This window comes from Haliotis asinina, chromosome 8 (assembly GCF_037392515.1).
Source record: "Haliotis asinina isolate JCU_RB_2024 chromosome 8, JCU_Hal_asi_v2, whole genome shotgun sequence".
Taxonomy (NCBI): Eukaryota; Metazoa; Mollusca; class Gastropoda; order Lepetellida; family Haliotidae; genus Haliotis; species Haliotis asinina.
In genome coordinates this window covers 4,494,157-4,566,245 of record NC_090287.1, presented here as the reverse complement: position 1 = coordinate 4,566,245, position 72,089 = coordinate 4,494,157, and the positions used below count along the sequence as shown (strand labels likewise).

Here is a 72,089-nt window from a genome sequence, read left to right as displayed (position 1 = left end):
AAGTCTCTGTGTACCTCTCTCAGCCATCATATGGCCTTGTTAAAAAGTTCATTGAATGCATCTGTTTATGATATATCTGTGCTACCCAGGTGATCCTACCTGGTGTTTGTTTAACATCCACATGTCACGTAACAGTAATAGCAAACAGAATCCTTAAAAAATATGAACTTTTCATGGACATACCTTATCTTCGTGGACACATGCAGCAGCAAGTGAAGCCCAGATGTTGTGTCAGACAGTTGTACGCCACATTTCATGTGCTTCCATCTGTCATCAGTTTAATATGATCAATCCATGCAACAGTGCGGGCAACAGATGTTAGCCAAAGCTGTAAAATTAAACTGGAAGCTGTAAAATTAAACTGGCACACCCACACATACACGCACGCACGCACGCACGCACGCACGCACGCACACACATACAAAAGGTTTTGCACTTTCGTAAGAAATCACTGTCAAAAGCATATATCGTACAAGGCGTACACATGTGTCTGTATAATGAGTATGTGTTTATTTAATGCACCCTGAAGAGCCACCTCCTCGTGGTGGGTGCAGAGTAACGCTAAGCGTTCTTCTCCCGTGTGGACCCGGGACAGAATGTGTCCATAGCACTCCATTGCTTATCGTAAGAAGCGACCATTTTCCAGTTTCGTGACAAAAGTTCGTTTAGAGTGATGTCCCTTTGCAAAACCACGTGACCGCGGGCAAACGGTCAAAACAAACGGCTGTCAAATTTTGTAACGTGTTTGACGGTGCACCGACCACTATCTGACGTGTATACCGAGAGAAGTTGAAGATGCCTTTCCACCACTGTTGCTATGGCTTGTGCAAGTCTGATAACAGGTACAAGGATCGCCATGATATGGCACACGTATTTTTTATTCCTTTTCCGAAACCGAAGAGTCAACCGGAGAAATGTTTGAGGTGGACGAGGGCCTGTGGTCGAGAGGGATTTGATGTGAAAAGCATCACGAGGCACACCTACATTTGTTCCAAACACTTCGTAGGTGAGTTTTTTTTGTGAATATGCTACTCTGCTGTGTTTGTTTGCGTCAGGTGAAAGTGAAAATTGAGCATGTATCGTCAATGCAAATGATTAATTTCTCGAACAATGAAAAAAAAAAAACAACCTGATATATAACAACAGATATATAAGTGGTTACATGTTGTAAAATAATGGTAATGCACCTATGCAAATTTTTAAACTGTTGTTTCAGTGCTTGTGTTAACTACAACTGGTTTATAAATATTCTGTCAGGTGGCCGTGGACCAACTGTGGATTTCCCCGACCCAGTCCCTGTAACCTCCACGCCCTCGAAGCCCAGACCATAGACAGGCTGATCCAGTGACTTTAGACACTCCATGCAAAAAGAGAAGTGTAGAGGATGATGTCTTACCTACCAAAGGTATGCATGTTTAAAAACATTCACTTTAGCATGTTGCTTTACAATTAATGCATTGTCTTGTTTTGGATTGAATCCTTTTTATGTGATAATTGTACATACTTGTATATGCTCTATGTTAATATTCTTTCGGTCTAATTATGTTCAATTATTTAACAGATGAAATTCAAGAGGGCATGGACATTGTTGGTCCAATGACAGCTCTTGGTGATCATGCCTACTGCACTGTCACATCTACTGCTCATGCCTCTACACAAACAAACCTGTGTTTTGATGACATCAGCACATACACAGATGATATGCTGCAGAACCCCAAGATGTTGACAAAAAAATTAACAATGGATAACATCACTAAAAACAACAAAAGCAGCAAGTTTTACACTGGTAAATATATTACACGTTGTTGTGTATCAACATAAATACATACAAAATACCTGCATATATACATGAAATAACTTAATTATTACACTGATAAATCCTTTGGGGTTTTGCATTGTAAGCAAAATATAACATTCATGTTTAATTCATTATTCAACTTCACATAGTCAGTGAAGATAAATGATCAGTTTTACACATTTACAACAGGGCTCAGTACTGCCATGCTCATGTTGGTGTTCAACTGGCTGAAAGACAAGGCTGCCAGGATGACCTACTGGAGAGGACAAGTGAGACAAAGCAGGATGGGGTGTGTTTGTCATTAGTGGTCATGTAAGAACATATCAAAGGATCTTACATACTATATACACCATTCCATACTGGTTATTCAGTTTATTATGTATGGTCAGAACATAAAGACATATTATTGATAATAAAGAAGATTCTTAATTAATACATCTCTGAATTTTAGCTGGCAACCAGTGCATTATTTCCAAAATAGTTTCTGACAACATCAGTTCACAATGTAAATGGTACAGCAGAGTAAATGTTAACAATTTCCTACTTTGTATTGCAGCACAAATCCAGCAGAGGCCCCTCAAGACTGCTCTCTCTGTATGAGGAATTCATCATCACCCTACGGCGAGCTAATGACAAAACAAACGGAACGTCAACCTGACAGCTGTTGTTTACGTGTCGTCATGCCCGCGGTCACGTGTCACGGAGGGCAGATAACTCTAAACGGCAAAACTGGAAAATGGCTCATTGGGCAACCCGTTTGCCGTGGGTTGCGCCCCTGTGTCGGTGAACCAATGGTTCAGTTACCCAACACTCCACTTTGGCCCTTACTGCACCTAGGCGGGTGGTAGAATTGGCCCAATTCTATCAATCGGCTGGTCATGCCATGCCCTGTGTATGGACAGCATGTAGTTCACAGCTTTTGTTCATAGTAGGTCTATCACAGTGTTTACCAATGACCTTTGGCCTTGTTAAATTGCCTAGAGTCCAATGCCAGAAGACGGTGGCTCACGGGCCATTCTGGATATACGAACCTCTGAATTCTGTATTTCTTGGGAACGATGTCATGGGCCGAACCAGCCTGGCATTTATTCCTTTAGTCATTACAGCTTTACACGTTTTTACATCTGGAGTACCCCTAATGTTGCAGATTGGTTTCCGCTGCAACAATGTCCTTGTTGACACTCCATGGTGGGTAGGGAACAGGGGTGTCGAATCACATTACTACAGCCGTGGCTGAAAATAGTTTTCCTGGTTCATTAAAGCTCAAGCGCCGCCATGTTGATGGGTCATCATCTGACGAAGAAATTCTTCAAATCGTTACAGATTCTTGCCCGAGATTTCTCATCATTGCATTTGAAGATGGTACTCCGTTAAAACTTAATCCATTTCTCATTGCTAAAGGCATTAAAGGTGTCTGTGGCGATGTCAAGAATGTTTCACGTCTCCGGGGTGGTTCTATCCTAGTGGAATGTGCAAGGAGATAACAATCAGTTAATCTGCTGTCCTTAAAACAGTTTGTTAACATTAAAGTTGTTGTCTCGGAGCATAAGACACTTAACTGATGTCGAGGGATAACCAGGGACGGACCTCGTTGTCTGTCAGACATGAGCGAGGAAGAAATTGCAGTTGAACTAAAGAATCAAAGAGTTGCGACTGTTAAACGCTTTACTAAAAACAAAATGATGATGTTGTGAAAACAAACACTTATCTCTTTACCTGTGGTCTTGAAGAGTTTCCAAAATCGATCAAAGTTGGTTATTTCAATATCGGTGTGGAAGTTATGTTCCAAATCCCCTCCGATGCTACACATGCCAGCAATTTGTACATGAACAAAAACTTGTTTTCGTTGCAGTGGTAACCATGAAAGCACTGGGTGCACAAATGCTATCAAGTGCGCTAACTGCAATGGAGAACATTTGGTCTCATCAAAGACCTGTCTCTTTTTCCAAAGAGAATCCGAAATTCTTAAAATCAAATATACCCAAAATATTTCTTTTCTTGAAGCAAACAAATCTTTCTGAAACTCCTACCATTAAATATTCATTTCTTCACAAGGTCCAGTCCTTAAAGTTGCCACCACCTCCGTCATGTGTCAGACATCAATTTCTTGGGTTGCAGATGCCAGTAGCCATAAACAAATATCAAAGAGTGAAAAGAAAAATATAAAGGGAAACACCAGGATTCTCCAACACGTCGATGTGCCTTCTGGGCCATCTGGGACTAACGAATAATCTTAATGATCTTGATGATGATGTGAAACCGTCAGCATTTTGCCTTTATTAAACATATTTTAAAGAAAACGATCAATTTGATGTACGACTGCATAATTCATATAAGCAATTATTATTAACCTCCAGGGCCAAAAGCCACTGGAGGGTCTTCGATATTAGTGAGACAAGACATAATACATAGTCCTGTTCCTCTGAATACTGCACTTCAAGCTGTTGCGGTTCGTGTGACCATGCCTATTGTTTTTACTTTGTGCTCACTCTATGTGTCCCCTTCTTCTTCTCTCCTGCATGCTGATCTTCAAGAACTCCACGACCAACTTCCCAAGCCATGTATCATCATGGGTGACTTGAATGGTCACAATCCCTTATGGGGAAGTGCACATACCAGCTGTAAAGGGAAAGAACTAGATTCTATTTCTAACAACAATCTCTGTCTCTTTAATGATATCTCTAACACATATTTACATCCTGGAACGGGTACATATTCGTCTCTTGATTTATCCATAACAGACTCTGATCTCCTGAATCAGTTTGATTGGTCTTTCCATGATGCCGTGTGTGGAAGTGACCATTTTCCAACTATTCTAAAAGCTGTAACTTCGTCTGATGTTCCTCCGTGTTCCAGATGGAATTTCGCAAAGGCTGACTGGCCTTTGGTTGAAATAATGTCATCAAACAAATTAAAACTGAACTCTTCAGAGATGTTTCCGAACCTGTACGATTGTTATCGGGTGAACTCAAAACAATTGTTGATGAATGTATTCCAAAGTCCTCTACAAATCCTCACATACGTAAACCGTGCTTTAACAATGGCTGTACGCAAGCTAGGAAGGCACGGATGTTCTGGCATGAAGCATTCGCTCAAGGTAGTCACATCCTCGTCGCCCCATCTCACTCTTGTCACTCCAGAATTACCTCTATACAATTGCTTGCCCTGAGTATCTGATAACGGTGGATTAGAATCCAGTGTTGCTCTCGTTTCTCGGGGGGTATTAAAACTGACTCAGAGCGTAACTTTCAAACCGTTCAATATTTTTCGCCAAACCTGGCACATAGAAACATCTGGTTGTCTACTGGTACTTTTGGTAGTTTTGGATTTCTTAATCAAATATTTTGTGCTTTTCCATGGCAACAAGTTTGACTTAGACTGAAATTGGTGGTAGTACTCTTTTTCGGAGCCAAACTCTAAAACCGTTCAACGTTTCTTCGCCAAACTGGGTACATAGATAGATCTGGTGGTGAACTGGTGCCTTTCGGTAGCTCTGGATTCCTGAATAAAGTGTTTTTGGCTTTTCCATGGCAACAATTAGGATAGAATAAAATTGATTTTAGTGCTTTTTTCCGGAGCAGAACTGTTCACTATTCCATCACCAAATTCCATACATAGGTAGGCCCAGTGGTGAACTTGTGCCTTTTGGTAGTTTCGGATTTCTGAAAACAGTTTTTCGTGTGTTTCCATCGCAACAATTTTGGCTTCGTCTGAATTTGGTGGTAGTGCTCCTTTTTATAGCAGAACCTGTCAGTACTCTCCCTCCACTTAACATTTGACATAGTTGTAACTCATAGACATATTCATGAAGAATATTTGTCCTTGCGGGTGGTATTGATTACTTTGTCTTCTTGAGGCTATTGGTTTGCTGTACCATGCTAGCAATGATAATTTGCACCTATGTCTACCACCTGTAGTAGCTCGAGTTATGCACACTCACTGACCTACTCAGCCTCTTGTACACTCCACTACTACTCTATCTTGAGTTTTACAAATATTTAATACCGAACGTTGATTTCATTAAAATTTATGTGTGAATGTCTCCTTCTAGCTGTTAGTCTAGTCTCCTTCCTGATGTCCAAGTTTCGAAGGCATTTCGATGTTTTAGTTCTTTTTGGACATAGCGTGTAACATTTCTATCAGCATATGCCTGTTAGTGACTGAGATGCTGACATCACGGTTTTGATTGACTGATCACGGCAGAAATAGAAATCCGATTATGAAGTACAATATCGACCACTTTCAATAACTATCCTTTTATGAGTACGTCAAATACTGAAACTGCAGGTCACTACAAATGTTGGCATTGGAAACTGTCGGTGCGTTGTATATGGTTATAAACTACCATAGCGACCAATTTCAGTATCTATTCTTTTCGGAACACATCAAATACACAACCAAAAGTTATGGCTATACAGATGTAAGCCCTGGCATGGCACCGTATGTGTTAATCAAATGACTGAGACATCCTCAATATCCTGTCGGCAGAAGTTGTCATAATTACAGTTGTACAAACTAGCTGTGAGAAGCCCAGATATGACAATACCACAATGTTGACATTGTCCGCTTGGAACAGACGTTTGTCAGTCTTTCACCTTGGTCACATTAGAGGCCGCCGACTGCTCGACATCGGTACAGGACCCACAATCCATTCTGTGATCAGCGCCTCCAGCTGTTGCGACACCGTAAATCTGTCCGACTTCACTCCCCAGAACAGGGAAATCCTGACAAAATGGCTGGATGGGAGTCTGGAGCACAGCTTCAAGAATTTCTTCCAGTTTGTGGTGGACAAGGAAGATAGGGGGTAATTACTCCACTTTGACTAACAGGTTCCAGTATATGGTGAACAGGGAAGGGAAAGGAAAAACATCACTCCTTGATTGGCAGGCCCCAATGTCTGTTCGACAGGGAATGGAAAGGGTAACTGTCACTCCTTGACTGGCAGGATGCAATATGTGGTGGACTGGGAAGGGTAACTATCGCTTTTTGAGTGAGTGAGTGAGTGAGTGAGTTAATATTTAACGTCACATTGGCAATGTTTCAGCCATATCGTGACGAGAACATTTTACACTGAATAGAAATATATGCCTACTATAAAAACCTGTCGATAAAGGACAGTAAAAGAACTAGAATATCACAGTTATCATTAAAACTAGCGTGGAAAGTTAAATTAATATCACTATCTGGACAAAACAATATAAAAACAGGCTATAGATTGCTAACAACTAAAGGTAGATCTCCATACTAGGGACCATGAGGACTTACTGTACTTTCGTTACCTGCATGGACCCTAGCTGGATTTACATCATCCCCTCAGCCGTCAACAATTTGTGAAATCTAGCCATACAATAAAAGACACTTATTACGATTACAAACCAGGAAATTCAGAATTTACATTGAATGTTTGTGGACTTACGTACCCTCTCAGGAGGACAATAATTTTACGGTACTTCAACCCCCTTCGAAGATACAGCCACTAACAAGCACAGTTACGAATTTAAACTTCCAATAATAAAATATTTATCTATTTACAATTTAGTTAATAAATCTTATTCTTTTTTAAAATGCAATGATTAAATGAGAACTAATGAGAAATTAAAATACTGATCCCTTGTGATGGAATACTCAACACAATCAAGCAGGTGATTCTTTCATCACAGGGGATACAAAACGGAGGATCCCCACCTTTAAGCAAATATTTATGTGTATATCTTGTGTGGCCAATACGACATCGCCGCATGACTACCTCTTCAGATCTGGACTGACAACCCAAGAAGGTATAACCAACGTAAGGTTTTATTTCGTGTAATTTATTTATGCCTACTTGGGTGTCCCACTTCTTCTGCATCAGATCACGGATATCAGATCTAATGATGGCTTTATAATCACTGTAAGGAATATGAAGTGGTGTCACAGATTTGTTGAGTGCTGCTTTAGCAGCAAGGTCAGCCAATGTGTTACCAGATATTCCTACATGGCTGGGTAACCAACAGAAGACGATGTCGTATTGGCCAGTAGGAAGATCATTATACAATTCCATAATTTCTATTAAAAGTGGATGTTTGCAAGAAATGTTTTTAATAGCCTGAAGGAAAGAAAGAGTGTCAGTAAAGATTATATACTGCTTATATTCAAAAACACCCTCAGCATATTTGAGAGCCGTTAATATGGCATTTGCTTCTGCAGTAAAAATAGAGCAGTTATCTGGAATTCTAAAAGATATTGTTCTGGATCCAATGACCGTGACACAAGGTACTGGGCCACCATCTGTTAATAAGGATTTACAATTGCTATGTTTATGTTTCAATTGATGATATTCTTGCTTATACTGTAATTCATTCGTTTCTGATTTTTAAATGTCGTTAATGTTAGGTCAACTTGTGGCCTAACCAACTGCCAAGGAGGAGAAGAAAGAAGACGGGAGGGAGCTATGTTTTCCAGCTCAATGCCGGCAGAAGAAAGAAAGGGTTTAATTCCGTGCCCTAGAGGCGGAACAAGAGAACACTTCTTGTCGTACAAATCCTCATAAAGTGGATTGAACACACAGTTATATGCAGGGTTAGATTCATTAGAGTAGAATTTAGTAATGTATTGTAAGGATAATTTTATACAACGTTGTGTAAGAGATGGTTCATCGGCCTCAGTGTAAAGACTGTCAATAGGTGAAGTTCTGAAAGACCAAAAACAGTGTTAAGCCCTGATGGTGGACAGAATCAGGAAGTTTCAGGTTGCTTTTGCAGGCTGCACCATATACAGTGGAGCCATACTCGAGTTTTGAACGTACGAGTGATCGATATAGATGTAAGAGAGTAGTTTGGTCCCCTCCCCAATTTGAGTTGGAAGCAAATTTCAACAGATCTAGTGCCTTCAGGCATTTTGCTTTAAGGTATTTAATGTGCGGTAAGAAGGTTAAATGAGAATCGAAAACTAAACCCAAGAACTTGGCCTCCTTTACAACTTTGATGGGAGTGTCATTTATAGATAGTTCAGGGTCCTTATGCGGCTTATATTTTCTACAAAAGTGTATGCAATTAGTGTTGGACAGTGACAGACAAAATACTGCCTTGAGGGACACCCTGGTCCTGATTGTAATGATCAGACAGCGTTGAACCCACTCGGACTTGAAATTGCTTGTCTTTTAAAACCTCTGATATAAAAAGATGCAAACGACCTCTCAACACAAACTCATGTAAATCCTTCAAAATGCCATGCTTCCAGGTAGTATCATAAGCTTTCTCGAGATCAAAGAAAGTCGATACAGCATGATGTTTATTTACTATAGCATTTTTAACGAAGGATTCTAAACGTACCAAATGATCAATGGTACTACGATTTTTCCTGAAACCACACTGAATATTTGTGATCAGGTTAATCTGTTGTTCACCATACGTTCAATAGTTTTATAGACACAACTAGTGAGAGATATCGGCCTGTAATTCGATGGATCCGTATGATCCCTGCCAGGTTTTGGTATTGTGACTACAATGGCATTACGTCAAGAAGGAGGAAATTCCCCAGACGTCCATATTTGATAAAATATATCTAAAAGTGCCATAAGACATGGATCAGGCAAGTGTTTAAATAACTGATAATGTATGTTGTCATCACCCGCTGCAGTGTCATTAGCTTACTCAAGAGCTGTATATAGCTCTTGTAATGAAAACAATTCATTATAATCTTCAACGTTAATGGAATCAAAATTAAGTTTTGCTTTTTCCTGCTGTTTCTGATACCTCTAAAACTCAGGAATATAATTTGCTGATGATGCCTTTTTGGCAAGAGTTTCGCCAATTGTATTTGCAATTTTAGATGTGTCACTTATTAAATTATCACCGTCTTTAAGATGGTGAACGGCCAATCTTGAACCTTTGCCTTTTATTCTCTGAACCATGTTCCACACCTTAGACATAGGCGTGCGTAAATTTATTTAGGAAATATAGTTTCTCCAAGATTGACGTTTGTTTTGTATGAAGGTACGACGTGCCTTCGCATTTAATATTTTAAATTTATTTAAATTGTGGACAGTTGGGTGATGACGGAAATATTTCTCTGCCTTTTTCCTCGCTTTTCTAGCATTTTTGCAGTCTGCATTAAACCATGGCTTCCGTACATGTGGAGCTGTAGAGGACCTTGGTGTGCACTCATCAGCAGTTTCGGTTAAAACGTGAATAGGATCAGCCATATCCAAAAAACATTCGGGTCGTAGTTTAGATGTGCCATAAAGTTTGAATTAAGGACCAATTGGAAAAATTCCATCTTGTGTAAAATGGCGAATCAGTTGGAAATATTTCTGATAGTATCGTTGGAAAGTGATCACTTCCACAGAGGTCATTGTGGACTGACCATTCAAACTCATTGAGTGCAGTTGAGTCTGCAAGAGATAAATCCAGAAAAGAGTAGGTACCGGTTGAGGATGCAGATAAGTGCTCGAACCATCATTGTATATACACAAATCATTATTGGAAATAAAATCTTCCAGTGTTTTACCCTTAGTGTTAGTATTTGTACCACCCCAGAGTGGATTATGGCCATTGAGATCACCCATTATAATGCAGGGTTTCGGAAGTTGATCATAGAGAGCTTGAAGACCAGACAGGTTAAGTGAGTGAGAAGGCGGAATATACAGCGAACATATTGTAAATGCAATATTAAGAGTGAGTCTCACTTCACCGGCTTGAAGATTAGTTTTAAGTGTTAGCCGGCTATGAATAACATTTTGCTTAACGGGGATTGAAGATCCGCCAGTGGCCCTGTCACCTGGAGGTGAGAAAGAGTGATATGCATCGAACTGACGGAGATTAAAACTATCTGTCTGTTTCAAAAAAGTATCCGGCAGACAAAATACTGATGGTGCCAAGTCTTGAACTAAAAGATGTAACTCATTAAAATTTGTCTTTAATGTTCTACAGTTCCACCGTACTATAGTTCTGGAGGACATTATCGTTTGGGTGGGTTGATTGGGGATCTACCCCGCGCTTTCTTTGAGGGCGACAAGCTATGTGCCATGGGATGGATGTGATCTGATACATCCATGTCCTCAAGTGATCGAAACTTGTTAAACGACTTGATTTTATTATCTGACCCCTTTGGTGCTCGATTTCATTTCGAAGTTTCTGGCCTTGTCTTGAATTTCGATTTTACAGTTTGTTTATCGTTTCTGTCAGACTGTGAAGGAGTTGTAGTCGAAGAACATACGATTTTTGCGTAGACTGAGCTGTATCTGTCTAAGTAGACTGTTCTTATATATACTGTGGAATATCTGAATTTACCCATGTCAGGTCAGTCTGACATGAGCTTGACGAAGTTAGTACTTGCGTAGTTGTTCCTTTTGATAAGGTTTCAGATGTTTTTGTGACAGAGGCGTACGTTTCAGTGTGCTCAGTAGATTGTACAATCTTTCTTGCTTCAGAAAAACTGACGTTCCTGGAAAATTTGATTTTGTTAATTTCCATTTGCATTTTCCAAATGGGACATTCTTTTGAAAACGATGAATGATTTCCCGAATAGTTTGCACATTTTTTGTGAATACTGTCACAATCTTCGGTTACATGTGTATTCTCAGCACAGTGAGCACATGTAACAGACAATGTGCAAGTATTAACACCATGTCCGTACTTTTGACACTTAAAGCAGCGCAGAGGATTTGGAATATATAGGTCAACATTCAGATTGCAGTAACCTGCTTTGATTGACTTTGGAGGAGTTGGAGCTGAAAATGAAAACAGATATGTGTTGGTTTGGATCGTCTCATTATTTTTCCGTGTTGTGAAACGTTTGACGAAAGATACTCCTTGATCTTTCGTCTCGGACATTATATCGAGCTCAGTCATGTCTGCTAGAAGACGCTCACGGTTTCGAACTATACCTTTGCTTGTATTCAGTGTTCTGTGGGCAGAAACTAATACCGGGACTCGGGACAAACATATCAGTTGATAACAGGTTGGTAGCTTGTTGTTTTCTGCTACATTCAATCAGCAGTGAACCTGATCGCAAGCGTTTGATATCTTTCACCTCAAATGCAATGCCAGAGATACCTTTTGAAATTGCAAAGAGATTTAATTTCAAAGGAGTCTTCCCAAGGGTCTCAATAATCAAATAACGTGGCCAGTGATCAGTTTGTATAGAGGGTCGATGCTGATCATCACTTTCCAGTTGATGTCAGGATTTTTGTCAGGGGTTTGGTAATCCATGATCATTGGTATACTGGTTCGTCATCCGAGCTTCCCACCCACCACAGAGTATCACAAGGACAATGCTAAAGCAAGGGGGCCTCCAGCTTACAGCACCAAGGATACCCGGATGATCTACTCCAGCAGAAGAATTAAAAGATTAATAATTCCAAGAGATTTGCCCATGAGCCACCGCCTTCTGGGCATAGGACTCTAGGCAAAGAATAAAGGCTAGGCATAAAATAAAAAATGTTTTAGACAATAACGCCAAGACCAAAGTACACCAATTCCAAATGATAATTGTGCAATGATAAATATAATTATAATCCATGCACAGGGCTTGGCGTGACCAGCCGATTGGTTGAACCGGGCCCATTCAACCACCCGTCTAGGTGAAGTCAAGGCCAAAGTGGTGTATTGGGCAATAAGGAACATAGTTGCAGGCCCCTATTGTCCTCAACCACCAGGATCCCTTCCTCTGCAGACACATGGCTGCAACCCACGGCAAAAGGGTTGGTGGACCAAACATCCCCCTGGGTCCACGACGGGGGTGAACGGCGCTCACCATTACACAGCACCCGCCACGAGGGGGTGGCCGTTCACGCGTGTCCTATCGCTCTTTGACTGGTAGACTCAAATGTATTGTGGACAGGGCAGGGAAGTGGTAACTGTGGTGGAAAGGTAACTATCACTCTTTGACTGGTGGACAATGAAAGGGAAAGGGTACCTATTACTTCTTGACTGACAGGTTCCAATATGTGGTGGACAGGGAAAGGGTACCTATTACTTCTTGACTGACAGGCTCTAATATGTAGTGGACAGGGAAAGGGTACCTATTACTTCTTGACTGACAGGCTCCAATATGTGGTGGACAGGGAAAGGGTGCCTATTACTTCTTGACTGACAGGCTCCAATATGTGGTGGACAGGGAAAGGGTACCTATTACTTCTTGACTGACAGGCTCCAATATGTGGTGGACAGGGAAAGGGTACCTATTACTTCTTGACTGACAGGCTCCAATATGTGGTGGACAGGGAAAGGGTACCTATTACTTCTTGACTGACAAGCTCCAATATGTATAGTGGACAGGGAAAGGGTACCTATTACTTCTTGACTAACAGGCTCCAGTATGTGGTGGACAGGGAAAGGGTACCTATTACTTCTTGACTGACAGGTTCCAATATGTGGTGGACAGGGAAAGGGTACCTATTACTTCTTGACTGACAGGCTCCAATATGTATAGTGGACAGGGAAAAGGTAACTTTCACTCCTTGTCTGGCAGGCTTCAATATGTGGTGGACTGGGAAAGGGTAACTATCGTTCTTTGACTGGCGGGCTCCAATCTGTTGTGGACATGGAATGGAAAAGGTAACTATCATTCCTTGACTGGCAGGCTCCAATATGTGGTGGACAGTTAAGGGACACTGTAGCTATCACTCTTTGTCTGGCCGACTCCAGTGTGTAGTGGACAGGGAAGGGACACTGTAACTATGACTCCTTGATGACAAAGTAAACTACTTTAATTCATATTGCAGCGTTGGTGACCACAGTTAAAGGGAATACATGCTATCAAACTATGCTAGTTGTCCGTAAAATACTGATCGGTATATATGAATGAAAAAACCCTAAGGTCATGATTTATATTTTATCCAATTATGACTCTTGATTTGTATGTCCTTTTCCGGATCACCTCATTAAAACTTATGAAAAAAATTCATTTTGACTAAGTCATAGACACATCACATTTGCCAGGAAATCGCATTAAATTATTGTAACGAAATAAACATTGATAATATCGAACCCCTGGGCAATATGAAATCCGTGTATATGCTTGGTCAGTATGAATTATTTTGTTTTGATCGTTTTGAGCAGTTACAATATTTGCGATACAACAAACATCCTCGATCGTCTATGGATCTTTTGTAACATTTGCTGGACCCGTCCGCGAACATCCTGATTCGAAAGACGCAGTACACAGGTGAACTGTTCCGATCACACCGAAACGGTTCAGTTTTGCTGGACCTAACATTGATGTGGTGGCGATCTTAACTCCGTTTCCGAAGCTGTGGTCCAAGTCCAAGTCATGTATCGAGGTAGAATATAGAGCTGCATTACATAGGGTTATTGAGGGTGTACACGACGGTGACACACGTCTCGAAACCCTCTGTATCTCTCTTTCAGGGAACTTCCGAATGATAGAGAAGCCGTGATGAAAGATAAAGTTGTAGGAATCTTTCCTCTTAACCTTCTGCAAACTGACCCTCTGATGCCAGCATTGTTTCCTCCCTTTGATATCATCATCTCGTCACTGTGTTTAGAGACTACAGCTCAAGATCTCGCTAGCTACGAGATCATAGCGGGACGTATAGGAAGACTTCTGAAAGATGGGGGTCATGTCGTTCTCTTTGGAGTTCTTGATGAATCGTTCTACCGTGTGGGAAGCCATTCATTTTACTGTCTCAAGATCAACGCAGAGCAGGTCCAAGATATTTGGAAACGATCCGGATTCACAATTATAGAATGGAAACAAAAAGCAACTAGTGTTGAATTTGATTCTCCATTGTCAGTTCCTGATGGTGGCACGGAAGAGTTGCTAAAATTCCATCGCGCAAGAAAGAATATGCGCATTTCCAAAAGTTTCCAATTTTTTGGTTTTGTAGAGTTCATTACTGTAGATATACTCAGTGCTTCTTCCATGAGACATATTTATTCATGAAAACTGCAGGAGTTAGTCGTATTTTATACCATTTATCTGTGTTTTATATTAAAATTACCTTTTAATGAATGGGTATGAATGGGGCATATCCGTATTCGTACCAAGTGTTATAAAGCATTGAACCGTGACAGTGGACGACAATCCAGTTTGACTGGTTATTGTTAGCAAATTACGGCAACAACCCCTCCACACAGCATCACTCCACTGAACATCTGGGCAAGAAGAAGAGACCGTTTTAGGAAAGGTTTTTCAGTCTCGGAGAATGGTGATAAAGCTGATCTGTTCTAAATGTTAAGCGGTTCAACGCTGATCAAAAACATGTAAATGGAGCTATTTATTCAACGATGTACCACCTTAAAAGCTGAAATAGAAAAATCTATCTTTCAAATAATGAGCTCTGCTGAACTGTTAACCTCTCTGTAGACCGAACCCAATTATTAACGCTTGGCGGCGGATTTTCCATTATACGCACATTTAGCCAGAATCATCACTAGTTAGTACTTTTACGATGTTTTGTCGGATTAAACGGGATTGAATATCACTTCTTGTGGTGTGTCACACTGTGCTTCACGCTGCATCAAATAAAGCCGACTGTAGCTTCTCTTAGTTAGTTATCACTCCAAGAAGAGAGTTACTGACATGAAATGTTGGTTCTGTATCCTAATATCGTCAGTATACGACATTCTGTAATTGATTTGTAAGAAATCTGTGACATATGGTGACACATGCCTATTTGCCGTATTGAAGATGATTCGAGAAGTTGATGTCGCAGTCAGTAACAATCCCTCTATATAAGGCTGCCTCGTTTACAATCCAGTCTCTTCAAACATATGACAAAATTCTTATACCATATGTTATCCACTTGCTTGATCATAGACAAACTGTAGGGCAAGCGGGGTTGCGCAGCATAGAGAATATGACAAGTCGTCTTATATGCTGGTGAAGCGGTTTATCATTAACCTGTTGGAGTTTGTTTGTCTCATCTGTCGTCTCTGTTGGTTTCGTAACATTTATTCTACACAAAACGTCTTGCGTAATGGGCGAATGAAGCAGGGGAGGTAAATGTTAGCATTCCATATGGGAATAATACCCTCCTGTAACTTCACTCCATTGAAGCTGGAAGGAGGAATGGAGGCGAAGAACGGTCTGATATACCAGAAGTAACGCTTAAAAATAAAGAATATAAAGAATATCCCACCTGCTTAATTGTTCAACATGGGGTTCGAGATGTGAGAGCACAACCCACTGAAGAAATGGGTGTATACTTTTGATGGTGGCGCTATTTTATTTTGATCTGAAAAAAAAATGTTTGAACCGAAGCGAGGAAAGTACGTTGCCAACCTTTGCTCGCTTCGCTTGCATGTAAGAAGACTGGTCATTTTTCCTATGCTGCGCAACCCACTTGTGTTACAGTTTGCTTGTGGCTTGAAAAAGGTACTTAAGAATTTATACCGAAACGTTACCATTACAGTGAGTAAGCTGAGTTTTACGCCGCACTCAGTCATATTCCATCTATATGGAGGCGATCTGTAAGTAAAGGGCACCCGTGGCGAGCCACCTCCTCGTGGTTGGTGCTGGGTAATGCTAAGAGCTTGCCGACACCCCCGTAGTGGACCCGGGGGGATATTTGGTCCACCAACCCGTTTGCCGTGGATTACGGCCCTGTGTCGGCGGAGGAAGGGATCCTGGTGATTGAGGACAATAGGTGCTTGCAAACGTGTTCCTGTTGCTCAATACACCACTCTGGCCCTGACTTCACCTAGACGGGTGGTCGAATGGGCCCGGATCGACCAATCGGCTGGTCATGCAAAGCCCTGTGCATGGAGTGCATATATCATTGCACAAATTTTATTTGGATTTTTACTTTCGGTCTTGGCCTATTTGTTCATTGAGCTTTTCTGATTTTAAAATGCATTTTTGAAGTTCTGAACTTTTGCCTAGAGTCTTATGCCCAGAAGGCGGTGGCTCATGGGCCAATCTTGTAGATTAATTATTTCCAATTCTGCTGCTGGAGTATATCATCCGGGTATCCTTGGTGCTGTAAGCTGGAGGCCCGTTTGCTTTAGCATTGTCCTTGTGATACTCCGTGGTGGGTGGGGAGCTCGGATGATGGACCATATTACACTAACCATGGCTTATGACACTCCAACAACAACAAAACAAAACGTTCACTTGATATTGACCCTCTTGATACTGACCATAGACCGTCTGCATCGACTGAGTATTGGCCACGTTTCATTGTGATTGAGACTCCTGACAAGACAACTTTAAAGTTGAACACCTTTCTGTATCCAAGGGTATTCAAGGTATTGCTGGGGATGTGAAGAACATAAGACGCTTACGTTCGGGTGCCCTGCTAGTCGAGTGCGGGAAAAAGCAGCAAGCAACAAATCTGATGAATATTTAATCTTTCGTGGACATTCACGTCACGGTTTCTGCACACAAAACCTTGAATACAAGTAAAGGTATCGTGAGAGATCGAGATCGATTGTTTGATGACATGTCGGACCTTGATATAGGATCTGAAATGAAGGATCAAGGTGCACTATATGTCAAGCGCTTTTCAACTCGCAGAAACAACGAAATCATCAAAACAAATACGTATCTGTTTACTTTCTCATGTCCAAATGCTCCCAAATCAGTGAAGGCGGGCTACTGCAACATACAAGTTGATACCTACATCCCTAGCCCGCTCAGGTGTTTTAAATGCCAGAAATATGGACACGGTGTAAATACTTGCACATTGTCTGTTGTGTGTGCTCACTGTGGTGAGAAGACACACTCAACAGAAGATTGTGACAGTGATTATAAAAAATGCACCAATTGCTCAGGCGACCATTCGTCATTTTCTAAACGATGTCCTATTTGGAAAGAGCAAATGGGGATCAATAAAATAAAATTCACTCAAAATATCTCTTTTTCTGAGGCCAAAAATCTGGTAAAGAGATCTGATCTTCCAGAAAGGTATACAGTAGCAAAAACATCATCGGGTTCTAGCTCTAAAACAACATCAACCACAGGCTGCCAAACTACCTTGACTTGGGTAAATTGCGATTCTGCACAGCTTTTGTACCCTGCTATATCATCACAGACTGAGGAATCACTTCCTAGTACCTCAAAATCTTCATCTCAGTCACACTCAAAGTCTCAATCGACAGTTGATAGTCAACAAACAGTGAAAAGTAAACCGAAGCCAAAGCCTGATGCTTCAAAACAACAAAGTGGCAGAGCTCCTAAAGGGTCACAGAACAAAATTCAATTGTTCAATAAATACGGGTCTCTTGAAAACATGGACGTTTCTGAAAACGTCCATTCTAGGGCACATTCTAGGTTGTCGCCCTCCAAAAGAGTGCGGGGTAGATCCCCAATACATCCCCCCAAAAGATAGTTTATTCCAATACTATTGTACAGTGGAACTGCAGAGGACTGAGGACTAATTTACATGAATTACAGCTATTAGTCCAACATTTTACACCTTCAGTGATGTGTCTCCATCTGATGTTCCTACTTCATCAAGACGGAATTTTAGAAAGGCTAACTGGGCTTTATATGAAACACTGTGTGCGGAGAAACTTAAACCTGAACGTTTTATTGACGTTCCTGATGCTATTAAATATTTTTCTGATGAACTGAATTCCATAGCTGATGACTGTATACCAAAGTCCTCTGCAGTTCCACACATTCGAAAACCATGCTTCAGCGATGACTGCAAACAAGCTAGGAAGGCAAGGAAAAAGGCAGAACATTATTTCCGTCGCCATCCTATGGTGCATAATTTAAATAAATTTTAAATTTTAAATGCTAAAGCCCGGCGTACTTTTAAATAGAACAAACGCCAATCGTGGCAAAGTTATGTATCCAAAATAAATTCACGGACACCCATGTCCAAGGTATGGAACATGGTCGAGAAAATCAAATGTAAAAGTACGAAATCTACTGTCCATCATCTTAAACATGGAGATCAATTACAAACTGATAAATCAGATATTGCGAATAAACTGGGGGAAACTCTCGCTAAACATTCTTCCTCTTCTAATTATATACCTAAATTTCAACAATATCAAAAACAAGAAAAGAAAACTATTAATTTCAATTCTGATAATGGGGAAGATTATAATGAAACGTGTTCTATTCATGAACTCCATACTGCTCTTGATCAAGCTCATGACACTGCTACGGGAGCTGATAACATACATTATCAACTCCTGAAGCACTTACCAGATTCCTGTTTAGAGACGCTCTTATCAATTTTTGATGATATTTGAACTTCTGGGAAATGTCCTTCTTCATGGCGTGATGCTATAGTCGTACCAATACCTAAACCTGGACGTGATCATACGGATCCGTCCAATTATCGTCCGATTTCATTAACTAGCTGTGTTTGCAAGACCATGGCACGCATGATAAATAATCGACTTGTTTGGACACAAATAACCTTATCACAGATATACAATGTGGTTTCCGGAAAAACAGAAGTACTGTCGATCTCGTAGTGCATTTAGAATCATTTGTAAAAAACGCGCTGATTAATAAACAACATGCTGTATCTATCTTTTTTTATCTTGAGAAGGCATATGACACATCCTGGAAGTATGGCATTCTGACAGATTTACATGATTTCGGTTTGCGAGGTCGTTTGCCTGAATTCATTTCCAACTTTTTAAATAACAGACAATTTCAAGTCCGCGTGGGTTCTACCCTGTCTGATCATTACAGTCAGGATCAGGGAGTTCCACAAGGCAGTATTTTGTCAGTATACACTTTTTAGTATAAAGATAAACAGTTTATCAAAAGTTTTAAACGATTCAATTGATGGATAGTTATTTGTGGATGATTTTAATAGTTCTTGTCGTGGTAAAAATATGCATATCATTGAACGGCAACTACAGTTGTGTTAAAACAAGATTAATAAATGGTGTTTTGAAAACGGCTTCAAATTTTCTAAATCAAAAACTAACTGCATACATTTCTGTCGTAAATATAAACCACATAAAGACCCTAGATGGCACACCAATTAAAGTTGTGAAGGAAGCTAAGTTCTTGGGTCTCATTTTTGACTCACACTTAACGTTTTTACCGCAGATTAAGTCACTTAATACTAAATGAGTGAAAGCGCTTGGTTTCAAATTCTAAATGGGGAGGGGATCAAGCTACCCTTCTCCATCTATATCGATCTCTCGTGCGTTCTAATCTTGACTATGGCTCCATCGTCTACGGTGGAACCTGCAAAAGCAACTTAAAACTATTAGATTCAGTCCATCATCACGGTCTAAGACCCTTTGTCTTCGCTCCTTTAGAACTTCACCTGTTGACAGCCTGTATGTCGAGGCTGATGAACCATCTCTTGAGCAGCGACGTATAAAATTAGTTTTACAGTATGTAACAAAACTATATTCAAATGAGTCAAACCCTGCACATAACTGTGTTTTCAATCCTCTGTATGAGGATTTATACAATAAGAAATCTTCTCTTGTTCTGCCTCTTTGTTTAAGAATAAAACTACTTATTTCTGCTGCCAGCATTGAGCAGGTAAACATAGCTCCTTCCCGTCTTCTTTTTTCTCCTCCTTGGCAGTTGGTTAGGCCACAAGTTGACCTAACATTAACGACATTTAAAAAATCAGAAACGAATGAATTACAGTATAAACAAGAATATAATCAATTGAAACATAAATATAGCAATTATAAATCCTTATTTACAGATGGGTCCAAGGACGGTGGCGCTGTGGCTTGTGCCACTGTCATTGGATCCAAAACAATATCGTCTAGATTACCAGATAACAGTTCTGTTTTCACAGCAGAAGCTAACGCCATACTAACAGCTCTTTAATATATTCAAAGACACCCTAAACGTAAACAATATTTAGTCTATTCAGATTCTCTTTTTTGCCTTCAGGCTATTAAAAATATATCTTGTAAGCACCCACTTTTAATAGAAATTATTGAATTGTATAATAATCTTGCCCCTGGCCAATACGACATCGTCTTTTGTTGGTTACCAAGCCACGTAGGCATTTCCGGTAACGCAATGGCCGATCTTGCTGCCAAGGCAGCACTCAATAAATCTGTGACACCACTTTTTATTCCATACTCTGATTATAAAGCTAGCATTGGAACTTACATCCGTGATCTGATGCAGAAGAAGTGGGACACTCAAGTAGGTATGAAATAAAAATGTATATTGGTTACACCTATTTGAGCTGTCAGTCCAGATTTGAAGAGGTTATTTTACGACAATGTCGTATTGGCCACACTAGATATACTCATGTGCACCTGTTAAAAGGTGAGGATCCTCCTTTTTGTATCCCTTGTGATGGGTCACGGTTAAGCATATTCTGCTTGACTGTGTTGAATTCTCCATCACAAGGGATAAGTATTTTACAGTTACAACAATGAAGGATCTTTTTACCAGCGTTAATTCACATTTAATTATTGATATTTTTAAAAGAAATTGATTTTTTGGTGGAAGTTTGAATATTATGTTGTGTAAATAGATGAGAGGGTACGTATGTCCACAAACATTCACAGTAAATTTCAGTCTACCAGGATTTTAATCGTAGCATTCATGTCATTTTAATTTCGTACAATCGCCAGCAGCTGAAGAGATGGTGTTAATCCAACTAGGGTCCATATAGGTAGCAAAGGTACTGTAAGTCCTCGTGGTTCCTAGTGTGGTGAGCTACCTTCTGTTGTTGGCGATCAATAGTCTGTTTTCATATTGTATTGTCTAAATAGTGATATTAGTTTTAACTTTCCACGCTAGTTTTAATTGAAATTGTGATATTCTAGTTGTTTTAATGTCCCTCGTTGACGGGTTTTTACAATGTATATATATGCTCTTTTTCATTCTTGAATGTTCTCGTCACGATATGGCTGAGATATTGCCGATGTGACGTTAAATATTAACTCACTCATTCACTGTAAGTAAAGGAATCTGGACCATCAGACAATCCAGTGATCAACAGTATGAGCATCGATCTGTGTAACTGGGAACCGATGACATGTGTCAGCCAAGTCAGCAAGATTGACCACCTTATTCCGTTAGTCGCCTCTTACATCAAGCATGTGCTGCTGAAGGCATGTTCTGCCCGGACCTTCACGGGTCGTGAAAATGACAAATTGGATAATCCATGAAGTCACCTCTGTACCATCAGCTTTAGAATGTCAATCAATGTCTTCATTTCTAACTGCAATGTATTGCATAAGCTCATAATTACAACAACGGTTACAGTCTTTCCCCTTGGGGAGGTATAACATATAATCAGGAGAGGGCGGGACGGTTTACATGTGAATAGCAAACATGTATGGTAGCATTTGTAATAACTTCAGTGTTTGCTGATGACATATTAAACATATTAAATGTATGTAAAGATGAATACTTGTGAAACTTATCTGCAATATATCTATCCTTATGTCATAAAATTACTCTCGCACACTAATAAAAATAGCATTTCTTTTCAATGCATTGTTTGTTACAATATTCACAAATTCTCTTATCAGGCTGCTCTATATTGTATCTACCAGTCTCAATTGTAAGGCTGTGAGATCCAAAACTAGGCTTAAAAAGAGCATGAATGTAGCCATAAGAATGCCTCGCAAAAAATGAATCTCTTCAAGTTTCATTCGGAACGCACGAATATTTGTTCTAAGAAAATAGGGAAAGATCGCGGAGGATTTGTAACATTCCAAACAGGTCAATTTTGGTTTCTCGGAAATTTGAAAGTGGCCACCACGCAGTAATATGGTATTCTACGAGCGCATCATTACGCAGCCATTCTGAGTTGCCTCCCTTGGGCCTAACGCGCTATTCACCTTCAGTGACCACTACCACAATTATAATCATGCGATGTGACTCATCGTTAGGACATTTTTGATTGACAAAGTCGAAACAATATTCAATTTTAAATGTATTAAGTCAACATTTCAGATGTTGTAATGTCTGCACTGATGTATTTGAAACGGTAATTCACAAGATAAGTGTTAAACTGTAGTAATTAATATGATACAAAGTTCTAAAAGTTTATCAAATCTGAGAGAAGGGTGATTCAACAGTTTGGATGTGGTGACAATTATTCTAAATGTACATCCTATTACTGATACAGATGTGATGCTCAAAACAAGTTAAGGGTCTCGCGATACCATCATGTAATGTTATTGATGAGGTTGTTTGATTCAAATACGAATGAATTTTTACAATCCGTGTATGGTGGTTTATTCAATACCATTGTAAGACCTGAACAAAGGCTGCAGATAAGCGTAGTCACCATCTGGTAGGGTTTTTGAAAAATAACAAATTGAAACATCGAGTGCTTCACAGAAACGTAACAAATATGCGCGTGGAAGACGAGATTTCATCCTGAACAGCATCTGTACATGTTGTTGGTGCTGTTAGTGCTGCACATGCTTGTTTTCCCTATAAATCATTCAATTGTGCCATTGCCATTGCCATTGAAATCCATTATAGCTAAAATACATGGAATTATCATGATACGGACCTCCTGTTATCAGAAATTTGCGGGCCGCTGCAAATGATATTGGACCGCTCAACCTTAACGACGGGCCATTATCAAGCCCGTTGTTAGGTGACGTCATAAGTAGCTCAGCTGTTCAAGTTCAATCACCTACGGCTCGATTGAACTTGGGTTCATTATTGACCATATATCTGTCTCATATTCGTCACATGTGCCTGTGCCATTATGCACTTTCCTGCCTGTGTCAACCATAAAGATTGTACCATAAATGACAACATACAGCAATGAAAATATCGACTTGAAGTCTAACGTTGTTGATCACTGAAAACAATGGCGGCTGGTAGTATGAGCAAAGGTCAAGGTCGAATGTCGTCACTTTCAATAGTGACGTCACCTGTGTTGTTCTATGACGTGTCTATATTTGTAAAATGTGTGTCAGTGACCTCCGTCGTTTTGTTGTTGGCAGTAAATGCTTCTAAACCGATGCCGCTGTTTTTATTCTTATTTTATTAAAAATTCTATTCATTTTAGCTATAATAACGGTAACGCTATTTTTCAGGGCATTATCATTTGCAGAAGCCCGAGGTCTTTCCAAAAAGACCTCGGGCTTCTGCAAATGATAATGCCCTGAAAAATAGCGTTACCCTTAGATTATAGCTAAAATGGATAGAATTATCATGAAAACGACCGCTCGTTATCAGAAATGAGCGGTCCACTGTAACTTGATAACGCCCGCAAAATGCTTGACGACGGGCCATTATCAAGCCCGTTGTTAGGTGACGTCATAAGTAGCTCAGCTGTTCAAGTTCAATCACCTACGGCTCGAATAAACTTGGGTTCCTTATTGACCATATATCTGGCTCACATTCGTCACATGTGCCTGTGCCATTATGCACTTTCCTGCTTGTGCCATCCATAACGATTGTGCCATAAATGACAACATACAGCAATGAAAATATCGACTGGAAGTCTAACGTTGTTGATCACTGAAAACAATGGCGGCTGGTAGTATGAGCAAAGGTCAAGGTCGAATGTCGTCACTTTCAATAGTGACGTCATCTTTGTTGTTCTATGACGTGACTATATTTGTAAAATCCGTGTCAGTGACCTCCGTCGTTTTGTTGTTGGCAGTAAATGCTTCTAAACCGATGCCGCTGTTTTTATTATTCTTTTATAAAAAAAATTCTATTCATTTTAGCTATAATAACGGTAACGCTATTTTTTCAGGGCATTATCATTTGCAGAAGCCCTCGGTCATTTCAAAGGTTTCGTGTCACTGGAACACCGAATAATCGAAAAAATTCTGGTAGGCTACCACCAACAACTGCTGGAGAAGACCGATACCTGACAAATATGATCCTCCGACAATGCAGAGTAACTAACAGACAAGACTGTGACCAAATGAGACCTGCAACAGGTCTGGCGTCGTAACGTAGAACGTCAGGTCAAAACGTACTGGTGTCGGATCACTATTCCAAGTGGCAATACCCGACCACACTGACTTCCTAGGACAGAACAATGTTCAGCACATGGAATAGTCAGCGGATTTAGTCCATACTGAACGCCGCCTTCGTCAGTCTCAACCACGCCGCTTCAAACAACCGTGCACAAGTGGCCCTTTACCTCATTGTAGAAAGGCAATCGAGCCTTCTTCCAACGTCTGGCGAACAATATGAAACAGGTCCTGCTTGTCTTAACGCTCTGGGTGGCTAATAATGTTTGTAGTTAAAACCATTAAACGTTTTGACCCTTAATTTGTTTGAGGTATATACTACTATATTACCAAGGTTTGCTAAGGATCATCATCATCATAATCATCATCCTTATCATCATATGACGGTACAAAAATCTCACTGACAAACACAAATAACCATGGTTAACAAAAACATGCAAAGAAATGCTCAATTGAAAAGACATAGCTGCTATGAAGAGGCCAAACCATCATGTAATGGACAGATATGATGAGACTACCATACACACATGTGATCATGATAGCACGCAACATGTGGCTGACCACATCAATTGTCAACAGGGATCCATGACATGGACCTGAAGCATGTTCCAGGTGTGATCTGTCGAGTTGAGACACAGCGAACAAGCCGATCACTCCATAACGACGATCGTCTTTTGTTCACGTTAAGCAATAAGCGCTCTGTGACAATGGATTGTCGTCCATGAGGATGACGTTAGGACCAAAGGCACCAGCATTACACGTACACCTTCCCGAAACCATTCATGAAGCACCTCCCCATCGGTCAAGATAACATCATGAAATCTGTTTCTGTTTTATGTCAATTTTTGTGCACCAGAAAAGAACACTCTAGATTCGTATTGCAATAGTTACCAGTTACCAGTTAATTTGGATGATACTAGAGTGGTTGTTTTTAAGAATGGGGGTATTCTCTTGACAAGAAAGAAATGGTATTATAGAGAGAAAAACGTATCGAGTGTGTGCCATTCTATAAATATTTGGGCGCTACCTTCACTAAAACATTGTCGTGAAATAAACATACCAAATGTGCAGCTGCCCAGGCTCGAAAAGTCCTGTTAGGCATATTAAGGACATTACATAGACCAATTCCGTTTTAATTATTTTTTCGGATATCTGACACGAAAATTATGGCTATTTCACTCTATGGGTCTGAGGTTTTGGGGTTAGATAGTGTAACAAATATAGAAACCATTCATATGTTTGCGTGTGAACGCTTCCTTGAAGTGAGTGATGACATCGACACTAACTACACAGTACTGGGTGAATGTGGCAGACACCCTTTGTATATTTTTTCACCTAAACGTTCCATCAATTTTGGATTGAATTGTTATATATGCCTAACGTAAGTTATCCAAAGAAGTGTTAGAATATGCTTTTACAAGCAGCTGATAATGGAAAATGTCATTGTATTGTTTAGACTTGGATTTGGCTATATATTGGAGTCGCAAACAATAATCAGCAGTGAATCCTTTATTACGAAAGTTATGGCAAGAATAAAATGTTCGCTTGAACAGGACTGGCACTCGTCTCTTTTCAGCAGTTCTAAAACTAGAAAATATACTTTCTTTAAAGGTACCTTTGGAACGACTAACATTTTGCAAAATTTCGCATAGCAATGGCACAGAAACAAACTGTCTGAGAATACCTGATGATAAGTTATCATTTTCCCTGTCCTATCTATACCTGTATATGTATAATATATGCATATTGTCAGATCCATTACGTGCTGACTGACCACATGTATGAACATGGGCCGGATACCTACATTCTTCGCGAATAAAGAAGCACTACACTACAGTCTCAGTGATAATGAGATGGAAACGTTAAAAATGGAGTTAACTGAGGAGAGATTAGTGCAGAAATGAGCAATGCAATTTTGTTTGTAAGCCGTAAGAGACATATTTGGAACAAACCATGGTTTTCTGTTTGTTGTTTGTTTTAAACATATTTTATTCGAAAATGAAATGGATTGGGCACAAGTTATCCAAGTTAGGAACGACCTCTCCAAGAAGTTGCATATGTCATATTTACAATATAAAAACATTGACAACAGGGATCTATGGCAATTATATATACAAGAATAAACTACAAAAACCTTTCAGTTAACTTAATATATCTATGTACATATTCAAATAATAATTCATTTTCATGAAGTGACAGAGTAGCATGACCAAAAAACAATAAATCTAAATTAATGGGTATGTGATGTTTAACGATAGTATTTACATTTACAGACAATTCTTTCGTATCATCAGGGAAGAGATCAAAGATGTCATTAATACATCTAGAACAACGCGTATCACTGTTCTCCGAGCGTGTTGTGAAAGGTATTCAGTCCTCACCGTCAGGTCATACTATCTCAGAGGCATCGCCGAACACCGGGAATTAGTTTTTCAGATAATAAACCTTGATCAGACCAGGGTGAACAAGAATCATTCCCCGGATCACAAGTGGCTACTGCCAGATGGTACACGCAACAAGGTCCCATCTGGTAAAGGTAAACGAGATGGTACACGCAACAAGGCCCCATCTGGTAAAGGTAAACGAGATGGTACACGCAACAAGGTCCCATCTGGTAAAGGTAAACGAAATGGCACATGCAACAAGGTCCCATCTGGTAAAGGTAACGAAATGGTACACGCAACAAGGTCCCATCTGGTAAAGGTAAACGAGATGGTACACGCAACAAGGTCCCATCTGGTAAAGGTAACGAAATGGCACATGCAACAAGGTCCCATCAGGTAAAGGTAAACGAGATGGTACACGCAACAAGGTCCCATCTGGTAAAGGTAACGAAATGGCACATGCAACAAGGTCCCATCTGGTAAAGGTAACGAAATGGTACACGCAACAAGGTCCCATCTGGTTAAGGTAAACGAGATGGTACATGCAACAAGGTCTCATCTGGTAAAGGTAAACGAGATGGTACACGCAACAAGGTCCCATCTGGTAAAGGTAAACGAAATGGCACATGCAACAAGGTCCCATCAGGTAAAGGTAAACGCCTCATCGATCGTCCTTCACACTGGAACAGGTGATTCTGTGCGGACGGGTTCGTCACCATGACATGAACGTTGAAATATTTCATGAAGGTATGGAACATCAGCTCCTACTCGGTCTTGACGATCCTAGCGTCATCGTTATGGATAACGCCCACATTCTCCACCCCCATTAACCCTCACCATGAGTGGGTCCAAATACAGGCAAGGTGTCTTTGAGACAGCAAGAAACCGAAGTACAGCTCATGGACTAAAATCAGATAGCACAAGAAACCTACAGTCTACAGATCAGACAGGTTATCACAGCAGAATGGCCACGTTGTCTTACGGACAACGGTGAGGCATTGTGAGCTGAATCCGATTGCGCTGATGTGGACTAACTGTAAGGGATTTGTAGCCAGTCACAACATGTCCTTTCGTCGTCATACCTGCTACCGATTCTGACTCCAGTGATTCAGAGGTTCATGACACCGGTCAGTGTCGGGCATCATGGCCTGCATGCCTAGATATACTAGTTACCTTAAAGACAATGACGGCACACAACTCTCGGCAGCGGTAATACAGCTTCCAACCAGGCCTAGCAGGCTAGAGAAAAGGCATCACAGACAATGCTGATGTTTCTTTTTTTTTGAGTTAACCCCCATACTCTGCTAAATGCAGAATACCACTACCCCTTACAGAATTTACAGGTACAAGGTATAACGGTTGATACAGTGTAGCAACGAGGAATCCCCTGCCACATAACACAGGGAACTATTTAAGGTCACACCGCCGTCCTAGTCACGTTGCCACTGGCTGTACAAGGACAACACAGGTTTGTACATGCTTGCCAGATGTGTAGTTTGTCTGCTGTGGCGCAAACATTTGACAGATATTATGACGGACACTTGATGTATAACAACCAGTGCAAACGAGTTGTGTAACTGGCCAACATCTCAATGACACTGAGACACCGCACAGCCCTCGCCGCCATGGTTATAAAGGGCCGCGGTGGCCGGAGCACACTGGTTGTAGATATGTGTGCTTTAAGAGGTGGACTTAAGGTTCTTGGGCGATTTAGAGCGTGACTGTTGACGAATGTCTTTTGGGGAGTGTCGAGATACCACGTGGAAGAGTAACATGGCCTGATTTTCACTCAGATACAAAACCTTTTTCCATGGAGTTCACTAGTCTTTGCTTTATCCTACTCCAACTTTAACTTGTACCATTTAATGCCCATACATATGTGGGACGCGGTTAGGCGAACTGAACTTTACTTCTGCGGACATAAACTCCGTACACTAGGTAGTTGGTAGCCTCTAGGCATCTATAATCTCAGCAGATTCGTGTTTCACATGAGGCACTGAAATGAAATCTGTAGCAGGTAATACAGTGGTTTGGACTCCTGTCTACTAAACCAGTAAACGAACATCCCATAATAGATTGCTGGTAGGAGGCAACTAGACGAAACACATTGATTGGTCCGCGATTAAGATCCAGTTGTAAGTGTCACGCTAACCCTTTGGTGCATTATCTGCATTTAGAAGTCCAAAGATCGAGTATTTGAACACGACCTGTCAACAGCGACGTAAGACTATACCTTCGTCCACCCGAGTCCAGAGTACCTCAGCCAGAGACTATGGAACAAGTGAAGTATGGAGAAGATTACAAACGAGACTTCCATCCGGAAGAGTATCTGCAGATGTACTACGGTACCCTGAAAGGTGCACCGTCTGAAGGGGACATGCTGCAGACGTCCATGACATTCTGGCATGAAGCATTCGCTCAAGGTATTCACATCCTCGTCTGTAACCTTGTAGTCTTGTCACTCCAGAATTACTTCTATACAATTGCTTACCCTCAGCACCTCATATCGGTTGATTAGAATCAAATTTTGCCCTCGTTTCACTGGAGGAAGGGGATTGGGGGTGGGGTATTAGAATTGACTCCGTCAGTGCGTCCCTGCACATTTGCTTTTCTCCGGAGCGTAACTTCAAACCGCACAATATTTCTTCGCCAAACTTGGCACATAGATAGATATGGTACTCTTTGGTATTTTTGGTACAATATTTTGGTGCGTTTCCATGGAAACAAGTTTGACTTGGACTGAAATTGGTGGTAGTAATCTTTCCCGGAGCAAAACTAAAACCGTGCAATGTTTCTTCACCAAACTTGGTACATAGATAGATCCGGTGGTGAACTGATGCCTTATGGTAGTTTTGGATTTCGGAATGAAATATTTTTGGCTTTTCCATGGCAATAATTTGGATGGACTAAAATTGGTGGTAGTGCTTTTTTCCGGAGTAGAACTTAAAAACTGCCTTTGTTCCATCACAAACTCCATACATAGGTGTCCAGTGGTGAACTGGTGCCTTTGGTAGGTTTGGATTTCTAAATAAAATGGTTTGTGTGTGTGCTCCTTTCTAGAGCAAAACTTTGAAACCTGTCAATACTCTCCTTCCACTTAGTTATGTACAAACCAAAACATTTGACATAGTCATAACTCATAGACATATTCATGAAGAATATTTGCCTTTGCAGGGAATATTGACCTACTCAGCCTCTTGCGCAATCTACTACTACTCTATCTTGAGTTTTACAAATATTTAATACCGAACATTGATTTCATTAAAATTTATATGTGAATGACTCCTTCCTGATGTCCAAGTTTCCAAGGCATTTCGATGTTTTAGTTCTTTTTGGACATAGCGTGTAACATTTCTGTCAGCATATGCCTGTTAGTGACTGAGATGCTGACATCACGGATTTGAATGACTGATCACGTCAGAAATGGAAATCCGATTATGAACTACAATATCGACCACTTTCAATAACTATCTCCTTAGGAATACGTCAAATACTCAAACTGCAGGTCACTACAAATGTTGGCATTGGAAACTGTCGGTGCGTTGTATACGGTTATAAACTACGACAGCGACCAATTTCAGTATCTATTCTTTTGGGAACACACCAATTACACAACCAGAAGATGGCTATACAGATGCAAGCCCTGGCATGGCACCGTATGTGTTGATCAAATGACTGAGACGTCCTCAATGTCCTGTCGACACTGTTGTCATAATTACGATTGTAGAAATAGTTGTGTGAAGCCCAGCTATAACAATACCACAATGTTAACATATTGCTAAAAAGTCTGTTGCAGCAGACATTTTTCAATCTTTCACCTAGGTCACGTGAGAGGCCGCCGACTGCTCGACATCGGAACAGGACCCACAATCCATTCTGTGATCAGCGCCTCCAACTATTGCGACAACATCTACCTTTCCGACTTCACTCCCCAGAACAGGGAAACGCTGTTGAAATGGCTGGATGGGAGTCTGGAGCACAGTTTCAAGACTTTCCTCCAGTTTGTAGTGGACGAGGAAGGGAAAGGGTGTGTAGTGTACAGGGAAAGAGTAACAGTTACTCGTTGTCTGGCAGGCTCCAATGTGTGGTGGTAAAGGAAAGGGTAATTGTCAATCCTTGTCTGGCAGGCTCCAGTGTGTGGTGGACAGGGAATTGGTAACTATAGCAATTTGGAAGCCGTGTATATGCTTGGTCAGAATAAATTATTTTGTTTTGATGAACTTAAGCAGTTACAATATTTGCAATACAATAATCATCGTCGATCGTCTATGGATCTTTTGTAACATTTGCTGGACCCGTCCGCCAACATACGATTCGAATGCATCATACTAAGGACAGCTGTCCAAAAACACCGGAACGGTTCAGTTATTCTGAGCTTAACGTTGATGTGGGTGGCGATGTTAACCCCGTTTCCGAAGCTGTGGTCGTGACTGAGTCCAAGTCATGTATCGAGGTAGAATATAGAGCTGCATTACATAGGGTTATTGAGGGTGTACACGACGGTGACGTCTCGAAAACCTCTGTATCTCTCTTTCAGGGAACTTCCGAATGATAGAGAAGCCGTGATGAAAGATAAAGTTGTGGGAATCTTTCCTCTTGACCTTCTGCAAACTGACCCTCTGATGCCAGCATTGTTTCCTCCTTTTGATATCATCACCTCGTCACTGTGTTTAGAGGCTGCGGCTCAAGATCTCGCTAGCTACGAGATCATAGCGGGACGTATAGGAAGACTTCTGAAAGATGGGGGTCATGTCGTTCTCTTTGGAGTTCTTGGTGAATCGTTCTACCGTGTGGGAAGCCATTCATTTTACTGTCTCAAGATCAGCGCAGAGCAGGTTCAAGATATTTGGAAACGATCCGGATTCACAATTGTAGAGTGGAAACAAAAAGCGACTAGTGTTGAATTTGATACTTCATTGTCAGATTTTGAAGGTGTGTTCCTGATGGTGGCACGGAAGAGTTGTTAAAATTCCATCGCAAGAAAGAAAATGCGCACATTTCCAAAAGTTGCCATTTTTTTGGTTCTGTAGAGTTCATATTGTAGATATACTCAGTGCTTCTTGCATGTGACATATTTATTCATGAAAACTGCAGGAATTAGTCGTATTTTATATAATCTATCTGTATTTTATATTAACATTACCAGTTGCTGCAGGTATGAATGGGGCATATCCCTCTTCGTACCGAGTGTTATAAAGTATTGAACCGTGACAATGGAGGACGATGTAATTTGACTGGCTACTGTTATCAAATGCACAGCAATAGCTCCTCCACACAGCATCACAGTGCTGAACATTTGGGCAAGTAAAAGAGTTCGGTTGAAGAAAGGCATTTCAGTCTCGGAGAATGGTGATAAAGCTGATCTGCTCTAAATGTTAAGCGGCTCAACGCTGATCAAATACAAATGTAAACGGAGCTATTTATTCAACGATGTACCACCTTAAAAGCTGAAATAGAGAAGTCTATCTCTAAAATAATAAGCTCTGCTGAAGCAGAGGAAATGTTCTGTAATACGAGCTGCTTTTAACTTCACTGTAGACCGAACTCATTAGCGCTTGACAGGGAAATTTCTGTCATTCTGTCACGGGGATGAACATTTAGCCAGAATCACTACCTAGTACTTTTACGATGTTTTGTCGGATTAAACCTGGATTGAATATCACTTCTTGTGGTGTGTCGCACAGTGCTTTACGCTGCATCAAATACAGCCGACTGTAGCTTCTCTTAGTTAGTTATCACTCCAGGAAGAGAGTTACTGACATGAAATGTTGGTTCTGTATCCTAGTATCGTCAGTATACGACATTCTGTAATTGAATTCTAAAAAATCTGTGATATATCGTGACACATGCCTATTTGCCGTATTACAGATGATTCGAGAAGTTGATGTCGCAGTCAGTAACAATCCCTCTACATAAGGCTGCCTCGTTTACAATCGAGTCTCTTCAAACATATGACAAAATTCTTATACCATATGTTATCCACTTGCTTGATCACAGGCAAACTGTAGCGTAAACGGGGTTGCGCAGCATAGGGAATATGGTAAGTCTTCTATGCGAGCGAAGCGAACAAAAGTTGGCTTGGGATCGAAAAATATTTTTCATGTCAAAATAAAATATCGTCACCATCAAAGGTACACTCCCATTTCCTCACTTGGCTGTGCTCTCAGATTTTCTACCCGATGTTTAATAACTGTTTTATTCAACATTTTAAGCGCCACTTGTGGTATTCAGATCGTTCTTCGCCTCCATTTCCCCTGCCTGCTTCCGGCTGAACGAAGTGACGGATGAAGAATAAGCAGGAATTAAAAAAACATACCATACTGCCAAATTTTATCATGAATCTGTTGGGGTTTTTATATGTCTTATCTGTGTTGTAAGAAATTTCGTAACATTTATTCTACATAATACACTCCTGTCCCTTCAGTCCGTTGAACCGGAAGCTGGAAGGGGTAATGGAGGCGAAGAACGGTCTGATATACCAGGAGTTGCGCTTAAAATTGTGAATAAAGAATATTTCACGTGCGTAATTGTTCAACACTGGGTCTGAGATGTGAGAGCACAACCCACTGAAGAAATGGGTGTATACCTTTGATGGTGACACTATTTTATTTTGACATGAAAACTATTTTTTGAACCGAAGCAAGGAAAGTAAGTTGTTAACCTTTGCTCGCTTCGTTCGCATGTGAGAAGACTGGTCATTTTCTCTATGCTGCGCTACCCATTTGCGTTACAGTTTGCCTGTGACTTGATAAAGGTATGGGAATTCAAACCGAAACGTTGACATTGTGAAAATAAGTGAATGAGCTGAGATTTACACCGCATTCGGTAACATTCCAGCTGTATGGCTGCGCTCTGTAAATAGAAAGGTTTGGACCACCAGGCAATAATCGAGTCTGGACCAGACAATTCAGTGATCGACAGCATGAGCATCAATTTGTGCAATTGGGAACTGATGACATGTGTCAACCAAGTCGGCGGGCCTGACCACTCGATTCCGTTATTCGCCTCTTACATCAAGCAGAGTCACCTTTCACGGCAAGCATGGGTTTCCTAAGGAAGGCCTATTCTACGACGGACCTTCACGGGTCCTGAAAATAACCAACTGGATAATCCATGAACATATTAAATTTATGTAAAGATCAATACTTGTGAAACTTGTCTGCAGTATATATGTCCTTAAGTCATAATATTGCTCACACACACTAATAAAAATGGTATTCGTTTTCAATGCATTGTCAGTTACAATATTCATAAATTCTCTTGTCCGGCTGCTCTATATTGTCTCAATCATAAGGCTGTGAGATCCAAAACTAGGCTTAAAAAGAGCATGTAAGTTGCCATAAGAATGCCTCGCAAAAATGAATCTCTTCAAGTTTCATTCGGAACGCACGAATATTTGTTTTAAGAAAATAGGGAAAGATAGCGGAGGATTTGTTACATTTCAAACACGTCAGTTTTGGTTTCTCGGAAATTTGAAAGTGGCCACCACGCGGTAATATGGTATTCTACGAGCGTATCATTATGCTGTCATTCTGAGTTGCCTCCCTTGGGTCTAACACGCACTTTTCATCTTCAGTGACCACTACCACAATTATATTCATGCGATATGACTCATCGTTACTCTTGTAATGCTGCATGTTTCCTTGATATAAGATTGGTTAATAATGTATCTTTCTTATTTGTTCGACAAAGTCGAAACGATGATACATTTCTGCCTATATTTGAAATGTTGTAATGTCTTCACAGATTAATCATGGTTCAGTTTAATAGCCCACTTATATATTTGAAACGATAATTCACAAGGTAAATGTTAAACTGTATTAATTAATATGATACAAAGTTCTAAAAGTTTATGAAATCTGAGAGAAGGGTGATTCAAGAGTTTGGGTGTGGTGACACTTATCATAAATGTGCATCCTATTACTGATACAGTGTGATGCTCAAAACAAGTTAAGAGTCTCGCGATATCATCATGTAATGTTATTGATGAGGTTGTTTGATTCAAATGCGAATGAGTTTTTACATTCCGTGTATGGTGGTTTATTCAATATCGATGCAGGACCTGGACAAAAGCTGCAGATAACCGTAGTCAAGGGTTTAAAACAATAACAAACATCGAGTGCTTCACAGAAACGTCACCACTGTGCAGGTGGAAGACGAGATTTCATCCTGAACAGCATTTCCACCTGTTGTTCGTGCGATTAGTGCTGTGCATGCTTGTTTTCCCTATAAATCATCCATTTGTGCCATTCAATTGCCACTTGAAATTAAAAAATGTCAAGAGGTCAACTGAGCATGACTGACAGTTCAGTGGTGGCAAAACTCGTGTGTATCGCGCTGCCAGGAGAGAGTTTTGCTGGCAAGGGTATCTTGGTGTGGGGTGCGTTTTACGTTCATCAAAGGACACCTCTCTGTGTCATTAATGGTAACCTGTCCGGAAATTGCTATCCACGGAAGATAATCAAAACGTACTGACGTCGGACCATTATTCCAAGGCAATACCCGACCACACTGACTTCCTAGGACAGAACAATGTTCAGCACATGGAATAGTCAGCGGATTTAGTCCCTACTGAACATGCTTAGCACGCCGCCTTCGTCCGTCTCAACCACGCCGCTTCCGACAACCGTGCACAAGTGGCCCATTACCTCAATGTAGAAAGACAATCGAGCCTTCTTCCAACGTCTGGTGAACAATATGAAACAGGTGTTCCTTGTCTTAACGCTCGGGGTGGCTACATGCGTTACTAGTCCAATGTTGGCGTTAAAAGGTTCACTTCTGACAGTAGGTCACCTTAACCTCATTGATCAGCATTAACTGACACTCTAGCTGTTTTTTGTTATTATGAAATGTTGGCTTGAATTGTTATATGATCGCTACCTTTCACCGTTATGTATGTTTGTATTTAATGCCATTAAACGTTTTGATCCTTAATTTGTTTGAGTAGTTTTGAGTAGTATATACTACTAAACGTTTGCTAAGGATCATCATCATCATCATGTGCAGGCTAAAATCTCACTGACAAATAGAAACAACCATGGACAAAAACATGCAAAGAAATGTTTAATTGAAAAAGACACTGCTATGAAGAGGCCAAAACTAACATGTAATGGACAGATATGATGAGACTGCCATACACATGTGATCATGATAGCAAGGAACAAATCAGAAAGTCGCGGAAGAAGTGGCTGACCACATCAACTGTCAACAGGGATCCATGACATGGACCTGAAACATGTTCCAAGTGTGAGGTACAGCGAACGAGCTGGCCACTCCATAACGACGATCGTCTTTGCACCACCCTATGACGATGGAGTCGGGTATTATCGTCCATGAGGATGACGTCAGGACCACTAGTACACCTCTCCAAACCATTCATGAACCACCTTCCCATCTGTCAAGTTAACATCATGAAATCGCTATCCTGCTCTTCAGCTCACACACTGCCTTGACTCGTCTGTCTGTTTTATGCCCAGTCACCGACTGACCTCGTCCACTCCAAACGTGCTTGCTGTTGACGCCAGGTAAAAGGGGTGCGATTGCATGCCCTCCTTGCCCGAAGGCCAGCTTCAAAGTGGGGTCATTCACTCCAGTGGAAAGCAAGAGCAGGCGGGGATCACGTTGAATGGTGAAGCGTGCGCGACCACCCGCTTGCCTCTGGGTAGCTGAACCACGTGTTTGATACCGATTCCAAGCCCTCTAGACCACGCTTGGACTCGCACCAAGGACGTTGCAACGTCCTGCTGTGCATATGGATAATCCTTCCACTGTCAAACGATACAGTTGTCGTTGCTGGTGGCATTTCTGGTTTCAGTAATATCAAATAAGCGCTTGCTTGTTAAGCTCTCAAAAACAGGGTGCGGCGCGACAAATCAACGGGGGAAAGTATGGTTACATGGCGTCCGCCGCGGTCTGCTTCTTTTTGCTTAATGTGGTGGTGTGGCTCCAGTAGCGCTACCCAAGCACTGCATACCAGATTTGATACATTAGGATTTCATATTGTGATTTGAAGTTGGCTTGAAAATGTGATCCTTCGCAAACTTTGAGTAACATAATCTGAAGTCCTGCAGTCCAGGTATGCCAAAAACCATCTCCCTTATTACCATTATTTTGACTGCTGTCATTTCTACTGCATAATGTCAATTTATCCTATATAGTTGTGTACATTTGCCCTCACAGAGTCTCTCCACACCAGGTACACTATTGTTTCACCTTAGCAATATCAGCAAATGTTATTTTCAAAATCTTTTTCTTTCTTAGTAAGATGTTTAGTACACAAATACATGTAGGTATGTATAAAACAATATGGAAATTGTAGTCATGTTGTGCTCTAACTCCTAGAGGAATCCTACTGATGAACACGCACGCACGCACGCACGCACGCACGCACGCACGCACGCACGCACGCACGCACGCACGCACGCACGCACGCACGCACGCACGCACGCACGCACGCACGCACGCACGCACGCACGCACGCACGCACGCACACTTCTCGTATTATAGCAGGGTGAATCACGACTTGTATCACTAGGAAATGGTTTAGAAAGACATACAGGTGTAGACACTACCCTGTCACTACCGTGACACTACCCTGGTAGTATATGAATGACCTTCGATCCGAAGACCTCAGTGAGGCCTCAAAAATATTTCACGTGGTGAAATCTAACTTTGATTGAGGGGGTGGTTTCGTCGTTACATCTCTTTCCTTTTATAGAGAACTAGGGTAGGGTCTATACATCCACGTCTAACACCGTTTCTAAGAAACAAGCCCCTGTGCCCACCACCCCATGTATGGTACTGGCAAATAAGAAACATGATCAAGACCAACATGGATTTCATTTTAGCACCAACAGTTGCCAATTTGTCTCACCCATTTCAAATATTTCATTCAAATACTATATGCTGAAACAATTTGTAAAACTGATAAAAGTTATCTGCCTTGAAGTTCTCATCCCTTAAAAGAATAAGAAACAAAACACTTTTCTACTGGTATAATTGTTTATTGGCTTGAATTACAAATGACTTTGTAAGTAGTGGTTTTCATACAATTTATATGCAAGCACAATTGACCGTACAGCTGGGTAACATGCACAGCTCATTCCATGTGGTTCCTTGGAGCCAAGGCTGCCAGAGCATAGATAAGCAGAGGTGTGATGATGACTAAATACACAATGTTTCACTCCAGCATGTCAACAACCAAATCCAGACACCTTTCTGATTGGCTTAATCTCACGATTTGCCTCTACTCTCCAATAACTGACATTAAGTAGCCACTTTGGTACTTCACAAATTTTGTCTTGATGGTCCAGCAACATACAATGTACTACTGATTCCTGTTACTAGAGTGTTATTCCTTTACACTAGAACATACAAAACATCATCATCATCATCATCATCATCATCATCATCATCATCATCACACCTCTACTCACAGCATTATTGAGGCCAACAGTTCAATATATACAAACCACCAATATTATTCTACATACACTTTTCATAATGTGTGTAAACAAAAGTCGATTAACAGAGATCAAGTGATGGCAGCAGAAGAAAGATGAACTTCTTATAAGGGAGGACTAGTCATTCAAATGTTTCAATGTAAAACAACACCATGTGTAAACCCTGTAGATGATCATGCATGAAACAAAAAAATGCATAGGTCAATCTTTAAGATTTGTTCAGGGATTCTATGACATAATACACCCTTCACTAGGGAAGATGATAACCCACTAATGAAATATATGCATTAAACTTCCACACAGTGAAATGTTAAAGCTACACACTGCAAAGTTATCTGTATGCATTGAGATGTATAGCAGAGCACTGATAGCATGCAAAGCAGATTTCTAATACATTGATTATAGCATTTGGAACTGGATTTCAAGACTGTTCCTGAATCAAGAGATTTTTATTTTCTATTTATCCTGTGTACCTACTTTTCACATACCATAATATACAAGATTATCTACATATCTACAAAATGTACAATACACAATACTACATTGTACATGACAACAATCAGCAGTTGGACACTGCACTACAAGCTCCAGGGATTCTGTTTCACTCAGATCACAAGTGTTGCAAGTTAACTAAACAACACATGGTGGTCCGGGCAAAACTTTGAGCTGATGAAGGACTAGTCCTGAGCACTTTCAAGGCTTATTGGGAAAGCATGTGTTAATAAATACTACCACTTTCTAAATGCTAATAATTTTCATTTCATACGTGTGCTGTTATAAATCATCTGTGCTGTCATATCAACAAACAAAATCAAATATAAAATTTAGTTCAAATCATAAATGAGATAATTTATCATGAAAGTGATCTATACCACCAAATTGGTCCTACGCATGGATTCAAACAGGAAGACAATGCTGTAAGTGAAACATAACACAACTGGTCAGAAATAACTCTTCTGGGTTATATCATCCTTATCCCCACATACTTGAAACGGACACTGACTGTCTTGCAGGTGTTGTTAAACGACAAAGTTTGATGAAATCCTACATCACCAAATACACTGGCAATCCACATTCCAGTAACTGTCAATCTCTGACAAATACCCAAGTGGTCATTTCCTGAGCTGTTACTTCAAAAATACCAGTCTTTCTGGCATGGGGAGTTCGTAGCGAGTCTCGGTAAAGCAACACATTGAGATAACAAATGGAACTATTGTTGTTGAATATTTAGAATAGTTCCAATATTTTACAAATTGTATCCATCTGATACAAAAATAATATTTGATTTATGAATGTTAGAGTATAAAAAATAAAACAATAACTTCCCACGTGTCTATGCTAATAACCACACTTTCTAACCTGTTATTAAAATCATGTGGTACATTCTGCAAATGTAGGACATAATCTTGATATGGAAAAGTACAAAATCAAATACAGAAATACAATACCTAGGACTTCTGGTAACATACGATAAGAGCTGTAACAGAACTTATTACTGATAAAATATTTACAATTTTGTATGTACTTCATCTTAACCATGCTATCACATTATCATGATTAAGAACAGTAATTATGCCTTGAAAAGTGAAAATAGATCTTTATTATAAAATTACTGAAAGGTTTGGCACATTTCAAAATTGACAAAGAAAACACTGTGCATGACCAGTGAGTGTTTTAACTTTTCACCATGTTGTTAAAATATAATGTTGAAGGTATGCACAAAGGCCTGATCTGTACAGTTGGGCTGGAATGCTTAAATCTGCAAAGCCAATATGAAAGAATCAGTTTAAGGAACACAGTAAAGACGTCAATCACTTGATCTCAATGAGATCAGTATGGAGCTACACATGACAGCTCTAGGTTTTCTCCTTAACACTGAGGAGCAGTTCTACCATGCTAGCTAAATCTAGATATAACAGTTTTACATGAATAGTGGCAACTGTAACCATGGTAACTAAATCTTCAATCTTTCACAAAATTAATGGAAGTTCCAAGGGATACAATGGTTATAAAAATGGTAGAATCAGCATAAATTAACAACAAAGGTTTTAAAAATTAACCACTAACAAACCAAAGGTAAAACATAACAGCAAGGATACCTCCTCAAAACCAAAGATTTCCATTCTGGAAAATTAACTCTCTGCAGGAACTGCAGCCTCAAGGTGCTTCAAGCAATGAGCCTTTAACCTACTGAACATACATTAACAAATCATATCAGTTACCTTAGAAAAGTAACAATACACCAATGTATCAATGTATTGAGAACTTGATAACATGCACAAAATACCAACCTCTGCTACAAATGATTTTTATTCAATTTGTTTTGAATTTTGTAATGACCACATGGTTTAAAGTACACAATAATCGTTACATGTCTGGTTAAGCTGTCAATCAAACACAGACTGACTGACACAAACAACCATGACAGAATCACCAAGTCATGATGGGCAGTACATAGTAGTACATGAGTTAGACATATTGTGACACTCCTGTATTATCCGATGGGATACAATATGTTTTGTAACAGATCAAAGTCGCGCTCATTCAGTATAGGTTCTTGACCACTGAACTCATACAACTCTGTTTAACAGTCATATGTCTCATGTGTACGAGCCTGTTAGTCCCTCATTATATCTATAAATACAACTCAAACTGTACAAAAACGTAAAAAGTCAACAGTGAAATCAGTCTAAGTAAACTTAGCCTCAGTGTATTTCGTTACACTCCACCACTGAGTCTAACAAAACCTAGAAGAAGGTCGCGTCAGGTAAACTTTGAGCGACCAATGACCGTCCAATCAAACGCGAGAATGTTAAATAGATTTAACCAATCAGACAACGGCTACCATTTGGGGACTTTCAAAATATTCAGGTCACTGACACAGATCTCTTCACAAACAAAATCTGCATATAACACAGTTATTTCACCTGCAGTATACACGCTTTGGGGTTTCTGTTCACATGGTTACCATCAGCTAATATTTCCGCAAGATGACATCCTTGAATATTGCCAAAAACACCAGTTTCAGTGACTGTTTACTCACCGTTGTCATGCTTGTACGTATGCTGTGTGGATCACCTGGAAGCGAGCGTACGCTATATAGCATTCGGAATCGTTCGGGTACGAACCTTTTCAAGATAAAAAGCGATTTGGTAAACTGTGTTCTGATTGGTCAATCTCAAAGGTTACCTGACGCAATCTCCCATAAGGTTTTGGTTGACTCAGTGGTGGAGTGTAACGAAATACGTTGAGACTAAGTTTACTTAGACTGACAGTGAAATAATTATCAGACTTTCATCCTTGACAGCATCACCCTGTCTTGCATCATATTATTGTCAGGGAGTGCCTACAGATGAAGAGTGACTACAGATGAAGAAACTGCAGTTCTCCTCTTTCCCATGTGATGAAACATCCTGCAAATATTCAAGCTTCATGCGCTTGTTTAAAAAGATTAGTGCATAATTAGAAAATCTGATAATTAAATCCTGTTATGACTGTATAATTGCACTGGTATATTGCCACGAGTATAAGGTCAAATACTGCAGTCTACTTACATATAAGGTCAGGAAATGTGGTTGACATAACATCAGTTTCTCGCTTCACAAATGAAATGTTAATGAGATTTTGCCTGTAACAACAAATCTTCCAAGGCTGTAAGGTAAGCAACATGATGTCAGTGTAGAGTGGCTGTACAACTGTCTTCATAATTTACATTACATTCACGGCTCATGCTTAATGACACAACGCTGGTACAGCTACAATTAACATGTCTTGCATGCTACAAACTACTCACAAATCACACACACTACACTTTCAATGGAGACATGAATATAAACTTAAGGCCTACAATTTGTAGGGGAAATACAAAACATGAAATGTGATCTTATCCAATTCTGCTAACATAGAATGCAAGTGTTAGGCCACAGTATGGAGCAAGTTGGAGTATGTGGTACATCATGCCACCCAATTCTGTTGTGGCCAGTATCATAGTCCCTCTTTAATGCTGCAAGTACAGAAAGTAGTGGCATTCATTGTTTAGTATACAAACTAACGCTCAATAATAATGAAATCAACTACCAGGACAAGCAGTCCACACTAGCATTCTGCAGCAAGAGTGTCTCTTGACAACGTGCAGCAATCAGCATCATACTTCCTCCTCAGCCTGCTCCTATGCAGCTGCAACCATGTGTGTATATGACACTGGGATGTGCTGCCCTGGAAAAGGTGATGAACATGACAGCAACACTATGGGTGTAATAAGTATAACAGTACGCTTTAGTAAAGATAGGCATCATAACGTCATTCCTCTGTTTGCAGATATCATGTCATATGTAGAGTCCTTGCTTTTACCTCCTAGACAACTAGCTTGAAAACACTGTCTAATTTCAACACCTAGCTTATGATTGGCGATATAAGATAACTACTTAAACTTAAAATAATATGGTTACATAAAATTTGTCCAAAATGATACTGGGTTCTGTAGAAAGAAATGTCTTTTGAAGAAAAAGCATTTAATCAAAGATCTTTATCACCTGCATTTCTCATCCATCGATTACAGTTGAGGTACAAATCTGACAAAGTAATACCAAATTGTTGTACCGTGTAATGTAGCATGGCTGTTGTATCTCCATGAATAATGTACAGTACCACTTTATCCTAAACAAGAGACAGAAGCAATCAGAAGAATGATGATATGTTCCAGGCACTATCTCCCATCCATTCTTTGTTACACCCCAACCCTACATCAGAAGATCATGACAGGGTTATGGTCAGACTTGTTTCATCATAGACTTCTTCAATCCAAGATGTGTGCACTACACACAATCGGTGTTAATGTCAGAATTCAAACACAAACAACACTTGAAGGAGAGTTGTTAGATACAAGCCATCATGTTAAAGTCGAAGGTCAGATTACCATCTAATGCAATAGCAAGTTTCATTCGGCCCCTCCTTTCTTCTTGGATGGTGGTATAAGATGATCAGGGAGGTCCGATGGAAGGTCATGCCCATCCAATTTTATCTTTATCAAATGATTTGCCAATGCCCATTCGTCAGCATCCAGCATACCGTCCTTATCAACATCTGCCAACTTCCATACCTTACTCAACACAGAATTAGGCAGCTTGGATTTAACCATTTCACTTTTGGCAGCAGCACCAGTAATTTTTCCATTGACAGGGTTCAGTCTCTCAAATGCATCATCATATTCATATTTCTCATGACTGACAACCCATTCATGCTCGCCACGACCTTTGTCAACACCTTCTCCACGGCCAATCCCGAATGGACTCTCATTGTAGCCCTCAAATGCTCCACCTTTGACATTCCCAACCTCTGAGTTTTCCATCACTTCCTCGTGAGGCACCATCTGCATCAGCCGAGAGATGTCATTGGCCAGCATGTGGTCCACTGTTTCCACCAGTTTGGGTTTGAGGGTGTGGAATTTGGTGAAGTCATGGTGTTGGAGTTGTTCCTGCATGCGTCTGACATCAGGGAAATCTCCAGGGGATATCTGGTACTCTCGCTGGAGGGTAGCAAATGTGTCTGCCAGTTTGTTGATGAGTTCCTTCTTCTTAGAATCCTTTCCAAACATTGATGGCATTTCTTTCCGCAACTGACTGATGATTGTAGCATGGACCTGCAATGACAAGGGTAGAATATACATGGTCTTTCATACAATAAATCTGACTCTTGGAATCATTTCAGTCAACATTAATGTTACTGTGCAACCTATTATTAGCTGAAGAATGACAGAACAGAATTTTACAAGACAAAAGTGGTTGAAAGTCCCAGATTGCACAATAAATAATACGTGAAAGCAACATGGGATCTATGCGGACTCCAAGATAGAACACGACTCAGTTACCAATAGGAACAACCTACTACCTATGACTCAACACCTGAAAGACTAATAGCAAAACACCACTTACACATAGTCAAGTATCTAAAGGACCCATTAGATGTGGATGATCCTGATATGGAGAACTACCCAGAAATATATTATCATGACATTACTTGGACCCTTTATTATATGAATATGAGTGCCATATTCAAGGGCAATAACAGAAATCTGCTGATCTCACTAGTCCACAAAGACATCACTACACTGGTGCTACATCCAGTGGATGAATTTGGAAACTGCTGACTGAATATTGCTGACAAGAGAATCCATCAACATTCAATAAAGTAACACCAACAGGAGCAGTCTTCTGAAAATTAAGGTACTCAAAATGAATTCTTTGCTAAGGCAGTTATTATGTATATGCTTCACAGATCATGAAATGCTGATAATCCTGAGAAGTCCACACAAACCTACAGTTATCTCCCTTAGATCATGATTTGCTCAGCAATGTCAAGAGAACCTAAGTATTTCTATGACCTTGTACTATGATATATGGTCTATAGTCACTGATCCACTTATTGCCAGCTGGTATAAGTGGATAGATGATAATAAACTTCATGTCACGTTTCCTTCTGCATAGTCTGTCAATATGGCTGCCATGCAGGTCTATCGGTTTCATTCCTATTGGATGTGATTAGGAAATGATCAATGTGAAATTTGACCTTACACTCTAATATCTCACGTTTATAATGAATGAAAAAACCTATTTTGCAGATCCTCAGTCTATAGTTAGTCCTACTTCAACATGACAACACTGTTGACTGTTTTGACATTTTCTGGCAGTTTTTATCGAATTCTATTTCGTAACATAAGTAAAACACGGAGAATTGGTTCAGAATTATGGCTAAAAAATTCTAGTAGTTGGACAATGCAATGCATTACTGTATTTTGTTCCTAAAATTCTACTTCAGCTTCTCAGCGAAAAATGTTTGACACTTTCAAATATCATTATATTCAAGGAGGATCCATAACCAAGGATGAGAGGAGCATGATAATGATGAGCCAGTCATTAACAAGATTGAACCAGTACTTGCCCACCCACCAGAAGTAGGAGAAGGCCTATCCTTAAGAGTAGCAGAATGTCCATCTTTTTAAAGGTTTTCCCTCTATGACAACACAATTCAGAGAAATTATTATTTCAGACTAATCTACACCACAGGCAAATATTGTCAGACTTGTTTGAGTGGCATTCTAGATGTTGCTAGTATAGAGATGACCCAACTTTATGGATGATCAACTCCTTCATTTCAACAACTGCGACATTTCAGTGTAGGTTCTAACGCTTGAAAAGGTTATAAGAACCTCCACTGAAATGTCGCAAGTTTTTAAACAAAGGAGTTCATCATCCATGAAGCTGAGTCATCTAAATATTGTCGGAATGATTATTACATGCTGCCAGTGACAAATGTACTTTTACACAAGGAAGCTGGACTTTTGAAATGATTGTACTTCATGTTCAGGAAATGGTATCATGAAGCACAAGGAAGATGCAAATGTGCAAATCACAAGTGATCATTACCTAACACAGGGTGAGGTTTTTCTGTAATATAAACAACAAATACTGACCATCATGTCAACTTTTAACTACATACAAACATAAAGGTAAATTGTTGATTGGTCTAGCTCATTAGTGTGAACTAATGGATCCGATGTTTTATAATGTGAATGTGGTATATGAGACAACGCTGGTCATGACATAGCCTCCCACATGTTGCAGCTGCATATCTGCTGATGTACGTCAAGTGTCTGGTATCAGGCTATCTACTGCAGAGTTTATCATTCAGACTCACTGCACACACGGCCCACATACACAGCAGCATTACAGCCCATCTGCTGTCATTCATACTTCATGACTAACTGCAGCATGAAGGGTCTAGAAGCAATCTATTTTCTTCATTCCTATACCAAATGAAAAATATATCAAACAGTTTTTAACCTTAATATCGTTGTTCTTAATGTTGGATTTATCAAATTACAAGTTTGCCACTGTGGACTATATGCTGTCTGATGATGTCTAAACAAACAACAGTTGACAATTCACAACATCTTGGTACAATCACACACAATCTCTGTAAACAGTTGTAATTTGCTGTGTGGGGGATTACTAAATCCCTCATTTGTCAATGTTCTAAATGCAGAAGGCTGGTCACAATGACTACCTGAAGTAGGTATCTAATCCATCAGTGAACCAGACTGTTTATCTCCACTGATATCAATGTAATCACCCTGTTCTGGTCAGCCATTGCCTAGCTATCCACATGTAAATACAGGCCATGTGGATAGCATATCTAATTACAATCACTGATAGAAGAATTCCTCACCTTGTGTTAATTACTCAGTAGATACTAGATATACATCCTTAACTTCATAGACATTTTGAACAAAGTCCTTTGTGTTAGTATGAAAATAGCTGTTTATTATTGTATTCTATTGCTGATTGTGTTGAATTACAGTCAAAACATGAAAGATAATTCTAAATTCTGTCTTCTTTTATCTTTACAAACAAATCTGTTCAAACTGTTTTAGTAGAACTGACATCTTTCATTAATTTCAAACACTTTCAGATTTCAAATACAACAGAGAACAGGAAGAAGCCTCACTCTTGTCCTCCAGCCTTAATTGTCCTGAGATTATATGAATATCTGGATCAGGGTCACACATAGCATTATCCTGAATATTGTTATGACTTTGGAAAAAGTATAACTATGAAAAATGATGCTGTAACCTTCATGGAATCACTAACACATTGCAAACATGTATACACTACCCTGGTCAAAAAGACCTTTTTGCCCAGCACAAGTAACAATCATTACTGTCTTGAATAACAGAAACATTTCCCCTTACAACAAACATGTTTATCTTGCTGCTATGGAAACATTCATCAACAGCAAGGTGACTAACAACCATTTTCACTGTACCAGTACTATCACTATGATGAAATGCCAACATCAGCTCATCTGTGAAATTCACCCCAGTGCTAAGCCCTACATACCTGACATTCTGACTAACATATACATGTGTACACAGACTCACAAATATACGACTATATTCTATGCTGTATACAGCTACATATCCCACTGAGACCTGGGAACAGGTCATGCATCCCCCTGGGGAGTGGTGAGCAGTGTGTATTTCCCCTATCTGTCTATACAATGTAAATAGCAGGACATCTGACCAGCAAAGTGATGCCACGCCCTTCCTTATGTGTGTACATAGCTGGAACACTGGTTTCACCCTGTCGGTGTTAATCATCGGCACTGCACTCCATACCCTGAGATACACCCTATCATAGTGTGAACTGTTGGTTTCATAAGAACGTAGTATAATCTGATTTTCATAATACCAGGAAATGTTTGTTGAAGTTACATATCGTCCAGTGTGGCAGCAGGACGTCCTGATCACCAGGGCAGGGAAATGTCAAGTGACCCTTTACGGCCAACAAGGACTTCGTGTTTCCTCCATGACAGAGGCTGAACTGACTTGGAAGTGTTAAAAAAGTTACATAATTTCATAATTCCATGAATACCAAACTCCTGCTAAACATATCACTATCTGTTCAATCTTCTTTACTAGAATATCTGTGAATTCTCAGGTTTATGCTTTCCACTGTCTTTACAAAAAACCACAAAAGTAGAAGTTACAGCAGTCACAGTGTTACAAAGTATTTCAAATGTGTTAACTGATAAGAATCAATGATGATTATGGTACTGTTTTATGGTGCGTAAAACCTGTTGATGGAAAAGCTTGAGTCACAGGCTTCCCTACACTGCAAAGCTGACACAGACAAACATGAGGAGCCTTTGGCCCAAATAGTAAAATCAGAGGGAACACACCCAGTGGATGACATTACATCAACACAGTTTAGAAACAAGGACATTTTTATTGTATCACATGATGCAGTCAAAAATAACAAACATGCATTGTTTGAAATGATGCATGATAATCAAGGAGTCCTAGTGATTGCCTGAATGATAAAAGTAAAATTGTCTTCCCAACCTCCAAGCACCTCAAGACCAAAATTAACTTAAAGAATGACTGTGGATAAAATATTTCAATAAATATCTGTTATTTCCACACATCTGAACAGTTAAATAGAATAACCAGAATGAAAGACAGGAAATATGCATACACGGTTTGTGTGCACACTGCTTAAGCATAAACACACCTTGGTTTGTGTGGAAATGTTCTTTCCTGGGACGTACTGATATACCCTTCAGGATTCCTGGCATGGTGTAAATATAGATGTGTCCTACATATTACTGAAAACACCATGAAAAAGTCACAGTTTTATGTCTCGTTCCGCCTACATGCTGCAGCCACGAATATCTTTGGTGTTAGACGTGGTGTCAATCAATACTTGGCCAACACGGGGAGACAAATGCATGTATATGTCATTTTTTACTTCAATAATCCCAGAAAACTGAATGTTATATCTCATCACCTAAAACAACTTGGACAGGAACCAGTTTTGAATATGGTAGTTCCACAGCTGTTTTCTAACATAATATTTTATTGTTATTCATATGAAACATTTATGCCTGAATTGAGTACATGACAGTTACATCATATGTAGGTGCAACATTTGCCAATTCTATATAACCTCAAAAATAATACAATGTATTATCACAACCAAAATTCTAAATTCTCAAATGAACATAACAACGTGCCTACTTATATTTTTCAAATACTTCCACCATATCAGAGGAAGTTTTGCATGTTTACCTGCTCATGATCAATTTCTAGTAACATAAATCATATCATGAATATTTGTGGCATATTTTTTGCAGTGTAGACTGAACTCACTATTTTAAAATAAAAAAGACATTCTTCATTGTTCATAAGTCATTTCTTTCTTCAGTATATATAACATATCTAGTAGCTAAGAATATGTCAATAATAATACTCATATTATCATCAATTCGCCCTCTGCAATCACTATGATGATCAGACTCTCCATGATCAATGTGACACAAGCTGCTATTTCAATGTCATCTACAGCGTGATATGGGAGTGATGCCTGAGTTATTCTGGTCGAGGGAGTCACATGCCAGCGAATAATTCCACCTACAACCTCTCATGACTCATTCTGCTTGTGGAAATTGTCAACCTAGACAACAGATAATCTGTCACCACGGTAGTGAGTGTGAGTTAACTCTATAGGCTTGGCCTTGAGTAACAAGCTCACAGGTGAATGGACTACAGTGTTAAAGTTTGGAAAGTTGAGACCTGCAACAGATCTCACAAACATGACATTAAGCACCGACAGCTGTACTGCGTCAACACTGATTTAGATATAGGAGGAAGGTGTCAGTCTTTAACCAGGTTTGAAGCACAGGTCAAGCAAATTTCTGGTTTTAGTAAATTCTTCTCATAATAATTCATAGAACATTTACAGATTTAATTTTGAAAGAACCAAACTTAGGCAAGTAGACTCAACACATATGATTTGTGGCAAGGACATCATTTTGTAAGGGACAACCTTGCAAAAACCTGGGTTGGACAGTCCCCTTTTATGCTTGCTACTAGAAGTCTCCCATGCCAAAGCTCAGCACTGTGAACATTATTTCAACTCTGGCATATTTCCCATAATTACTCGCTCCTCATTGGTCATTCTCTAATTGAACGCCAAGACTGAATCATGTTAATTAAAAATGCCACTTGTTTATTTTCTGTGTTTATGGCATACATCTTTAGAATCCAACACTTCAACTGAAGGACATTAGCACCAATAAGTGAGTGAGCTGAGTTTTACACCGCACTCAGCAATATTCCAGCCATATGACGACAGTCTGTAAATAATCGAGTCTGGACCAGACAATCCAGTGATCAACAGCAGCAGCAGCAATCTACACAAATGGGAACTGATGACATGTGTCAACCAAGTCAGCGAACCTGACGATCCGATCCCGTTAATCACCTCTTCTGACAAGCAGAGTCACCTTTTACGGCAAGCATGGGTTTCCTAAGGAAGGCCTATGCTACCCCAGACCTTCAGAGGTCTTAGCACCAATAAACTATTAACTCCCACAGTTTCAACAGGGAAGACGGCAGTTCTCTGAAAGGCCATCAGGAAGTGAGCATATCAACACTTCAGATGGAGAGGTCAAGGAAGAAAAGTCAAGAAGCTGGTCTAGATTTCCATCATAAATAAAATCATAGATTCCACATGACAAATCATCCACAATTAAGTTAAGACAAACATTGGCAACAGAAGGGGCACATGCAATCTTGAGTGGGTGACCTTAGATTTATCCAGTTTTTTGTTCAATATTCCTGCAATCATGACCGTGGGGATTGGAACCTGGGCATTCAGCATGATGAGAGTATGTTTTAACCACAAGGCTACCTGACCTCCCCTAAAACCTACGTGCTTTCATCAATGGTATTTGAATCTTGGGTTTTCAAAATGTAACTTTTAACACCGAATAGTTAACACAAGGTGACTATCTAGCCCAATGTCATCGTGATCTGTGTTGTTCAACAAGTACACAATGACTGATATTTTCCATCACTGACTGTGGGAAACCACCTTATGGTACAGTTGTCATACACACAATATGCACTGAAACAGCAGGAAACCATCTATTACTTCTCTGTATGATTTTACAATAAGAAACGAATATCAGTTTTTCTGTAAACCACACCTGTTTCATGTATGTAGCCATTACTATATCATCAGAGGGGAGCCTAGTTCACCATCAAGATGCTGTGTTTGACTCTAGGGCATGACTCCCATTCCTCATGATGGTGGTATACTGCTCACCCACCTCAACCCACTTACAGAACACTGAGATATTTCTATATAACCTGTGACAGCCTCAAATTCAACAGAATGCCCTGAATATCAGTAGCTGGCAATGAGCAAGTCAACTGTGGCTGGAAGTCGGTGCAGTTGCAGCAGCTCCAAGAAACCTGATCACAGTGTGTGAGAGAGGAAAGCTTGAAGTGACACCCTCACCAGGAATTTCACTACCACGTCTTGCAGCTATACAGCGGAAACAGCAGCAACGTGGGTCTCACTTGACTCTCAGGCTCTGCCATTCTTGTATCATTCTTACAGACAGCCAATTCATCAAACAGACTTCCTTAATATCCACATTAACCATATATACCATATATATATATATCATCCACACATGTACCATTCACTGCTAACACTGAATGTGAGAGTGTATCCTTGAGGTCTGTTTCAACTGTATGTAGTATCGGAAACAAAGAACCCTTTAAACAATCCTGTTTCACACTGAGGCAATGACAAGGACCTCTAGTATTTCCTACTTGTATTACAAGTTGTAACACTGCTTTGACCAATGTTCTACTTGTATATGTCAGACACGTAAACACAGTTCTAACCTGTCCAAAATAACATCCATGTTTTGACAGAATTCACCTAGGACTGATCATATTTCATCTTGACATAATGAACCAGGCTATCACAAAATAATGGGGCGTTAACATTCCATCTTGATCATGCTGGGCCACACAGTTCTAGTAATACCAGTATTCCTGGATCTTGGATCCTTCACAAGATCAGTTTCAGTATTACCATCAACCACTAACTGAGCCACCAAATGCCTACCAAATGTTACACTACTTTGGTAACAACTTTTCAATGCTGACACAGCGAAACATCCTGGCTGCTTACATGGAAGTACAATTTTAAGTAAAACAGCCTACTTTCTGTGACAGTGTAACCATGGTTACTGACTGTACTGAGTTAGTCTTCTGCAGTATTTAAATACAGAAATCATATTTCATTTTGAAAATTAATCATCTGGATCATAATGAGAACCAACTTCTGTTCACCCTTAACTTAAAACACTACATGATACATGCCATATTTTACTATCACTACCTTCAGCTTCACCAGCGTTCATGATTACTGGTAAGGTCCTACAGAGATTGATTCCCATGTGCCCCACATCTAACTCGCTGATATAACTTTAAAAATGCAAGACTGATCCACATACATACTCATTTTCATCCGTTGTTCAACATATATGTTATACTTGACCACTTTATGAAAGGCATTGTGTATTAACACTATTCATACCTGAAAAGAAACATGTAAAAAAAACCAAAACCCTTGAAACAGTTCTATCCCAACCACTTGTAGCTAAGTTAACAATACTTCAGCAAAAGCCCATATCTACATGTACTGACGCATTCTACTTATTCACACAAAAACTTCAGAGTCAGTCAGTAAAGTTATTGTTACTGGGTTTATGAAGACACTTGGAAATCATCAACAAGTTCAGAGTTAACATTATTTCTAGTGTTTGTTCAAATAATTGTATTTGTTGCAAAGCTTATTAACAGATCTAGAATGAGGTTGTCCCAACTGTTTCCTATGTTTCCAGGACTATGCATGGACTGGCAACAGCCTGGGCTAGCCAACTGGCACACTTAATGCCAGGAGGTTTCTAATCACATCATGTTAGCTGAATAATGTAGAGAAACAGGCTGTTAAGCTTAATTTGTATCCCTAGTTACTAATATTACTTGAATAATGGTGTTTGACAATTGATGTCACTATCTTCACCATTCCAGCCAGTAATCACAGTGCCAGTAAATAAACAACCCTGAGCAAGACTGAAACCAACTGGTGACAGACTGCATCACCAACATATCAAACTGTCAACTTATCCTCAATAACAGGTCAATTCATTTCCTGCCCAAATAGTTCTAAGATGGGAGAATACAAGTTCTTCCTTCTGAGTTATCCAAAAGAATATCTGCTCATATTTGAATGATTACAGCTTATTTAAAAGATTTTTTTAACATCTCCTAAACTGGCAAATAACAGAACATATTTTATGGTCATCAGTCTAAAATAATGACATGATTTAACTCTAAAACTGTGTTTTGAATTAATCATCAAACTCCGAGCATTCTTGTCACAGCCTTTTTGACCATGCTATTGTTCAAATCAACTGCAGTGCAAAACTCAAGACCTCAGATGGACCTTAAATTTCTATACTGACAACATCCTGCTGACAAGTTTTGAAAGTTCACAAATTTACAGGATAGAGTTGAGATTTAATGTGTTGATATTGTTTACTATTCAAAAAAAAGCCCATGGTGGCGCAAGGCATGTAAAGACTCTGCCAATTAGTGACCTTTCTTTCACACAAGGCCAGCCTGGAAGCCAGCATTCACATTCATGTACAAAACTGCCAGGTGCTAGGACATGCCTCCACAGTGCTGGTCCTTCATCAATATGGACACTACCCACTGCATCACAGGAAACGTGATAACTAAAATAATATAACACTGGCATGTTTCCCTCAGTGGGTATTAACTGTACTCTGGTCATGTCACAACCTGGAGATCAATGTGGAAGGAAAGTCTGAAATGATATTGCTCAGAAATGTTTCATGCTTGATGAAACCAACATTGTGGGCATGTGACAAGGGAACTACAACGTAAATCTCTGTTTGGGGACTGGTTGTGAAATTATTTTGGGTGACTGGACTGTCATAACTGATTCACCATAAATTAATCAGCTTACAAACTACTGCTGTTTTCAATCAAACATATCAGGAACAAACACAAATACTTATGTCAGCACTCTAATTTTGAAAAAGGATACAGACCACACCCATTCATATTTTTTTCTCCAACCACAAAGATGCAAGTAATGAATAAATCATGAAAGATTACAACTGTGGAGAATTTGAGACAGGAGGCAAAACTGACTGCATTTGATTACCATGATGACGGAAAATTACACTGAATAGCTCTGCCATCAAAACCTTCTTTGATTATTTCTAATAATGCGATCACCAAAAATAACACCAAACAAGTTATGAATAAATTTGGGCAGAAATTCTTTTTCATATGCTATGACATACTGCACACAAATGAGACAGTCCTTATCAAATACACTACTGAGTCTAAAACATGTTTTAGTGAGTGAGTGAGTGAGTGAGTGAGTATTCTAGCAATATCACGGCGGTAGAAGCCAGAAATGGACATCTCACATATACCCATGTGGTGAATTGAACCCAGGTGTTCAGCATGATGAGCGAACACTTTTATTATTAAGCTATCACACTGCCCCATTTTTAATGTTTTGAACAATGTTTCGTAATCCCAAAACAATTTACTAGTGCTGTCACTGTCACTGTCGCAGATATTGATTATGTTAATGTATGCCTCAAGGAGACAGTTTGTTAATATTACTTGGTGATTGTTGCTGGGGACAACAGGATAGTAGACTCAAACACGGTTTGAAAAGATCTACCAAATTATTGTGTAACAGTGCTTGTACTGGGATACTTACACACAATCATTATCTCATTTTAGAGTACTCTTATAGTGTGTGTGTGTGTTAGTGTGTGTGTGTTAGTGTGTGTGTGTGTTGTGTATCAGCCTCAATTACATAAAGTTCAAACTTGAACTAAGGCATGAAAGAAAATTGACAGGTGTTGATTTAGTACCATTTAGTAGTTACAACTTGCACATCAGAGAATTCTACTAACTCTAGTTTAATGTGAGTTGCATGTGTTATTAAATGAGAGACCAGGGCTGAATGAGCTGAAAACATTCAAATCACAGGTCAAATCTACACAGGAATGTAATAATGGGCACTTGAAGCTGTGGTTGTTATGTATGTGATGTATACTGGTATATGTAACAAGTGTTTGGACTCAGGCTACAACAGGCACAGAGAACTTGGGCATTGAGGGCTGGGTTTGAGTAAGTCTGTCTCACAGTCTCTGAAGCTGGGTTTGAGTAAGTCTGTCTCACAGTCTCTGAACCACATGAATTTCCCTACAGCCAAGCCATGCCAGCACTGTAAAAGCCCAAGATGAAACAAGTCTAGATTTCCTCAGATTCTGATTCTCCATCTCACTCCTTTTCAATACAAATAAGTTTATTTGTTACTTAGTCAGAGACTAAGCATAACTCTAGGTCTGAGTCTAAAGAAACATATATATTACACATACAAGATGTGGACTGGCTAACCAGCAGCTCTGACCTACATACAGCTATGTATCGCTATGTACATCAGCCACCATGAAAAATGTATCTGGTATGCCACTTTGTCTGTACACATTGTAATCATTGTTGGCCTTTACAACTACTGAATGCTCAGAGAACAAACTGGCTGAGACATTTTCTTGCCTTTCACCCCTCCACCCCTTTTTTTTCAAGACAAAGAAAAGAAAACATTAATTGAAACATGAGTTACATGCTCATCTGTTGTGATTTTGTTAATGCACTTATATAAAGCTTTGGACAACTTCCTAAAATCTGTTACCTCAATCTTAATATAAGTCAGCTTGATCTGCAATTTATTAATGTCACATTTTCCACTGTGACTGATGGACAAGTGGCAACTGACACATATCATCAACACATGACCTCATCTCTGACCCAACAAACAAGCCTGCAGGTCCTTATTTCATATGCCCTAAACAACAACTGCATCATAAAATATCAACACCACCCATAGCCAATGACATAACACTGGCTTGCTGACAGATAAGTAATGAGGGATTCATCAGAGATACCTCCAGTGGTCAGTAAATGTGTCCTAGTCATGCTGTTGACAGGATTTAATAATAATCATAATCTGATATTCATCTAAAGGAAACAATATGAACTTCATGCCTTATGAAAAGACATCTTTGCCATATTTGTAGTTGTCATTGTAAATGTGTACATAAAGTTCTTGCAAAATTTTTTATCATTTGATTAGTGATGTGGAATCAGTTATTGTATAACATATGATAAAATTATGATAAAAGGTTTCATTTTTTTATGACAGATTGAAATTTAGATGTATGTCACAACTGTGAGTGTAAAAGATTAAAATGATTACATGAATTACGTTATTAACTGCATAATATAGTCACAGAAAAAGTTTTAAAAATAGTCATTCTTGACTTCAGCAAGAAATAACTTACATTCAATCATTCTGCACACACATAAGTGTGGATTAATTTGGATGCACTTATGTCATAATTCAACACAATAGCTCTCTCGAAATACCATGTGTCCATATTACATTGTCATCTAAGAGTGACTAATTATTGATATTACCATGTTAGCATACACTCACAGGTAACTCATCTGTCCTTCGTCTGTGCCAAGCACGTTAATAGGAGGTATTATCTCAAGCAGGTAAAAAATGTCAAACATTCTGATCACTGCGTTCTTACCTTGGCAAGTCGTGCTCGCTTGATGAGGTCATTCAGTTTCCGAAGGGCTGCATTTCTTGGTAAACTTTGCAAATCTTTAAACAGATCTGTTTCTTCTAGTTCAAAGAGCTTTCTGTTCATATCATAATGTAACGGTTGATCCCAAAATGATCCAATATAAACTCTTGCTACTTCAGGTGTATTGAGCACTTTTCCAAGGGACCACATCAACGCTCCATAAACTCTCATTAACTGCTGATGATCGACCATATCGGCTTTGTTCAAGACAATTCTAATTTTCTCATCATAGCCCTTGATTGCATCTATTGCTCTTCGAAATTCATCAGAGATGTCAAGTTTATGAGCATCAAATAGAAGGATAATCCGATCCACCCTCTCTGCAAACCATTCCAAGACACCTGCAAAGTCATACCCCCTGTCAACCCTCTGTTTCTCTCCAGACAAAATTCCAGGTGTGTCAACAATTGTAATACTTTCCAGGACTGAATTTTTAACCATGGAACACTGGAATCTGTTGAGGAAGGCGTTGCCAAACTTTGACAGTGGACGAAACTGTTTCTTCGTGTCAACAACAAGCGCATTACCAGGAACCATGCCATCTTGATCACCGTGCATAACAGCTATAAATCTATCCGTAGTTGGTTCAGGGCCAATTCTTATTCCGGGGAAATCTGCCTCCAGAAGATACCTGATGAATGTGGTTTTACCGGTTGAATACTGGCCGATTAGCAAAATCATAGGCTTAGCATCAAAATCAGCGTCATCAAGGGGCGGGGAATGAAAATCGTGAAATTTGTAGTGCTCTTCTAGTGGCAGTAATTTCTGCTTGTAGACTTTCTTCAGCCCTTCAACTACATTCGCGTACACCTCGGGCTCTTTCTTTCGACGGTCGTCGTTGGATAACCACCGCAACATGTTGAATAATTTGGTCAACACACACTGATCACAGTGTTTCCTCTACCGGCTTTTATATGTCAAGAAGATGGAGGCACCGGAACTTGACGAGAGAGCCCTTACTGCGCATAATCACGCGAGATGATTAAATGATGCTATATTCTATGAAACTACTTACTAATATCATAATGTTGACAGCACTCTGTTGTACCGCAAGAACACAAAACAGCCAAACTGTAAGGATTGGCAGTAATTACATTGTCACTGTTTTACACACGAAACTTCTGGGATAAGCAATTTAAATGTATCTAAAGTTGATAGTCTAAAAGGAATGTCCAACGAGATCACTTTTATAAAACTCTTTTCATGTTAAAAAAACATAACAAAGAGAAGGGAAGTATCATCAGTTACGTTAGCAGACCTTGTCAATCATCAAACAATAAAGTGGTGAGAATGTTCACACAATCAATCAGCATATTTCTTACATTGGTGTTTATTGGAGATCAGTTGGGGTACTAGTATTTATTGTCTGATGATTGTTCTCAGTATTGTGCGTTGATTTAAATGTGAACTCAATGTATGACTCGTACTGGTAATTCCCAACCTAACATTTGTCTTTCTTCAGAGAATTTATTGTTTTTATAATGTGTTTTGTGTATGCTTGACTCTTTTCACCTTTTTTACACCCACATAAAACAAGTCGCAATCTTGTTAAAGCTATGCTCTCCCTGAAGGTATTTAGATTATACAATATCACCTTGATTAGGCATTAAACAATAAAATAGAATAATTTCTCGGATCACACGGCCTAAGTCAGTACATTGGGACGTAAACTGGGGTGAGAACAATAAGTAAACCTGTTCAGTGCTTTACCCAATACACATCACAGTAAACAAAACAGGTTCATAAAAAGGTACAAAAGGTGTACATGTGAACAGCCTGATACTTAGTCATTTATTGTAATATATTCATTACATTTCTACCATGACTACGGTATCAGACAACAACTCACACTTCTTTGTTTTTCTTGTGTATTGAGAGTCCCAGGAACGCGAAATTCTGTGTTTACTGTAGCTTGGCCATTCCCGAGGAAAGCGAAACCTAATTGGTCCAGATTTCGCTTTCTCGGTCCATAACCAAAAACATCCCGCATGATTCATTATTCAAAGCAGTTGGGAACATTTTGGCTTTTATTGGGGTCAAACGTTTAGATGAAGGATCACCCATTATGCCAAATCAAGAAACTAGTATTGTGTTCGAATCCCAGATTCACCCCGAAAAAACGTTTAAACCTTCTGTATTAGCTCTTCCAGCAAATCAGATTCATCTTTTTCACATTTGCTTCTGGTATATGTCAGAGTCCATTTGCAAGTGCATTTTGAAAACGCTGTGAATGTTAGGTTACAGAATGTTTGTCAGGAACATTCCGTTACTGAACTGCAGGCGGTTGTGTTATAAACAAAATCCGCTAGACGTGGAGACCGTCTCTGTGCAGCACTAGATGATCCCGTGAAGATTCGGGATAGAATTTATCTTCAGTTACCCATGCTCATTGTAAGAAAATGAAATGTACAATGTACAGATGAATATACGTCTCTCTGTCGAGTAAATTATCTATCTTAGTGACGGGCACTTATGAAGATTTCTTGCACACTCATCTAGGAGTTAAATTTATAGGTTCTAAAATCAGTTAAGACATCTTCTGATTTTTTACTGCCGCAAAAAAGTTACATCAGACTAAATCCCCCATACAGCCTTCCTACATGCATGTCATTTCAACGTCTCTTACAATAGAAACAATTTTCAGGAAGACATGCACAGTCTTCTGTATAAATTAGCTGGATTTTATGACAACAAATCAAATTGTAAGAAGTATGACTGGCATCTAACAGAGGACCACTATATTCTTTGTTTAATTGAAACAAGTTGTTGTTATAATAGTCGTGCATAACAATTGCACTTTGACCTTCTCGTTCGACCTCTCGCCAGGCCACGTGGATACTTACGTCAGCTAATGTTTTGGTTTTAAGGTCTGTCTGTCCAGCGAGAGGTAAACATCAGCGACTGAAGGTTGTCAGATCTCGGCGAATTTGCGGCAAAATCGGACCAGCTTTGCCGCTTAAAGGTAGTATGTGCATACATTATGTTGTGTCTATGGAGTAACATCCTCACTGATGCCAGTGAACCTTAATAAATGAGGCAAAACACACATTTTAGCCGTGCAATCTGACTGCAAATATGTCGGCCTGTCAAAATTTGCGGAGCACTGACTCAGTGTTGTTTCTTAATGGCCGAAGTCATGAATTATCCGCCTAATGGCGATCGACTTAAACTATCTTTTCGTGATACTTTGCAGAATTGCAAAGATTTTTCGCACGTCATTTGCGAAGGATGAGGTGCTGCGAACAGTAATGAAGGAACCAGGAATTATTTTTTGACCGTCAGACTCACAGGCGATGTGGTCAGACTAACACCGTGCTGACATCATTTGTTTGTTCATTAGAAGGAAAATTATTTTTAGATTGCATATTTTCTCGTCGAATATATTACTATGGTTTGTTCAAATACAATAATCATTGATTTATTAGAATCCTGACCAGTAATAAACAAGACGTATTTCGGATTTGTTGCCATTTTGTGTCTATAAATAGATCGGTCACGTGATGTGTATATTTTCCTCGCAACCAGCTGGCGACAGCAAGGCGATGTAGATGATAATGTAAGGACATTTTGATGGGTTTTCGACATCCTTTACCTCATGAAATCGCACAAACATTGAGCAGTGTTGGTCAAGGAAGAATTGCCAATTTCTAAAAGCAGCCAGTGTACCAAAACCAGTGCGAATTTGGACAAAGACTGATGATATGTCGTTGTTCATATATGGACCCAAATATGGCATATATATATAGACAGTTATAAATCGGGTGGGGCTACGGAGCCCAAGGTCGCAGTCTCTGTACAAATTGGAAATACCATTATTGGCACATACTTGTGCTTATTTAGCTGAATGTGCTTGCATCAAGCATCTGTGTGATTAAGGGCATATTCTTACTATATAGTTAGGTATTTTAAGACGCGAGATTTGTTTGTAATCCAGCTGAATGATTTTTTGTAAGGTAGATTGGTTTTATTGCTGTCTAAGATTGTCATGATTTCTTTTAACAGCATGGGTCGTATATTTCTTAACCACATTGGAGGGACCCGCCTCTTCTCCTGTGCCAGTTGTGAGACACCCCTCACCAACAGAGCAGAGTTGATATCTACAAGATTTACAGGTAACACTTTAGCAAGTGGTGGAATTTTTATAGTTGAAAAACTTTGTTATTGTATAATAGCTAGGTGGTTGAGAGTGTTGATGCTGTGGATTGCCATCTCTTCATGTAGACGGCAGTCATCCATAAAGACTTGTGAGTCCTATTGCTTACAACTGCAAGAATGCCTCTCAAACAGTTCATCAAGCATAACCCTAACCCATTATTCGGCCATTAACAATAAGGACTTTCTGACTTAAAGTCAGAAAGTCCTTCATGTAATGTTGTATAGGCAGTCAGCAATACACCAGTAACCTCTAAAGATTCACTAAGTAAGAGGTTAATATGTTGGTTTGTTTAAAATTTGTGGCCGTTAGTGAAACACATGTACCCCAAATGTATAATTGTGCATGATGTAAATTTGACAAATAGCCACTGCTATGAATCTGGCAAGACATGTTGCTCTAATTAGCATGTGATTGTTGAGACAGCTGGGTGACATGCATATAGAACACTGTCTGCAATCTTTATCTTGTCATTATGTTCAGCACACAGTTGTATATTCAGGCATGATTCAGAGATCACACCTCAAAATATGTCAAATATTTGTTGATATTTCCAAATGTAAACTGAAAAATATTTTGTGAGAGAGATTCTTTATTGCCAAAGCTGTATTGCGTAGAAGTATGCACCCAAAAACATTGACTTCATTCTGAATTATTTCTGTCCAAGTTGTACAAGTTAATAACAACTCTGAGCATGAATCCTGTAACATAAATGGTTTTCATTGTATATATTGCTGAATTTCAAATAATGTTGTCCTGTATCCATTGCAATCTGTTCATAGATGTCACCAAGCAGAGAAATATTTATCTGCTCCATACATTTGTTTTCATTCGTTGTTTTGAGCTGAAACATTTTGTCCTTGTGGTTATATTGAAATGTTCCCATAACAGGCAGTTCGGGAATTAAGATTTTAATTAAAATTCATTTTGGGATGACTAAGGTAAGTTGCAGTGATGATAGTCAGACTGTTTTATCCAGCCTCATGAAAAAATGTCAAGTTGTGATTGGTTCATGTGACTCTGATAAAATACCATGTACACCTGTCACGATCCAAGAGCAGGGAGTACAAAAGTCATATTATCCCACTACGCCTTGGTGACCAGGCAGGGTGAGAAAAGCGTGCATCGCCAAGCTTTTGGTAACATGCGCTGTATTGAGGTCAGTCGATCAGCTGATGTCAACTTTGCAGCTAAGAAACATTGGGCCACAACAATTGAGGATGAAACTGAAGCCAAAACATTCAGCTAGATGAATGCGTTATCACTCACTGTCTTGTGAAGTACAGGGTTTTATCAGTCCTGAGTAAGGTTGTACAACCTCACTCCTAAAACCCTGTATTTCCCTCGACTCAGTGTGATAACTTATAATACCACTTCAAATACTCATGTCCTGACCACAACCATTCCTGAGTTCCTGGTTGTTTCAGGGGCAACTGGAAGAGCTTTCCTCTTCAACAGAGTGGTGAATCTGAACTACAGTGAAGTGCAGGATCGTGTCATGCTGACTGGGCGCCACATGGTCCGAGATGTGTCGTGCAAAAACTGTGACGCCAAACTTGGATGGATCTATGAGTTTGCAACCGAGGAGAACCAGCGCTATAAAGAGGGGCGCGTCATACTGGAACGTGCTCTTGTAACAGAAAGCGAGGGATTTGAGGAACATGTTGGCAGTGACAGCTGAGCTGATGCTACAGTGATGCCTCTATTATCCGTCATTGTGGTGACCCGTTGTTAAGGTGACCAGTCGTCATGGTAATCCACTGCCACTCAGGGAAGAAGCAAGCCACCGAATGGGTACTTTGTTGCCACTGCAATTCCATCCATCAGAGTATTTGTACACAATACCAGGATTAGCTACCTACACCAGTAGGTGTCTCAGCATTGAACAAATATCAGTCCTTTCAGAAGAATAGTGTCATAGGTTCAAGGCAAAAGTTTGATAGAGACTGTTTTGTTGAAGAATGATTCAGATTATCTTAGGCCTTAGATTGAAGAGAAAATTAATGACTGACAAGTTTTCATGCAGTTTTATATAAATCTTTAGAAACTGTGATTATGGATATTACTTTCTTTGATAAATGTTAAAATCATTCACTACATAATAGTATTTCAAATTGAAGGTCATTTAGTGAGAAAATTTGGCATATGACTATCAGTTAGTCCCTCCTGGATTCTGCGGTTGCAGAAAAAAATGCGGAATTTACCTTGCCATGCAGAAAAAAGTCTGGTCTGCGGAAAGCACTTTTGCATGCAGAATCCGTGCAGAATTTGCCACTTTTCTGCCGCAAAGTTGCTCATTTTAAAAAGTGAGTGAAAACTGACTGTCAGCTGAAATGAGAAATAGAGCTAATGTCAAAGTAGGGTTGGTTACACATAAAAAGGACTGACATATTTGTTGTGACAACATTTTCAAAGTAATCATGAACAAAGATACTTTATTAATAAAGAAAGTTTTAGGCATTTTTTCAAATAATATTAGATGCATTTGACATTGCAGTTACATTCTCAAAATCGAATGTAAAAGTTTTGAAAACTGACAATATTTCAGATTTCTTTCAAGTATAATATTGTCTGCATGAAACCGGAAGTTGTTACAATTCAAGGTTACAGTTGAGAGGAGAGAAATGACTTTCAACGAGTGTTTAATTCTCAAACACAGAAAAAGGTGTGGGTGCTTTGTCACTCAACATGTGATGTGTACTGTCGACATAACTTTATATCTGTGTTTGAGAATTAAACTATGAAGTCTGTATAATGTTTTTGTTGTTGTTTTCTAACTGTTTTAGTCGCAGAATGTTTTGCAGAATATTGAAAAGTGGGGTGCAGAATTTGCTTAAATTTGCTGCAGAATTCTTAAAAATTGTCCGCAGAATCCAGGAGGGACTGATCAGTCTCTCTGCAATCTACTGCTTTGTAAAGTCCTAACAGAGTGCGGTCATAAAAGACAGCCCACAAAGTATGTGACATTGTCTGGTCCATGTTAAGTGAAAGTGGTGTGAGTCTCCTGACAGTTCAAGTAGGAAATCCTTCATGTAGTTGTATGTCAGATCTGACTTTTCTCCTTATGACTAGCTAAGCCGGAAACCCATAAATTAAAGATATTTGTTTGTGACACTATCTAAAGATGACACATATGTTATAGTAAGATCCAGATGTGCATGAAGATAACAGAAAACTCATGCGCTTGTTAATTTCAAAGAGATAGAAAATATGCCAGTAAAACCTGTCTGTTTCATGTCTATGTACCTGGAAAAATACTAAGCCCTCTCTTTAGTCACCTCTTACTATTATTTATCTGATGGGATACACTTGTGTTTGTTTACAAAGGGACTTAGTTATTTTGAAATAGAGACATCAGAGTCAATTATCTGATGATACTGTTTGTAATTGTACAAGTGGTCAAAGGTTAGCCTTCTGGTTGAAGTGTTCACTTGTGCAAGCACAGGTATCAGGTTACCTTAGGCATGAAACAACTCTAGACCAATGTCACATGGCCTTGTGATCCTTACTAAAGGTACATGGAAGCTGTGGGTATATGGTGGTGCTTGGGTATTTTCCAGGTGTTGATAAAAAAAATGTATATGAAGAGTTTGAATCAAGGGGCTGCTACAGTCTTCTATGGATTTTTAATCTAATCAATGCATAAATATTTCACATTTATCACATTAGCATCATGAAAAGAAAGCCTTAAGCTTCATGAACAATGTGTATGTTCATGCATATGTCAGTAAAAGGTGGGTGGGTTTTACTGTCAGAGGCTTTACCATGTCAGCAAGTTGTGATCATGGTGTAGAGTGGCTGATGTACTCGGATCCTAGTGATTCTGCTACAGGTGTACTTCAGGCGTTAGATGTGTTTGGGGTGGTATTTTGAAGGTTGTTGTTGGTTTCATTGTTGAAAGAAAATGTGATCTGTTTTACAGTGCTAAATCAAATTACTGTGTACAAATTAGACTTGTAAATAATGACTTCTGAAAAGAAAAAAACATGGATTGTGATAAATCTGTTTTATATAACATTTCATGAAATATTGTAAATGAATTTCTTAGGCCTAACACTGAAAGTTGATTAAAGTTAAGATCCATGATAGATAGGAATTTCTTCACATTTATTTTACTAACAATATTCGTGCGAATTCTAAGGTAAGCTGAACACGTGTGTAATGATCCATGTCTTGAATGATCTCTCAAAGGGCTACTTTTACATTTTACTTGCGGAATGACATAGCCACCTACAGCCAGATGTGCTCAAGTATCTGATGAGCTATACTGCTGTCTGGTGTATTTTTTCTTCTAATTTAACAGATCAGATTATTTATAGTTTCATAGTTGAGGTATACATTTAGTTATGTAAGGGCACTCTTTGTTCCCTTCAAAGTCTGCTGTACTCAGAAACGAAATCTCAATCTTTTTCATTCAGACAAACACATAGTTGCACATAGTCTTATTTCTTCTGTTTATTTCAGTCTTTTTTATTTACCTTTATTGATCCAGTTTAAAAAATATATGATTTTATGTTGATTTCAACCATCAGCTCTAAGTTGTCCACATTCAACACATGATTACTGTTTTGCAAATGACTTGTAGAAAAGTACACTAGTTCACTGACCTTCAACAACAAGTTCAAGCTGATTTAGCTTCTAACAATTAGCTTGAAAGTAATGTCCATGTTTGAACGTTCTTGAGGTTCTTTGTGATATAAAATCTTCCGCAACTAGTACTAATTATATCTTGCTGTTCCAGTCATTTACTTACAAAGTATTTTTTGCATAAAAAATGATTCAGTATATGCTTCATTACTACAGTGTTAATCTTTAACATTTGATCACTATGCCAGAATGTTTGGTTTTTACAGTATCATCAATACATGTATTGATATTTGATGTTGATTGCATGTAGTCACTACCTTGTGATGGAGTTATCCCCCCTTGATAACACACTGTGATGGTGATGGGTGGTACAAGTTGGAGTTGGGAATTAGTAAGGGCCTTTAGACCAAAAGCAATAACTGTCATTTCATGTAAACATACTAGAGGAGTTAGTGGTGATTATTATTAATATTTGTTAAATAACTGATGCAGTTTCTGACTAGGAAAACTGCAATATCTCAACAGGAAGTATCCTCAGCTGTCTTGAGCGTAGTATTAATAGGTGCCTGTTTGCACAGTGTTACAGTTGTGTCCCATTATTGCCCACATGACTGTTGTGGGGTTTTGATTTCAGTCCATTATTGATTGATTACTGAGTTCTTATTATTGATTTACATATTGTGCGATATAAACTACTCGCTTACCATGATATTGATTCTCAACATCTCAGTGTCAACAAAATGTGTTCACAAGAATATAGTATCTGCACAAATGTGCAAAGGTGTTCAAGAGTGTATGCATATATGAGAAAAAGTGTGTTTTGAAAGGATGAAAATGTTTCGGCGTTTGTTTTTATGTTCTTTGTTTTACAGGTGAGTCAAGATACTAACATTACTGTCATCACTCTCAGACGCTCTCATTTCTGTCCCTCTCTCATGTAGAGCAGATTCAATGTTACACAGGCATACATCACATTTATACACATAAATAAGTGACCCCTTGTAAATATGTACAAACTGTGTCTTTATGTGCTGTATGTGTATTGCCTAAACTTTGTGTGAACTCTAAATGTCATGGTATAATATCACGAAATTCAAGTTCATTATTTGTTGTGGCACAGACTTACTGCTGGAAATTGTTGAAGATGCTAGCCCTTATGATGTAGGCACTTTGTGGCCAGTAAAATAGTTTCCAACAAATACTGCATATCCATATGTTACAAGATTTGTGAATTGCATCAGCAATTATTTGACATGTCAAGTTCATTGGTTTTGTTGTATTGGCTAAATACAGTTCCAGAAATCTGCTAAGCTGACAGCTGAAAGGTATCTTAAGTTTTCTAAACAGAATGACAAGAATATTTACAGTTTCCATACATGTGATCTTACAGAACTATGTTTTCTAAACAGAATGACAAGAATATTTACAGTTTCCATACATGTGATCTTACGGAACTATGTTTTCTAAGCCAGAAATGTTGGTAATTAACCTTGACAGTATCTTTGTCGTAATTACTAAAAAGTTACTTGAAAATGATTCCTGTTATCTTGCATGTATGTTTTCTTCATCAGTTGACAGTGAAATCAATTCCAGTGCAGGCACTGCACTATTTTGTGTGGGCCAGGATCTAGTGATGTCAGATTTCCATTTTTATCAAGAAACACCATTTTCGTTGCTATGTGCCATAAATTCATCCATTTTCTTGAGGGTGGTTTGAAGCAGGTGTCTCTTACTCATGCACAGTGCTGTTCTGATCCTGTCACATTTTTACTTAAGCGTTACTATAAAGATCTAATTGTATGTTTCTAGACATAACACTTATCAACAACAAAGTTATTATTTTGTTTGTTTTGACATTGTGACAGTATGGCATGTTTTCCAACTGTTTATGCTCTTGTTAGAAGTTTCATGTTTGAAACCTGAGACTGAATTAATTTATCAAGACTGCTCTAAAGTTTTGAATTCATTTGTTACATCACTTGGATTTCAGCCTTTTAGTTCAACTCTGCCTGTCTTAATGACACCAGATTGTTAGTGCTATTTTTGAATTGTAGCGAAATAATTTCAAACTCATGGCTTTACAGAGCCACACAGCCCAGGGGAGACAACTCTTCAAGTCACCACAAAAATCTTTCATTCATTGTGTTGCATGACCTTGTGTGTTGCCACAGTAGTTGTTCCATAGCCCCTCAGACTTTGTGGATCAGTGTATGCCTTTGTAGGTGCAGTGTCTTTGGAATATTTGAAGTAAGCAGTACATGTTACTGATGGTTGTCTTTACTTGTGTTCTGTTATTCCAGGTTCATTACCATCAGGTCTTTTACTGTTGTACAATACCTCCACCTCAGGGGAACCTTTGTAACAGCCACAAGGCTAGGACATTCATAGTACAAATGAGTATATTGGTATATACTGGCAGCATACCTGATTTCTGTATCTTGAAACCAAATTGTAATGAAGGTATTGTGACTTCAGCAACATCATTTCTTGCAGTTGTATTCGTCATGTCTATTCTTCGCAACGTGACAACTCCAACAGGCTGTATGTGTCTTCTGATCTTGTTTTCTTTTAGATAAAACTGAAGTTGTTGAACTGGGCACCAGTATTTAAGATATGAACCAGAATTATTATGTAATGTTGCTTGTAATTTGTTCAAAAACCTGAACATGCTTCATTTAGATTCTGAAGGTAACGTTTGTTCCTGGTTCAGATGACTCATACTTCCATAGAGGAATGGTGACATATCAGAGTTAAAACATCTGGTGTTATTATGTCAGTACTGGCTATCATTTACTTCAATTTGTGGGAGTATTTCAGAATGTTTGAATTATCATACGTTAAGTATGAGAGTTGAGGAATTTAAAAGAGCACTTGTATTTTGTATATTTGAAAGTGTATTTATAAGACATTAGATAGAAGTATCCTGAACAGCAAAAGAAATGCAACTCTGGCTTTTTGTCAAGTGTTTAAATAGAAGACAAAACCTGAATGCTTACCGTTTCTTTCATTTTTTCAAAACATTTTGAAGCATTTCTTTTGCTGTTCAGTACATTATAGATGCTGCAGTATGTGTAGTTCATATGTGTTTCTTTGTTGCTATCCAAGAGGATGACAAAGCTTCCACTACGTAATAGTCACAGAGGTATCTCAGCTGATCATGTTATAATTATACCTGTTTGAATTTTGTTTTGCACTTGCAAGGGGAGAACATAACACACTTAATCATTTCATTTGACACTGATTGCATTTTTGAGGTGATCTAAAGTTTGATATTCATTGTATGGGGTAGAAAAGATTGATGAAAACATTGTGACTCTTTAAATCTGGTTTATTTCTCCCCAGGAATGTTTGATGTACCTTGTGCTTGACAAGTAAACAAATCATATGTACATATCTGTTCCTGAATAAAGGAATTGTATATTGGTATAATAGTGTTGCGTTTACTTAAATTCTCGAGAGCGTTGTCAATGGCTGGTTAATGTTGAGATGCATCAGGTGAGATGGAGTAGGAATTTTGTGCCTGTATACCAGTAGACCACCTCAACTGGTGAGGGAGGGTTGGTAATGGAATCAAGAGGCCATAGGTGCCAAATCAGGGCTCCCTCAGGTCAGGGAAAAGTCAGGCAGTTCTGTCTTTTCTCTGAAAGTCAGGGAATAGCCAGGAAATTTTGATATGTTGTCAGAGGTCAAGGAATAGTGATGGAATTTGGGGGTTAACTCAGGAAAATATAGTTTTTTGGACAGGGAAAAACAAGATTCAGAATGTTGCGAATCAGGTGTGGTATTTGTCAAAATCAAGATGTTTATTGTAGCTACGGCTTTCAGCAAGACAAGTATACACACAGCACATGCTATAGACATGTCACAAAATAAAGTACAGTTCAGATAAGAAATGGCTTCTAAAGATAACAGCATGTTTTACATGAAGCACCAGATGACACATTACATTTTCATTTTTGTTTCTTTCAGGATAGAATGGAGACAAAGGGGGTTAAAGGGCATTTTAACAGAAAATGATTTGGGACATATTGTTTTCTTAAATCAGCAGAATGTGGGCATACAAAGGCAAAGTGATTTTCATCTTCTACAGCATAATGGACATCTTCATGAAGCATAATCAGTTTGATTTGTGAATCAAACAATTTGAAATATATTTTGGGGGTTAAAATTCCAAACTCCTGGAAAGAGCCTCCACAGCACCTGATTTCAGATTTATAACTCTTTTTAACGTTCATAGTTTGGGAAAACACTAGTCCGAGAGGCATAGTTATTAACAACAGATAAATGTTTGCCATTCAAAAACTGATACACCTCTTCTAACTCTGCTGTTTCAGAATTAACAGAATTTTTCATTCATTTATATACCTTTCCAAAATGTGCTGGTGTTATGTGACATTGCAACGGGAGGGTCAAGTGAAAATGTCTTCGTCAATACCAATGCTTGGGCTTATGTAATAAATAAACCAGTCAGCCATCAAAACCACTCAGCCACTGCAGACTGGCAGTTAGGTGCCTGACTTTGTGGGTATTGGGTCGAATCCTCAATCTGACTCAACCTAAGGAAAAGTAACAGAATCTTTACTTCACTCGGAAAGTGTAACCCAAGAGAAAACTTCTTATATGTTGCTTCTTGTTAGCCTCTCATCATTAGAGGAACTGTGGCTGGACCACTTGAACCGTTCATTTACCTCTAGACCGCGTCTCTAACCGTTCATTTACCTCTAGACCGCGTCTCTAACTGTTCTTTTACCTCTAGACCGTGTCTCTAACCGTTCTTTTACCTCTAGACCACGTCTTTAACCGTTCATTTACCTCTAGCCCGCGTCTTTAACCGTTCTTTTACCTCTAGACCGCGTCTCTAACCGTTCATTTACCTCTAGACCGCATCTTTAACCGTTCATTTACCTCTAGACCGCATCTTTAACCGTTCATTTACCTCTAGACCGAGTCTCCAACCGTTCTTTTACCTTTCGACCGCGTCTCTAACCGTTCATTTACCTCTAGACCGCGTCTCTAACCGTTCATTTACCTCTAGACCACGTCTTTAACCGTTCATTTACCTCTAGACCGCGTCTTTGACCGTTCATTTACCTCTAGACCGCGTCTCTAACCGTTCATTTACCTCTAGACCGCGTCTCTAACCGTTCTTTTACCTCTAGACCGCATCTTTAACCGTTCTTGCATGGTATTTACCTCTAGACCACGTCTCTAACCGTTCTTTTACCTCTAGACCGCGTCTTTAACCGTTCTTTCATTACATTCACCTCTAGACCACTTCTCTAACTGTTCTTGCATGGCATTTACCTCTAGACCACGTCTGTAACCGTTCTTGCATGGCATTTACCTCTAGACCACGTCTCCAACCATTCTTGCATGACATTTACCTCTAGACCACGTCTCCAACCATTCTTGCATGGCATTTACCTCTAGACCACGTCTCTAACCGCTCAATTACCTCTAGACCACGTCTCCAACCATTCTTGCATGGCATTTACCTCTAGACCACGTCTCTAACCGCTCAATTACCTCTAGACCACGTCTCCAACCATTCTTGCATGGCATTTACCTCTAGACCACGTCTCTCACCGCTCAGTTACCTCTTGACCACGTCTCTAACCATTCTTGCATGGCATTTACCTCCAGACCACGTCTCTAACCGTTCTTGCATGGTATTTAGCACTAGAACGCGTCTCTGTCTTAGACACGATCTCTTTTTTATATATATATTTCAATATTTCGAAGATTGGTGGTGGTGTTTTTTGGATGTTTTTGCTGGGTTTTTTTTTTTTTTTTTTGTGGGGGGGGGGGGGGGGTGTCGGGGATTTTTTTGTAAAATTCGTGTGTGGAACCAATTTATCATTCAATTTTAATGACCATTTTCTGTGAACTCGCGTTGACCTTTGACAATTGTTACGGTTCATTAATTGATATAATATAGTATGTATATAGTTTAGATTCCAAAGTACGGCATAGGAGTTCCCCTCTGAACTAGCAAAATATAACACAGACAAGTCTAAAATATTCAATAATATACTGAGCAAACAATGAGCAAGTTACAATAAATCAAATGTATTACAACACAGATTTCTGGTACAATGCAATTGAGTCACAAGTCTAAGGTAATGGATGACAAATATAAAATTAATATCAACTCACCAGAATCTTGCCATTTTACAGTTCAGATATACTAACTGAAGAAAGTTTACAAAGTAAATGGTCAGACACCAAGCAATCTTTTATGTGAGATGATATGACAGACAGAGGATGTCAGTAGGCAAAGGCATACAACTCCAGTATAATCCTCAGTGCAAGTCCGTGTGTGTCCCTTAACACAACAGCCAGGTTTATATATGCCGACACAATGCCGGGAACATTCCAGCACGGCGTGGCTGTATCGAAATTCATTTAGAATTTGAACAGGAAGTAAACATTAGATTGCCAAGGGAACGTAACGGGAGAGCTGTAGCTGAAAACACTATTGCCATTATACACACATGATACGAAACGTGAGCCACAATCCACACTCAAAACTTTAAACATTGTGACCCAATGGTTACTTACTCAATGATAATACAAATTACAGAAAACACACAGAAAACACTTTTGAGCAGCAAAATGTTGATTGTATGTGTGCCAGGGTTGACCATCTGAGATCTTCAAAAGTAGTTACAAACGCTCGGTCTTACGGAGCACTCTGGTCTCAGGGCTAACTACACCATATTCATAATGCCTCACATCGGAGGGTTTCAAAATGGCAACCTGGCAGTC

General features: G+C 39.3%; 4 protein-coding genes across 4 annotated transcripts; 3 read left to right on the top strand and 1 right to left on the bottom strand.

Annotated features, from left to right (window-relative positions):
• The first annotated feature begins 6,348 nt into the window (after positions 1–6,348).
• On the top strand, positions 6,349–14,971 carry LOC137294335 (phenylethanolamine N-methyltransferase-like). Its single transcript, XM_067825335.1, has 3 exons — positions 6,349–6,602; positions 14,149–14,529; positions 14,878–14,971. Exons 1-3 carry the CDS (start codon positions 6,349–6,351, stop codon positions 14,969–14,971), a joined length of 729 nt encoding a protein of 242 aa, XP_067681436.1.
• Positions 14,972–28,393: 13,422 nt separating this feature from the next.
• Positions 28,394–32,647, top strand: LOC137294719 (indolethylamine N-methyltransferase-like). Its single transcript, XM_067825799.1, has 4 exons — positions 28,394–28,458; positions 29,168–29,413; positions 30,813–31,017; positions 31,528–32,647. The coding sequence occupies exons 2-4, from the start codon at positions 29,263–29,265 to the stop codon at positions 31,955–31,957; spliced, it is 786 nt and encodes a 261-aa protein (XP_067681900.1). The 5' UTR covers positions 28,394–28,458; positions 29,168–29,262; the 3' UTR covers positions 31,958–32,647.
• A 5,325-nt stretch (positions 32,648–37,972) lies between these two features.
• Positions 37,973–57,533, bottom strand: LOC137293849 (EH domain-containing protein 3-like). Its single transcript, XM_067824623.1, has 2 exons — positions 56,525–57,533; positions 37,973–44,090 (listed from the first exon to the last, which is right to left on the bottom strand). The coding sequence occupies exons 1-2, from the start codon at positions 57,437–57,439 to the stop codon at positions 43,389–43,391; spliced, it is 1,617 nt and encodes a 538-aa protein (XP_067680724.1). The 5' UTR covers positions 57,440–57,533; the 3' UTR covers positions 37,973–43,388.
• A 1,885-nt stretch (positions 57,534–59,418) lies between these two features.
• LOC137294519 (protein yippee-like 5) lies at positions 59,419–68,750 on the top strand. The gene is made up of 3 exons (XM_067825552.1): positions 59,419–59,543; positions 60,584–60,693; positions 62,162–68,750. Exons 2-3 carry the CDS (start codon positions 60,585–60,587, stop codon positions 62,413–62,415), a joined length of 363 nt encoding a protein of 120 aa, XP_067681653.1. The 5' UTR covers positions 59,419–59,543; position 60,584; the 3' UTR covers positions 62,416–68,750.
• Positions 68,751–72,089: the final 3,339 nt, after the last annotated feature.

Excerpts from the sequence above, each read along its gene's own strand:
- LOC137294519 (XM_067825552.1), top strand. The coding sequence starts at position 60,585 with ATGGGTCGTATATTTCTTAACCACATTGGAGGGACCCGCCTCTTCTCC. Across the intron at positions 60,694-62,161 it reads GATATCTACAAGATTTACAG|GGGCAACTGGAAGAGCTTTC; the intron begins GTAACACTTTAG and ends TGGTTGTTTCAG.
- LOC137293849 (XM_067824623.1), bottom strand. The coding sequence starts at position 57,439 with ATGTTGCGGTGGTTATCCAACGACGACCGTCGAAAGAAAGAGCCCGAG. Across the intron at positions 44,091-56,524 it reads AGCGAGCACGACTTGCCAAG|GTCCATGCTACAATCATCAG; the intron begins GTAAGAACGCAG and ends TTGTCATTGCAG.
- LOC137294719 (XM_067825799.1), top strand. The coding sequence starts at position 29,263 with ATGGAACAAGTGAAGTATGGAGAAGATTACAAACGAGACTTCCATCCG. Across the intron at positions 29,414-30,812 it reads GCATGAAGCATTCGCTCAAG|GTCACGTGAGAGGCCGCCGA; the intron begins GTATTCACATCC and ends TCTTTCACCTAG. Across the intron at positions 31,018-31,527 it reads GTGGACGAGGAAGGGAAAGG|GGAACTTCCGAATGATAGAG; the intron begins GTGTGTAGTGTA and ends TCTCTCTTTCAG.
- LOC137294335 (XM_067825335.1), top strand. The coding sequence starts at position 6,349 with ATGTTGACATTGTCCGCTTGGAACAGACGTTTGTCAGTCTTTCACCTT. Across the intron at positions 6,603-14,148 it reads GTGGACAAGGAAGATAGGGG|GGAACTTCCGAATGATAGAG; the intron begins GTAATTACTCCA and ends TCTCTCTTTCAG. Across the intron at positions 14,530-14,877 it reads GTTGAATTTGATTCTCCATT|CATCACTCCACTGAACATCT; the intron begins GTCAGTTCCTGA and ends CCCTCCACACAG.